Source organism: Zea mays, chromosome 6, assembly GCF_902167145.1.
Source record: "Zea mays cultivar B73 chromosome 6, Zm-B73-REFERENCE-NAM-5.0, whole genome shotgun sequence".
Taxonomy (NCBI): domain Eukaryota; kingdom Viridiplantae; phylum Streptophyta; class Magnoliopsida; order Poales; family Poaceae; genus Zea; species Zea mays.
In genome coordinates this window covers 160,163,947-160,236,035 of record NC_050101.1, presented here as the reverse complement: position 1 = coordinate 160,236,035, position 72,089 = coordinate 160,163,947, and the positions used below count along the sequence as shown (strand labels likewise).

General features: G+C 48.8%; 1 protein-coding gene, 2 long non-coding RNA genes and 1 pseudogene across 3 annotated transcripts; 2 read left to right on the top strand and 2 right to left on the bottom strand.

Moving 5' to 3' along the window:
- Positions 1 to 28,862: 28,862 nt before the first annotated feature.
- LOC103630396 (uncharacterized) lies at positions 28,863 to 30,966 on the bottom strand. The gene is made up of 2 exons (XM_008651449.4): positions 29,381 to 30,966; positions 28,863 to 29,297 (listed from the first exon to the last, which is right to left on the bottom strand). The coding sequence occupies exons 1-2, from the start codon at positions 30,751 to 30,753 to the stop codon at positions 29,048 to 29,050; spliced, it is 1,623 nt and encodes a 540-aa protein (XP_008649671.3). The 5' UTR covers positions 30,754 to 30,966; the 3' UTR covers positions 28,863 to 29,047.
- Positions 30,967 to 31,164: 198 nt separating this feature from the next.
- LOC109940643 (uncharacterized) lies at positions 31,165 to 31,989 on the bottom strand. Its single transcript, XR_002263276.3, has 3 exons — positions 31,867 to 31,989; positions 31,710 to 31,774; positions 31,165 to 31,549 (listed from the first exon to the last, which is right to left on the bottom strand). It is a non-coding gene; the product is annotated as an uncharacterized lncRNA (long non-coding RNA).
- A 14,833-nt stretch (positions 31,990 to 46,822) lies between these two features.
- On the top strand, positions 46,823 to 49,622 carry LOC103631534 (nuclear ribonuclease Z-like; annotated as a pseudogene).
- A 4,832-nt stretch (positions 49,623 to 54,454) lies between these two features.
- Positions 54,455 to 56,551, top strand: LOC109940151 (uncharacterized). Its single transcript, XR_002262670.3, has 3 exons — positions 54,455 to 55,753; positions 55,886 to 56,005; positions 56,178 to 56,551. It is a non-coding gene; the product is annotated as an uncharacterized lncRNA (long non-coding RNA).
- Positions 56,552 to 72,089: the final 15,538 nt, after the last annotated feature.

The following is a 72,089-nucleotide window of genomic DNA, read 5'->3' as shown; positions in this document are numbered from 1 at the left end:
AAGTCTGCATCCCAGGCAGGGGGCAGGTACTAGGGAGGAATCAACAACATAACATTACGCACAACAAGAAAAGGCAGTACACAGATAAGTGCTAATACTGCTTGATAAATAGTACTCGAAAGTACCTTACAAAAAGCAAAAGTATTATCTGCTTTCAAGCGGAGCCCTAGCTCCATCTCTACTCTACAGGTATAAACTACCTCCACACCAGTAGAGCCGCGTGGTAGCTAGCTCCGAGCGACGCGCCAGCAGAGGCGACCACCTCAGCACCGATGGCAGCGACCACCTCTGCATCGACGACTCACCAGCAGTGGTGACCACCTCAATGAGCGCGCCATTGCGAAGAGGTCCTCGCCCCCGTCCTCCTATGGGGGGCGACAACGAGGCCATTAAAGCCAAAGAGTGGGAGGCCCGGCGGTAGGTGGCACTAACGGTCTCGCCAGCGGAGGCAACCACCTCTGCAGTGGGCAGCCTCACCAGCGGCGGCGACCACCTCAGCACCAACGACAGTGGCCACCTCCGCACCGGTGGCTTACCGGCAACGGTGGCCACCTCAGCCCGCGCAAAGAGGTCCTCGCTCCCGTCCTCCCACGGGAGTGAGGACAAGACCATCCAAGAACGCGACCGCCACCCCCCATGGCGTACGACGTCTTGTACAACCCCCCCGGGCGACATCGGAGCAGTATGGCCGGCGACGCGGGAGACGCCATGGATGTGGTGGACCTGCGCACGGCACGACCGTCGCTCGTCCGGTGGACGGACAGCCGCACCCCGACCAAGCGGCAGGAGGTAGCACCGGAGGTGGCGCCAAAGCCATCTAGGTCAAGGAGCCAGACACGCGGCAGCTGACGGTGCCTGCAGCCAGCCGGCCCCGCATAGCCGAAGTTCGCCTCCTCCGCAAGGCTGGTAAACGCCCTTCTCCCCCGAATGCTGAAGGAAGAAGCGGGTCACTAGCCCATGCGGAAGGTAGGACCCCAACTCGACTTGCCTTCCACCCCAGCGAGGATGATGAACATCCTTGAAGCTGAGGGCGGGGGGGAGGCCACAGCCCGGCTCGCTTCTCTCCACAAGGCTGGTGGTCATCCTTCTAGGTGACCACTGGCGGGAGGTTGCAGCCGGGCTGCATGATGAAAATCATTGAAGCCGAGTGATGGCAGAAGAGCGCCAACCTCCACAAGGTCGTGCTCCTCCAATAGCAGCAAGAAGAAGGCAAGATCGACAACACCATTGCGCAGAAAACGAAGAGAGCGAGCTCTCCGGCGGTGAAACCGCGGGAGGGGGTGGCCCTGACGCGGATTCTTCCGGTGAACACCAGCGTGCCCCATTTAGAGGCCCGGAAGGCGGAAAGGTGCAAGAGGAGCGAGGCATGGCTACTGCCCGGGGGATGGACCCCTTTTTAAAGGCGGATTCCCCACTCACGCCCCGAAGCGTCACGGGCAAGGTCTCCTTTGATGCGCACTGGGGTTCCCACCCTATGACACGGGGGCCAGGCCCCACGCGTCATACAGGTTGACCCGAAGCACGAAGAAGAAAACCGGCACGCAAGGAGCATGCATCCGCCCCGCGGTTATGTGCCCCTTCATTTTCGCCGCAACCAGCGGTCAGGAAGACGAACCGCCGCACGAGGAGCGTGCAACCGCCCTGTGGTTATACGCCCCTTCATCTTCGCCGAAACCAGCGGTCAAGAAGGCGAACCGCCGCGCAAGAAGCGTACAACCACCCCATGGTTGTGTGCCCCCTCAGCTTCGCTGCAAACCGGCGGTCCAACATGGGGGCCTAGGCCCACATGTCATGCAACCGGCGCGCCGGTTATTGGGTGCGAAAAATTGCACCGTCGCTCGCGCCAATGCCACGTCTCCTCGGGGCCGTCGTAGAAGACTGAAAAGATAAGTTTTCAGAACCAGTACAGCGACTCGAGGCAACCCGCGCATGGCCCATCAATGACATTAAGTACGAAGGTCACATGCTAGTCAACCGTGGAAGCAGGCGTGGCGGTCAGCATGACCATAGGCGGGCCGACAGTAACTGCATCAATAGGCACGCAGGAGCAGCAGGCCAATCGCCAATCAGACTCTGGCCCCACCTGTAGGCTCGCATCCTCCCCTGAGGCGGGCCCGGGGGCCACTGTCGGTACCCTGAATTAGGGGTACCCTCTACTACGGTATAAAGACGCTGTACACGTACGACGTCTCCTGGCCGCACGAAGAACGGCACCCGACACCACCGCATGGGCAGGTCTAGGGGCACCGCGCGGCAAAGGAAGATGATGCACCCCAGGATGCATCATTGGGTCCGGACCTCCACGGATGAATACCAGACCCCTGTATGCACAACCCGAACCCACTATTACGATCCGGGACTCCCAAGATGGCAATGCCGGGTCCCTCGGATGGACCCTAGGTCCCTCCGAAGTGAGGTCCGGACCAGAGCAAGGACCTGGGGCAGGGGAACCCGGGAATAAGTAAGAGTCCGGTGCTGGCACGTGTCCAGGCCTTACCCTGCGTGCTCGCGCTACCTGCGAAGGTGAAAGCCCGCTGCTGCCGCGTGGCTGGTGGCCCGTGACATAAGCCAACGGGCGGAGCCTGACATAAGGCCTCTAAAGCCAAGAGCTCTCTGCATTTATTGCGGAGAGGACGCGCCGCCTGTCACCATCGGCACCCGACCCCACCACATGTCAGCAATGCCTGTCACCATGCTGACAGGCGATGTGCCCTCTCGGCATTTAATGCATCCAGTCCTCTCCGCTGGCAGACGGCGTCAGGGTCATCCTGCAGACGGCACACCTATCCAGTATGTTGTCAAACAGTGCGCCCATGGTAAGCAGCGCACTGTGCTCACCATCCCTTATACAAGAAGCTTCCCCTGCACACCGAGGATACGCAGATCTCGGATGTCAGGGCGCGAGAAGATTGCACCAGTGGCAAATATCCGTAGCTCCAAGAGCTATATCCATTATGTCCTTGGGCCCATTTGTCGGGGCTCAGTACCTGTCGGGGACCATAATTAGGGGTACCCTCAAGACGCCTAATTCTCAGCTGGTAACCCCCATCAGCATAAAGCTGCAGAGGCCTGATGGGTGCGATTAAGTCAGGGATCAGTCCAAACGAGCGACTCGATCACGCCTCGCCCGAGCCTAGCCTCGGGCAAGGGCAGCCGACCCCGAGGGATTTCCGTCTCGCCCGAGGCCCCCCTTTAACGGCGGACACATCTCCGGCTCGCCCGAGGCCTTGCCTTCGCTAAGAAGCAACCCTGACTAAATCGCCGCGCCGACGGACCGAGTCGCAGGAGCATTTAACGCAAAGGTAGCCTGACACCTTTATCCTGACGCGCGCCCCCCGGCAGAGCCGAAGTGACCGCCGTCACTTCGCCGCTCCACTGACCGGTCTCACAGAAGGACAGCGCCGCCTACGCCACTCCGACTGCAGTGCCACTTGACAGAGTGAGACTGACAGGCAGTCAGGCCCTGCCAAAGGCGCCATAGGAAACTCCGCTCCGCCCAACCCAGGGCTCGGACTCGGGCTAAGCCCCGGAAGACGGCGAACTCCGCTCCGCCCGACCCAGGGCTCGGACTCGGGCTAAGCCCCGGAAGACGGCGAACTCCGCTCCGCCCGACCCAGGGCTCGGACTCGGGCTAAGCCCCGGAAGACGGCGAACTCCGCTCCGCCCGACCCAGGGCTCGGACTCGGGCTAAGCCCCGGAAGACGGCGAACTCCGCTCCGCCCGACCTAGGGCTCGGACTCGGGCTAAGCCCCGGAAGACGGCGAACTCCGCTCCGCCCGACCCAGGGCTCGGACTCGGGCTAAGCCCCGGAAGACGGCGAACTCCGCTCCGCCCGACCCAGGGCTCGAACTCGGGCTAGGCCCCGCAAGACGGCGAACTCCGCTCCGCCCGACCCAGGGCTCGGACTCGGGCTAGGCCCCAGAAGACGACGAACTCCGCTTCGCCCGACCCCAGGGCTCGGACTCCGCCCTGGCCTCTGCCGAACGACCTCCGCCTCGCCCGACCAAGGGGCTCGGGCTCGGCCTCGGCCATGGAAGACAGACTCGACCTCGGCTTCGGAGGAGCCTCCACGTCGCCCGACCTAGGGCACAGGCCCGCCACGTCAACAGGAAGCGCCATCATCACCCTACCCCGAGCCGACTCGGGCCGCAGAGAACAAGACCAGTGTCCCATCTGGCTAGCTCCGCCAGATAGGCAATGATGGCGCCCCGCAAGCCCTGTGACGACGGCGGCTCTCAGCTCCCTTACGGAAGCAGGGGGACGTCAGCAAGGACTCGACCGCTCCGACAGCTGTCCCTCCGCCAGGCTCCATTGCTCCTCCGACAGCCACGACATCACACTAGCAGGGTGCCAAGATCTCTCCGGCTGCCACATTGGCATGTACTTAGGGCGCTAGCTCTCCCTCCGCTAGACACGTAGCACTCTGCTACATCCCCATTGTACACCTGGATCCTCTCCTTACGCCTATAAAAGGAAGGACCAGGGCCTTCTTAGAGAAGGTTGGCCGCGCGGGGACGAGGACGGGACAGGCGCTCTCTTGGGACCGCTCGCTTGCCTCACCCGCGTGGACGCTTGTAACCCCCTACTGCAAGCGCACCCGACCTGGGCGCGGGACGAACACGAAGGCCGCGGGATTTCCACCTCTCTCACGCCCGTCTCCGGCCACCTCGCTTCCCCCCTTCGCGCTCGCCCACGCGCTCGACCCATCTGGGCTGGGGCACGCGGCACACTCACTCGTCGGCTTAGGGACCCCCCGGTCTCGAGACGCCGACAGTTGGCGCGCCAGGTAGGGGCCTGCTGCGTGCTGACGAACAGCTTCCCGTCAAGCTCCAGATGGGCAGTCTCCAGCAACCTCTCTGGCCCGGGATGGTGCTCCGTTTCGGGAGTCTTGAGTTCATGTCCTTTGACGGCAGCTACGACATGATACTCCTTCCACCGCCGCGCGACAACGACAATGGCGGCCGACAACCCGCTCGCCGGCGGCGGAATCGACGACATCTTCCCCGCGTGGTGGAAGAACAACATTCGAGCTTGCCCCGTCCTCTCCCCCGCCAACGGAGGAGGAGGCGGGGCAACCAAGGCCAAGCGGGAGGTCGCGCTTCGTCGGCTGTCGAGCGAATCGACGTCCCCAGCGCCCCAACGGGGGGCGCGTCGGGCGTCGACCTCGCGTTTGAGACGAAGGCGAGCGCCGTCCCCCCGCGACACACCAATCCCGAGCAAGTGGACGACGCCAGCGCGCTCGCGGAGGGCTTGCAGGACGTCGCCCTCGTACCTAAGACGACGGTGCAATCAGTCCCCGACGTGACTATGTCGCTCCTCGTCGACCAAAAGGTACTGACTGATTCCCATCCTACGTCATTTCGACTCGGCCTCAACCCGCCTAGCGGCCTCGTTTTGGCGGGCGCTCTCGTTGAGGCGAGTGCAACCCCTCTGGGGTTTCGTATGCGATCGCCTTGGGACCGATTGACGGACGTCTCGACCTACGGGCCCTCTGGGTCCGAGGAAGATGACGATCCCAGCATCTGTTGGGATTTCTCTGGATTTGGCAACCCCAGTGCCATGCGGGACTTTATGACCGCATGTGACTACTGCCTCTCCGACTGTTCCGACGGTAGCCGCAGCCTTGACGACGAGGACTGCGGCCCAAGCCGCGAATGTTTCCACGTCGAGCTAGGGGATCCCTCCGAAGGCAACCATCTCGGCATGCCGGAAGACGGTGATCTCCCTAGGCCGGTGCCTCGCACTGACATCCCGCGGGAGCTAGCTGTGGTCCCCGTTCCGGCGGGGGGTCACGACCCACAGCTCGAGCAAGTCCGCGGGGCGCAGGCCAGGCTCGACGAGGGAGCAGGAGCGCTTGAGTCGATCCGCCGGGACGTCGGGCAGGTATGGGCGGGCCAACCCCCGGCCGGAGAAATACGTCACCTGCCCCAGGGTTTCCAGCACCGCGTCGCCAACAACGTCAGGGTCAGGCCGCCACCCGCATCCAGCGGGGTCGGTCAGAACCTGGCAGCCGCAGCGATGCTCCTCCGCGCTATGCCGGAGCCATCAACCACCGAGGGTCGGCGAATCCAGGGAGAGCTCAAGAATCTCCTGGAAGGCGCTGCGGCCCGACGGGCCGAGAGCTCTGCCTCCCGAAGGCAGGGATACCCCTCGGAACCTCATGCCGCGACTTCCCGATTCATGCGGGAAGCCTCGGTCTACACCGGGCGCACGCGCAACACCGCGCCTGCGGCCCCGGGCCACCTCGGCAACGAGCACCATCGTCGCGACCGTCGGGCCCACCTCGACGAAAGGGTGCGCCGAGGCTACCACCCCAGGTGTGGGGGACGCTACGACAGCGGGGAGGATCGGAGTCCCTCGCCCGAACCACCCGGTCCGCAGGCCTTCAGTCGGGCCATCCGACGGGCGCCGTTCCCGACCCGGTTCCGACCCCCGACTACTATCACAAAGTACTCGGGGGAAACGAGACCGGAACTGTGGCTCGCAGACTACCGCCTGGCCTGCCAACTGGGTGGAACGGACGACGACAACCTCATCATCCGCAACCTCCCCCTGTTCCTCTCCGACACTGCTCGCGCCTGGTTGGAGCACCTGCCTCCGGGGCAGATCTCCAACTGGGATGACTTGGTCCAAGCCTTCGCCGGCAATTTCCTGGGCACGTACGTGCGCCCCGGAAATTCCTGGGACCTCCGAAGCTGCCGGCAACAGCCGGGAGAGTCTCTTCAGGACTACATCCGGCGATTCTCGAAGCAGCGCACCGAGCTGCCCAACATCACCGACTCAGATGTCATCGGCGCGTTCCTTGCCGGCACCACCTGCCGCGACCTGGTGAGTAAGTTGGGTCGCAAGACCCCCACCAGGGCGAGCGAGCTGATGGACATCGCCACCAAGTTCGCCTCTGGCCAGGAGGCGGTCGAGGCTATCTTCCGAAAGGACAAGCAGCCCCAGGGCCGCCCATCGGAAGAGGCTCCCGAGGCGTCTACTCCGCGCGGCGCCAAGAAGAAAGGCAAGAAGAAGTCGCAAGCGAAACGTGACGCCGCCGACGCGGATCTTGTCGCCGCCGCCGAGTACAAGAACCCTCGGAAGCCCCCCGGAGGTGCTAACCTCTTCGACAAGATGCTCAAGGAGCCGTGCCCCTACCATCAGGGGCCCGTCAAGCACACCCTTGAGGAGTGCGTCATGCTTCGGCGCCACTTCCACAGGGCCGGGCCACCCGCGGAGGGTGGCAGGGCCCACGACGACGACAAAAAGGAAGATCACCAAGCAGGAGAGTTCCCCGAGGTCCGCGACTGCTTCATGATCTACGGTGGGCATGCGGCGAATGCCTCGGCTCGGCATCGCAAGCAAGAGCGTCGGGAGGTCTGCTCGGTGAAGGTGGCGGCGCCAGTCTACCTAGACTGGTCCGACAAGCCCATCACCTTCGACCAAGCTGACCACCCCGACCACGTGCCGAGCCCGGGGAAATACCCGCTCGTCGTCGACCCCATCGTCGGCGACGTCAGGCTCACCAAGGTCCTGATGGACGGGGGCAGCCGCCTCAACATCATCTACGCCGAGACCCTCAGGCTCCTGCGCGTCGATCTGTCCTCCGTCCGAGCAGGCGCTGCGCCCTTCCACGGGATCATTCCTGGGAAGCGCGTCCAGCCCCTCGGACGACTCGACCTTCCCGTCTGCTTCGGAACGCCCTCCAACTTCCGAAGGGAGACTTTGACGTTCGAGGTGGTCGGGTTCCGAGGAACCTACCACGCGGTACTGGGGAGGCCATGCTACGCGAAGTTCATGGCCGTCCCCAACTACACCTACCTGAAGCTCAAGATGCCGGGCCCCAACGGGGTCATCACCGTCGGCCCCACGTACAAACACGCATTCGAATGCGACGTGGAGTGCGTGAAGTACGCCGAGGCCCTCACCGAGTCCGAGGCCCTCATCGCTGACCTGGAGAACCTCTCCAAAGAGGTGCCAGACGTGAAGCGTCATGCCGGCAACCTCGAGCCAGCGGAGACGGTTAAGGTCGTCCCTCTCGACCCCAGTGGCGACACCTCCAAGCAGATCCGGATCGGTTCCGGGCTCGACCCCAAATAGGAAGCAGTGCTCGTCGACTTTCTCCGCGCAAACGCCGACGTCTTTGCGTGGAGTCCCTCAGACATGCCCGACATACCGAGGAATGTCGCCGAGCACTCGCTGGATATTCGGGCCGAAGCCCGACCCGTCAGGCAGCCTCTACGCCGATTCGACGAGGAGAAGCGCAGAGTGATAGGCGAGGAGATCCACAAGCTAATGGCAGCAGGGTTCATCAAAGAGGTATTCCATCCCGAATGGCTTGCCAAGCCTGTGCTTGTGAGAAAGAAAGGGGGGAAATGGCGGATGTGTGTAGACTACACTGGTCTCAACAAAGCATGTCCGAAGGTTCCCTACCCTCTACCTCGCATCGATCAAATCGTGGATTCCACTGCTGGGTGCGAAACCCTGTCCTTCCTCGATGCCTACTCATGGTATCACCAAATCCGGATGAAAGAGTCCGACCAGCTCGCGACTTCTTTCATCACGCCCTTCAGCATGTACTGCTATGTCACCATGCCGTTCGGTTTGAGGAATGCGGGCGCGACGTACCAGCGGTGCATGAACCATGTGTTTGGCGAACACATCGGTCGCACAGTCGAGGCCTACGTCGATGACATTGTAGTCAAGACAAGGAAGGCTTCCGACCTCCTCTCCGACCTTGAAGTGACATTCCGATGTCTCAAAGCGAAAGGCGTCAAGCTCAATCCCGAGAAGTGTGTCTTCGGGGTGCCCCGGGGCATGCTCTTGGGGTTCATCGTCTCCGAGCGAGGCATCGAAGCCAACCCGGAGAAGATCGCAGCTATCACCAGCATGGGGCCCATCAAGGACTTAAAAGGCGTACAGAGGGTCATGGGATGTCTCGCGGTCCTGAGCCGCTTCATCTCACGCCTCGGCGAAAGAGGTCTGCCTCTGTACCGCCTCTTAAGGAAGGCCGAGTGTTTCGCTTGGACCCCTGAGGCCGAGGAAGCTCTCGGGAACCTGAAGGCGCTCCTTACAAAGGCGCCTATCTTGGTGCCCCCAGTTGATGGAGAAGCCCTCTTGGTCTACGTCGCCGCGACCACTCAGGTGGTTAGCGCCGCGATTGTGGTCGAGAGGCAAGAAGAGGGGCATGCATTGCCCGTTCAGAGGCCAGTTTACTTCGTCAGCGAGGTACTGTCCGAAACCAAGATCCGCTACCCACAAGTTCAGAAGCTGCTGTATGCAGTGATCCTGACGAGGCGGAAGTTGCGACATTACTTCGAGTCTCATCCGGTAACTGTGGTGTCATCCTTCCCCCTGGGGGAGATCATCCAGTGCCGAGAGGCCTCGGGCAGGATCGCAAAGTGGGCGGTGGAAATCATGGGCGAGACAATCTCGTTCGCCCCTCGGAAGGCCATCAAGTCCCAGGTATTGGCGGACTTCGTAGCCGAATGGGTCGACACCCAGCTGCCGACGGCTCTGATCCAACCGGAGGTCTGGACCATGTTTTTCGACGGGTCGCTGATGAAGACGGGAGCCGGCGCGGGCCTGCTCTTCATCTCGCCCCTCGGGAAACACCTACGCTACGTGCTACGCCTCCATTTCCCGGCGTCCAACAATGTGGCTGAGTACGAGGCTCTGGTCAACGGGTTGCGGATCGCCATCGAGCTAGGGGTCAGACGCCTCGACGCCCGCGGTGACTCGCAGCTCGTCATCGACCAAGTCATGAAGAACTCCCACTGCCGCGACCCGAAGATGGAGGCCTACTGCGATGAGGTTCGGCGCCTGGAAGACAAGTTCTACGGGCTCGAGCTTAACCACATCGCTCGGCGCTACAACGAGACTGCGGACGAGCTGGCAAAAATAGCCTCGGGGCGAACGACGGTTCCCCCGGACGTCTTCTCCCAGGATCTGCATCAACCCTCCGTCAAGATCAACGACACGCCCGAGCCCGAGGCACCCTCGGTCGAGCCCGAGGTACCCTCGGCTCAGCCCGAGGCGTCCTCGGTTCAGCCCGAGGTACCCTCGGCCCCCGAGGGCGAGGCACTGCACGTCGAGGAGGAGCGGAACGGGGCCACGCCTGATCAAAATTGGCAGACCCCGTACCTGCAATATCTCCGCCAAGGAGAGCTACCCCTCGACCAAGCCGAGGCTCGGCGGGTAGCGCGACGCGCCAAGTCGTTCATCTTGCTGGGCGATGAGGAGGAGCTCTACCACCGCAGCCCCTCGGGCATCCTCCAGCGATGCATCTCCATCGCCGAAGGACAGGAACTCCTGCAAGAAATACACTCGGGGGCTTGCGGCCATCATGCAGCGCCTCGAGCCCTTGTCGGGAATGCTTTCCGGCAAGGCTTCTACTGGCCAACGGCGGTGGCTGACGCCACTAGAATTGTCCGCACCTGCGAAGGGTGCCAATTCTATGCGAAGCAGACCCACCTGCCCGCTCAGGCTCTGCAGACGATACCCATCACCTGGCCCTTTGCTGTGTGGGGTCTGGACCTCATCGGTCCCTTGCAGAAGGCGCCCGGGGGCTACACGCACCTGCTGGTCGCCATCGACAAATTCTCCAAGTGGATCGAGGTCCGACCCCTGAACAGCATCAGGTCCGAGCAGGCGGTGGCGTTCTTCACCAACATCATCCATCGCTTCGGGGTCCCAAACTCCATCATCACCGACAACGGTACCCAGTTCACCGGCAGAAAATTCTTGGATTTTTGCGAGGATCACCACATCCGGGTGGACTGGGCCGCCGTGGCTCATCCCATGTCGAATGGGCAAGTAGAGCGTGCCAACGGCATGATTCTACAAGGGCTCAAGCCCCGGATTTACAACGACCTCAACAAGTTCGGCAAGCGATGGATGAAGGAACTCCCCTCGGTGATCTGGAGCCTGAGGACAACGCCGAGCCGAGCCACGGGTTTCACGCCGTTCTTCCTGGTATACGGGGCCGAGGCCATCTTGCCCACTGACCTGGAATACGGCTCCCCGAGGACGAGGGCCTACAACGATCAAAGCAACCAAGCTAGCCGAGAAGAATCGCTAGACCAGCTGGAAGAGGCTCGGGACAAGGCCTTACTACACTCAGCGCGGTACCAGCAGTCCCTGCGACGCTACCACGCCCGAGGGGTCCGGCCCCGAGACCTCTAGGTGGGCGACCTGGTGCTTCGGCTGCGGCAAGACGCCCGAGGGAGGCACAAGCTCACGCCCCCCTGGGAGGGGCCATTCGTCATCGCCAAAGTTCTGAAGCCCGGAACATACAAGCTGGCCAACAATCAAGGCGAGATCTACGGCAACGCTTGGAACATCCAACAGCTACGTCGCTTCTACCCTTAAGATGTTTTCAAGTTGTTCATATACCTCGCACCCACGCAAAGTTTAGTCATCAAGGAAGGGTCGGCCTCGCCTCGGCAAAGCCCGACCCTCCCTCGGGGGCTAAAAGGGGGGACCCCCTCTGCGTCGAAATTTTCCTCGAAAAAAGATCTCTTTTAGCAGAATATCTTTCGTGCTTTTTGACTACTTCGAAAAGCGGATCCTGAAAACGACGGAGTACACGTAAGCAGCCAAGGCTGACCGAGCCGAGGGACTCCTACGCCTCCGGGATACGGATACCTCACTCATCACCTTCTCGATAAGTAACTCGCGTTCGGATAAAGTGATTCCGCGGACCGAACAAGTCTTTACGTTTGGAAGCTCTTCTGCCGAAGCGGTCCTTCGAGCCTTCTCGACTGAATCGGTGACAGGGCCTCATGGACGAGTGAAAGTACGCGTAAGCGGCAAGGCCGACCGAGCCGAGGGACTCCCACGCCTTCGGGATACGGATACCTCACTTATCACCTTCCGCGAGAAGCAACTCTCGCTCGCACAAACATCCCTGTTACCGACAAAAAAGTCCAGATGCTCGAAATAAGAGGAAAGGAGACGCAACTTTACAACGCAGCGAGGGTGTGTTTTCTGGCCTCAGCGGCCGCAGAAGGCACACGCTACAAGACAATCTGATCCTGCAGGCTCGGGTCTTCACGCTGGAAGGGGGCTGTAGCACCCTCGGCATCGACGACACCTTCAGTGAGGTCCGACCCGGCCTCGGACGGCGACGCGGTCCAGGGACTTCTCCGGGAATCCGGCCCGAGCAGGCGGCTCGGCCGGTTACCCCAGGGGCCTCGGCCAACCATCCTCCGAGGGCGCCAGCCCGGTCCGAGGCCTCGGCTGATCAACTCCGGCATCGGTCCCGCTGACGGACAACCCGGCTAGGCTCCGGCCAACCAGGTTTTCATTTTCGAGCCAACTCCGCCTCTGTTCGTGCTGATATCGCTACCCCTGGCCTCGGCTCGTCGAAGAGCGGCCAAGGGGTCTCTTTAACTAAGCTAGAGGAGCCTCAGACAACAAGGCCGATCGAGCCGAGGGACTCCTACGCCTCCGGGATACGGATACCTCACTCGTCACCTTGACACGGGGCGACTCATGCTTGGTGAAGCGGTTCAGATAATCAACAGGCGAGTCTTAGTGCTCGAAAATGAGGAAAAAACACGGCTCCGTGCCAAAATTACATACATGTTCAGGCCTCGACAGCCACAATGAACAAAGACACCGGCATTCAAAGTGCCACTACAAACGGAACTCCGGTTCCGTCCCCGCGGGTACGAACAACCCCACGAAATCGGGGAACCCGCGGAGCGATCGCAAGCCAACGGGCGGCCCGCCGCCGCCCGATCCGGCAACAGCGGCAACCACCCCCGCCCCGGGCGACGAAGCAGCTTCGGCAGCGGCTTCGGGGCAGGTGTTACGACAGGAGGGCTCTCACCCGCAGAGGACGAGAACCAGCCATTCAGGCCGGGAGACGGAGACCCAGGGCTACTGGCGGAGTTGGCAATCTCATCGGTAGAGAAGCCATCTCCGGCTGCCGACGCCTCGAAGCGCGCCGGCAGGTCTTCGCCCTAGTCAGAACCGCCCAGAGCGTGGGCGCCGCCCTCGCGGTACGCAGCACAACCGTCGTCCGGACGGAGGGCGTAGTGCTGCGCCCTAGCCGAGTGATGGCGGCCCACCTATCCCGGCATGGCTGGAGGAAGTCTCCGCGAAACTGGAGGATGCCATTCTTCCCCAGACGCCAGGGGAAGAAAAGGGCAGCCGACCCTCGCGGGGGCAGCCCCCCGACTCGCCTCATCCTCCATCTTGGCCTGGATGACGAAAATCCTCGAGGCCGAGGGAGGGGCAGAGGCCGCAGCCCGGCTCGCTTTCCCCCACCATCAAGCTGGAGGTCACCATTTTGGGTGACTGCCGGTGGAGGGGTGCAGCCGGGCTGCATGATGAAAATCCTTGAAGCCGAACGATGGCTGAAAGGTACCAACTCCCACGGAGTTGCGTTCCTCCAACGATGAGGCGAAAAGACAGCGGGTACCCCCCATCCGGGGGCTTGGAAGGTGGAAAGACGCGACGCATAAGGGAGCGAGAAGACATGGTCGCCTTCCGAAAGGGGTCGCCCTCCTTTTAAAGGCAACTCTCCCTACGTGCGCCCCCAAACGTCACGGGCTGAGTCTTCTCCAACACGCTCCAAGGCCCTTCCCTGCGGCGCGGGGGCTGGGTCCCGCGTGTCATGCAAACCGGCTCAGAGCAGAAGAAGCCAAACCGCCGCGCGTGGTGCACACAACCGCCCAGCAGTTACAAGCGACCCCCCACTTTTTCCCAGACCAACGGGCGGAAGGGGCGGGCAGCCATGCAGGCGGCATGCAATCGCGCCAGGTGGACGCGCTTCTCCGACTCCCAACATGCTAGCATGGAGGCCCAGGCCCACGCGCCACGCAACCGGCGCGCCAGATGCTGCATGCAAGCAACTGCACCGCCACTTGCGCCACCACCGCGCCTCTTCAGTTGCGGAACCAATACCGCAACTCGAGGCGGCCCAGCGCACGACCCAACAGCGCCAGCCTGGCGCGACGGTCAATACGGCCGAAAGTGGGCCGACAGTAATGATGGTGGCAGGCGGGCGGGAGCAGCGGTCACGTCGTCGGCCAGACTCACGTCCCGTCTGGGGGCAGCAAGAGAACCCCCTCTCACGGCGTGAAGACAGGGCGCCCGTGATCCGTTCCTCGAATGGCTCGCGCACGCGCAACGGCCGCCCTGCCAACAACTCGCCCCGTCGCATTAACTCCGCGGCGGGACAAGCGGCGCTTCTGGCAGGAGAAGCGGGCGACGCTTCGCCTTCGCCGCAATAACCGCGCCAAAAAAGGTACGCCACGTCGTTTGATTTCGTATCCTTTTCCTTTTTTTTCCTCTTTCTCTATCTCTTGCAACAGGGACCGGGGAAGGGGGATACCCCGAAAAGGATCCTTCCCTATGAAGGAACCGGGCTCCGAGCCCCCCTACTGATTAGAGGTTCGAAGGCTGGCCCTCCGAGGGGTTCAACAGTCGCCTCAGATCGCGTGGGCCCTACACCCACTACTGGTCAGAGGTTCGAAGGCCGGCCCCCCGAAGGGCTCCACGGCCGCCTCAGGCTACTCGGGCTCCGCGCCCATTACTGATCAGGGGTTCGAAGGCTGGCCCCCGAAGGGTTCACAGTCGCCTCAGACGCCGAGCGAGGGATGACCAGGGGTACGTTCGATACATAACCAAGGCTCGGGCTGCGCTCCCGAGGTACCCTAGGACATTTCCGAGACCAGCGGGAGCGATCTTGTAACGGAATCCCATCGGAGGGAGGCATCGAGCCCTCGGACCCCGTCGCCAGGGGACCGGGTCCGGCAGATCACCCGCAGGTACTTTTGGGCGTGCCTCTGGGCCCCTAGCCGACCCCCAACGAACGGGGCACGGACGTCCACTCGAATTACCCGCTTGCAGCTCACCGGAGACACCATGTTCGGTGCCCATCGAGGGTAACATGGCGCTCTCCCCCCCTCCTCCTTGCGGAAAGGCGACGTAGGGGCGTATGTAAAAAAGCCGAGTCTGTCCCTGATCGCCCTCTCGCCCTGTGCGGAGGCTCGGGGGCTGCTCTCGCAAACCCGGCTCCGGCCGAACCATTGACAGCGTCAACATACCAGCCCGAGAACTTGGGCCCCGACCGTGCACCCGGGCTACGACCAGTTCGCATGAGGGAACAACCAGACCAGCCGAAGCGTTACGCAAGGCATTAAGACCTCGGGGGAGTGAAACCACTCCTCTGAGGCCTCGGGGGCTACACCCGGCGGGTGCGCTCGCGCGCACCCACCGGAACAAAATGCAACCGAGAAAGGCTGGTCCCCTTGCAAAAAAGTGCGACGAAAGCCTCCAAGCGAGTGCTAACACTCCCTTCGAGGCTCGGGGGCTACTGTCGGGGACCATAATTAGGGGTACCCTCAAGACGCCTAATTCTCAGCTGGTAACCCCCATAAGCATAAAGCTGCAGAGGCCTGATGGGTGCGATTAAGTCAGGGATCAGTCCATACGAGCGACTCGATCACGCCTCGCCCGAGCCTAGCCTCGGGCAAGGGCATCCGACCCCGAGGGATTTCCGTCTCGCCCGAGGACCCCCTTTAACGGCGGACACATCTCCGGCTCGCCCGAGGCCTTGCCTTCGCTAAGAAGCAACCCTGACTAAATCGCCGCGCCGACCGACCGAGTCGCAGGAGCATTTAACGCAAAGGTAGCCTGACACCTTTATCCTGACGCGCGCGCCCCGGCAGAGCCGAAGTGACCGCCGTCACTTCGCCGCTCCACTGACCGGTCTGACAGAAGGACAGCGCCGCCTGCGCCACTCCGACTGCAGTGCCACTTGACAGAGTGAGACTGACAGGCAGTCAGGCCCTGCCAAAGGCGCCATAGGAAACTCCGCTCCGCCCGACCCAGGGCTCGGACTCGGGCTAAGCCCCGGAAGACGACGAACTCCGCTCCGCCCGACCCAGGGCTCGGACTCGGGCTAAGCCCCGGAAGACGGCGAACTCCGCTCCGCCCGACCCAGGGCTCGGACTCGGGCTAAGCCCCGGAAGACGGCGAACTCCGCTCCGCCCGACCCAGGGCTCGGACTCGGGCTAAGCCCCGGAAGACGGCGAACTCCGCTCCGCCCGACCCAGGGCTCGGACTCGGGCTAAGCCCCGGAAGACGGCGAACTCCGCTCCGCCCGACCCAGGGCTTGGACTCGGGCTAGGCCCCGCAAGACGGCGAACTCCGCTCCGCCCGACCCAGGGCTCGGACTCGGGCTAGGCCCCAGAAGACGACGAACTCCGCTTCGCCCGACCCCAGGGCTCGGACTCCGCCCTGGCCTCTGCCGAACGACCTCCGCCTCGCCCGACCAAGGGGCTCGGTCTCGGCCTCGGCCATGGAAGACAGACTCGACCTCGGCTTCGGAGGAGCCTCCACGTCGCCCGACCTAGGGCACAGGCCCGCCACGTCAACAGGAAGCGCCATCATCACCCTACCCCGAGCCGACTCGGGCCGCAGAGAACAAGACCGGTGTCCCATCTGGCTAGCTCCGCCAGATAGGCAATGATGGCGCCCCGCAAGCCCTGTGACGACGGCGGCTCTCAGCTCCCTTACGGAAGCAGGTGGACGTCAGCAAGGACTCGACCGCTCCGACAGCTGTCCCTCCGCCAGGCTCCATTGCTCCTCCGACAGCCACGACATCACACTAGCAGGGTGCCAAGATCTCTCCGGCTGCCACATTGGCATGTACTTAGGGCGCTAGCTCTCCCTCCGCTAGACACGTAGCACTCTGCTACATCCCCATTGTACAGCTGGATCCTCTCCTTACACCTATAAAAGGAAGGACCAGGGCCTTCTTAGAGAAGGTTGGCCGCGCGGGGACGAGGACGGGACAGGCACTCTCTTGGGGCCGCTCGCTTCCCTCACCCGCGTGGACGCTTGTAACCCCCTACTGCAAGCGCACCCGACCTGGGCGCGGGACGAACACGAAGGCCGCGGGATTTCCACCTCTCTCACGCCCGTCTCCGGCCACCTCGCTTCCCCCCTTCGCGCTCGCCCACGCGCTCGACCCATCTGGGCTGGGGCACGCGACACACTCACTCGTCGGCTTAGGGACCCCCCGGTCTCGAGACGCCGACAGTACCATTGTGCATGCCCCCTTCAACTATAAAAGGGGAGGCATGCGACGTTACAGAGAACAGGCTCACTTGGACCCAAGTGATTCTAGACAACTCAAGCTCTCAAGCAATACATCATACAGTGGAGTAGGGTATTACGCTCCGGCGGCCCGAACCACTCTAAATCCTTTTGTGTTCTTGTGTTCTTCCTATTTTCCAACTAACAAGCAAAACGCTTAGGCTCCTCGTCATCTTAGGATTTAGGGCGGGTGCACTCCGTCACCCGGCCGAAGATTTTCTCTCCGACAATGGGTAACCCCAATACTCTATAGCTTATTAATATACTACGTATCACATATGTGTGGACTACCTTGTGTTGTATTGGACTATCTTATGCCAATTGAAAACAATCTTATGCTTGTTAGACTATTATGTGATTCAAATCTTGTCATTATATTGTAAACTATTGTGTTTGACTATTGTATGATCTTAACTTATTATTACATTGATATGTTAATCTATGGTGTATACAATGCTTGCGGTATAATTGTCTCACACTCGGACTGAATTCTAGTGTATAATAAGCAATTCATATATTATCTAACAAATATCTAGTATGCACATGTATCTATATCCGTCTCTTATCCGCCCGAATAAATATATGAATATATGAATCCGTATCCGTTCTGTTTATAATTATGTGTATCCAATCCCAAATTCGATTGAAAAGGATACAGGATATCCTACCATATGTCTATGTCTGTTTTCACAGTTTGGCTAGCTTCTTCGCCGCCCGTCACCTCCACGCAGGCTTCAGTGCCGTTGCTACATCCGCAAATTGTGTAACGACACACCGAGACGAACATGCAAAATTCTCTGAAATTAGTAGATGTTCCATACCAGGTGACTGGTCTCTCTAGAGCAAATAAACTCCGACCAAAACAGAACAAAAAGATACAGACGGCTTCGATGGCGGAGCAGCGAGATTGAATTCACTCCTGCACGTCTCCGTAATATTGGCGGCCACAAGCAGGTCCTCCTGGCCTGGTCCGCTTGCTGTAGCGCCGGCGCTCGTAATTGTACTTGTACCAGGGGTTCACGCCGCTGGCTGGGTTGCGGCCGCCGTGGGGCCTGTCGGAATCGCTGCCGCCGGAGCGCACGGCAAGCACATCAATCTCTATATCGGTTCTGATAGCCATCAATCTTCTGGGGTTCTTGCGCCTGACCATGCCGGCTGTGGTATGAATCTTCCCTTCCGTGCGGTCGAGAGGAAGGCGCGTCCTTTCCCCTGCACTGACGATGATGCCAGCCGTTGCCTCGTTGTTGCTCCGGACTCAGTCGTGTTGAGAACTACGTTACCACGGATCACCAGATCCGTTCCCTTATCTCCCGTCAGCAGTAGAGGCACAAGAAGATGTAGAGAACCACCGTCTCCCTTCCCATAAGCACGACAGAGTAAACACACGAGACACTAGATATAGGGTTGGGCCTCTGGCCTCTTTCTGATCTTTGTATTATGAGGAAGTGTACATGTTCCTTATATAGAGATGTGAGACCCCTAAGGGGTAAAGCAGGTATTTGCCCACATAACCCTAACTAGGGTTACTTAACACTCCACCTTGGGCGAATACCGCGACCAACACATGCCTCGTTAAAACTCCCGAAAACCCAGTGAGAAAAATATGGAGAAAGGGTACATGGTGACGCAAATTGCATTTGCACTTTGTTGCCTCGTTACAAACCTTATGTGAGAAACTTCAAGAAAACTCACTAAGGGAAAAAGAGTGCATCAACTGTCATCACGACATATTTCGATCTTCTAAATCTAGATTCCATCGAATCTTCTACAAGGGCTAAATTTAGAAATGTGCTCCCCCTGATCCTTGCAAAACCGTATCAATATGGCACAACATCTTCTTCTAAAAGTATATGCACATAAAGATTTAGCAAACGGATTGCATATCCTTGCAAGGACTATTTCAGGAACTTTACCTCTACTCACTTCTAGGATATACGAGGTAAGTGCACGTATCAATATAAATAAGCCACTTTGACTAATGGTGTTCGATCGACTGGATCTATATATTTGATAGAAAGTTCCATAAAGGTTCACATATTGATCATCAAGCTCACGCCTTCAGGACATAGAATATGACATTTATTGTCTCACGATTATGATCAATATAAGCATTCGCTCCCCCTGACGATGACATCTGTCAAAGTCGTTATCCCTCATAACTCAAGCATATTCTTCAAGATATATGTCTCATTGTTCATCTAGAATAACGAGAACGGATGAGGTTGGAGTGCTATCATTTTCTATCTTACACCACAATTTATACATAGTTGTGCAAAGCAAATAACATGTCCTTCAATAGGACTTAGGGGATAATATAGTTGCAATAGTACATATTCTAAATATGACACATCACTCGAGGCGTCCATCCATTGCAACATCTATGATGGTGTAACAAAAGTCCATCAAAGATCGTAATCCATCAGGGATTTTTCATAGATCTAATATATCGTTATAGTCTGTCATTATGGCATAATGGGGATATTTTGCCAGTAACACCTAAACCTTATAGGTTTCTGCCATCGGGGCTTTAGAGGATGCCGTAATTCCACATCTAGTGGAAAATACCATGAGTAAAGATCGTGGAATGCACATGTGCTTATTCGGTGAACTTCAAGTCCTTTGATACCTCATCTTATTCCTTTTCGGGTCTATATGGGTCTTTAACCCTTTATAGGGATTATCAAACTTTGGTGTTTAACACAGACTTTATTTCTTCTGGAAAGGTTCCATCAAAGAACTATAATCTCATCTAGGAGATATTCTCTCTATATATGAGAGTGCTCATTCGTCAGGAATGTATTATTCGGTACGAGATTTATATGTTGCATATTTATAATTCAAAGATATGAGTCCTCCTAGGATCTCATGATGGATCTTCAGAATCCTATTAACTGCATATTATAATTCATGCCATTTGTCAGATATATTACATAGTGGAACTGTGTTTATTCAACACATATGTGGGATGGGTCTCTCACTAGACCACTTGAACCATCGCATTCACCACACATTATTTCAATAGTGCCCATAAATGTCCGAACTTCAAGCTCGCGACTTTCATTTTGCGATTCTTGGTTCAGCCTCGATTGCATTTATCAATGACCCGATAAGAGAGCTTAAAGCACTCATGCCTAGGACTTTGTTTTGGATCCCTTTGCAATCTAGAGAGGCAAGATAAGTGTCGATATATTTGTCTCCCACATTTAATAATGATCTCCATCATTTCCCAAAACGAAAGATTCATTGTTCCGTATTCCTAGCATAATGATATTGCGCGCGTTGCTGGGAATTTCATCATCAAGATGAACCTCTTCATGAGGCAAATCACCAGCAGGGCGAGTTCATCGGAGGATAGTTATTACAGACCACGTGAATCTGTAATCAGAACATATGCTTTTGACTAAGACCAATGGATCATATTCACAGGCGTCCCCGAGAATAGATCAAATGCCAATAAGTCAAATGTGGATATGATATTAATCCCGGGTATATCCACATCAACATCAGGTAGAAGCATTCAAACCAATATGGTTACTCCTGAACGATTTCTGGCAAACTCCATATACACAGGAGTACACACCGAACGACATGTTCAGTTTGGCTTTTGTGCGTTTAATAGAATATTGAGGCATTACATTATATGGGCATTCCTCCCCCTAATGCCGAGAGGTTCTAAAAGCATACAGATAATATCCCCAACCACAATCATCCAGCTGTGGCCATTGTATGCTATTGTGGTGATTTATTTGGGAAATCTTACGCACATTATAGATAGGGGTTTTATGCAGTGAGCTTTGGACTTAGATTAATGTAGTGACATGAATACTACATATTTGTCCTTCAACGTGAAGGATTAGTCTCAACATCCAGCGAGACACACAACAACAAGTTTCTTTGTGGTTACAATTCTGCAAACTTATATTGTTATTATTACCAAATACATAGTCAATCATTAAGATTTAGACTAACATGCACAACACTATTTTATCCACAAGGCATCTTCAGGGGCTCATGATTACCATTCGTCATTTGGAGCCATTAGTTGACTTCAGATCAACAAGTAAAATGACCATCAGGGTCTAACGCTCACAAAGACATTCACTGGTTGCATTGTGCTTTGAGGCACATAGAAAAATGTGTGTTTATATTGGTAGTATAGTGCACAACATCAGGCCAATGCTGCCAAGCAAAGATTTTTATATGCAGGGATGTATAGTCCAGCTCGTTTTTATCACTGCCCATGGTTTATCCAATTACTCATACCACTCTGAAATTGGGTATCGATTAATGCAACATTTTTAGGTATAATAATTTTGAGAGAGAACTTATAACAATAGTCAATTATTTATGGTGTTGCCAGCAGGGCAAATATTTCTCCTCACATTATATACCAACTTGTTCTATAAAGCATTATTTCGATCTCTTTATTGTTCGGCAAAAAGAGAAGCTTTGGAATAGAACAGACAAGGCCAATAATTCATTTTATCTGGGAAAATCACCATATAACTAGCTTTTGATGAAGCAAATGATGATAACTGCTTGGCAAGAATGAAAATAGGACTGGTGTCCGCCAGGATCCATCTTCAACAACAGTATTACTGCTCTCATACGAAGAAATCATCAGGAGTAGAGAGGATACAACAGGTCTCTACAAGATCTTCATATTTCTATCACAAATTATCATCACTAGTAGTCTAGTGGTCAAGACATATGTCTCTTCTGGCTCCAAGGGCCAAGGACATATTAACGTCTAATTTAGCTTCAAGCTTTGTGGTAAGTGGGATTTTATAGTTATTTGTCTACTTTTTTCACTTCTGGTAGATCGGAGGTAGATAATGGTAAGCATGCCAAAGGGTGGAATTCAGTGTAGTTTGGCTACCTAAACCCCAGGTATGTGTTCATTCAGGACCGACCTTTACCATTTAGCTTACAGTGTATACCAAACTTGTCAAAGGACTATCCCGAGTCAATTCAGTGACTATAAGTATTTACAATTCCGAGAGATGTATGCGACACAAGCATAGAGGTCCTAGATAGAACGAGTATAGTGGTTCGACGGGAACACACTATGGTTTTCACACCAACACAGTGAAAATTTTCTCAAAATAACCTCTAGGTATACTCGCAACTTCGTGTTGCTAGCGGTTACATGTCCTTTTATCTCATAGTTTGCTTCATGTCATCCAGCGACAAAGAGAGCAATGTGGTAACATCTGGTTGAGCAATGTATGACTGAGATTTCTGATCTTAAATCATTTGGTAAGGTCTTTTTGCTTACTAATATAATCCCAATTTGTGATATCTTCTATACCAAAAAGACTTTCATGCATTAATATTGAATTTCTTCAGGTTACTTCGGGTAAAACTTTATGCACGAGGAGAGAGCAGAGATTTAACTTATCTGTGTTTCATTGTATTTCGATTTAATTTCCCAGATTTAATATATTTGTTATGGCCACGTGGCGATATATATAAATATACGATGCCACACAACACAATCAAACAAAATATAAAGTGAAAACAAAATTGTTTACGAAGGTTGCGTATAATGTGACTTCAGGGGCTTGAACAACCCACCACAATCCACACGAGTACAAGCTCTAGTGTCTGGTGTCAACGCGTGTGTGGCCATCAGGGCTACGACAGTATAGCAAGCCTTCGTAATAAGCGCAACAGGCACAATTATGGCTCGGTAATTGAGGTACACGATAAATCCATGCAACGTGCGCAACAGACGCAATTGTGGCTCGTGGCAGACAGACAGTGCCTACAGGGCATGCAAAAAATACGCGACTCAGCGATGGCGGTCTGACTCAACGGGAGCGATCCGATTAATGGAGAGCGCGACATAGCAATCACACGACGCAACCAAGTTCGAACGGCACAAATATTGTGTCGTGTTGCCAGGGCGCAGTCAATATTCAACTAATGCCATAATTAAGCCGATTACCAACGCAGCGTGATCGGCGTGTCTGAGTATCCACTATACAATTTAATCGCTCAGCGTGAGCCTGAAAGCTCAACACAACTCAAATATTTAGAGCGATTTAAGTATGTACAGACAATACAATATAGCCTTCACATGTATTCTAATAATTTTCTACTATATATTTATCACGAGAATAGAGCAGAAAGATAATACTGCAATTAATACATGAGTAAACTTATGAGGTGCAAGAAGACATTTTTTCATGTATATATATAATTATGCATTTTTCTACTAATATTTGCGATATGAAATAATTAATTAAGGTAAAAATTGCAACATAAAACATGCTTAATTCTATTGTCCTTTTTTCTTTTTCTCTTTTTCTCTCACGTTCTTTTCTGTTTTGACCTTTTTTTTTTGCATGCCGCACAACAAATGGAACGAACGGTATGCCTGGTATGCCCCGGTGAGCTACAAATTCGGCATGCGCGTGATGGACTGCTGCGCACAATGTGCGGTCTACCATGCAAGCGGATGACTTAGTCATGGGATTTGTAATACTTATCCATGCAGTCAATTACTGCCCTGTATGTCGCCACTCACGCGGATGACACGGGCCTCGGCGGCTTGGCTTGCTGAGCCAATGATTTCGCCGAGGTGCATGGTGATGGAGCTGAGCTGGGTCTTTTTTTCGGTACAGACGGTTGACCGCCTACCTCGAGCGCACCACCTCCTTGGTCTGCAGGAACATGACGGCGGCGCTGCTCCTCTGCTTCCTGTTCCTTGTCGTAGTGGTTGCCTTCGCCAAGGGCCACAAGATGGGAAGGAAAAATATGAAGCCCTCTCAGTGCGGTAGGAACTACCGGCGGCGGTGCTCCAAGTTGCACCAGAAGAAGTCGTGCCTATTTTCTACAACAAGTGCTGCACCAAGTGCCTACAGGGCCTCCTGGCCGCGGACCCGGTGGCGTCGCTGTGGAGCCTTGGCTTGAGCGCGCGTTTTAAGCACCGACGGGATATAATTACAAAAACTGCACCGACGTCGTCGTCTAACAGGTCGGGGCAAAGTGCGAACACTACTACGCGTCACTCATATATCAACGTCGGTGGAGAGCAAGTCGTCGACCACGTTGGGTCCATACCACTTGTTTGCGTAGAGGGAGAATCGAAGCCTGTCGCGTAGGACAGTTTGGCTAGGCCAAGAGACCTGCCAGCTTGACGAAGAGTTGATGCAGATCTGATCCCGCAGCAACGTCGAGGTAGAGCGTGCTGATAACGTGTTGAGAACTACGTTACTACAGATCACCAGATCCGTTCCCTTCTCTCTCGTCAGCAGTAGAGGCACAAGAAGATGTAGAGAACCCGTCTCCCTTCCCATAAGCACGACAGAGTAAACACACGAGACACTAGATATAGGGTTGGGCCTCTAGCCTCTTTCTGATCTTTGTATTATGAGGAGGTGTACATGTTCCTTATATAGAGATGTGAGACCCCTTAGGGTAAAGCAGATATTTGCCCACATAACCCTAACTAGGGTTACTTAACAAGTCGGACACCAGACGATGGATCCGAAGAAGCATAGCCCACCTTTGGCCCATGATGGACCTGCGGCCTTTCTCGGCCTCGGAAGCCCTGCGCTTCTGCACTGGGCCCTCATATTGATTGATACCCGTGCTGCGGCCTCTGTGCCCGCCACCGCCGGCGGCGGAGGTTCCTCGCAGCAGGCTGCCCATCTGACGCCAGCGTATGCAGTCCAGCATCGTGTTCTTAGTGGTGACGTGGCGGAGCAGAGCGGAGCGGGTCCCGAGCGCTCGTGCTTCGGGACGACCCGCCTGTTCTCGTCGGCGTCGTCTGGAGTTGGAGATCACGTCGTCGCAGCGCCGCGCCCCGCCCCGTGGGAAGACGTCGTCTCGCTCGCCGCCACGGAACCGCGCAGTGCTTGTGTCTCTGGCGACGAGTACTGTACTGCCTGACGACTGCTAGAGGAAACCGTGAGCGCGTCCATCCGATGATGTGTCCACGCGGCGCCGTTACGGCGGCGCGGGCAGGTCCGCCTCGTCTTCTTCGTCCTCGTCGTCGAGAGGAGACAGCGGGGCGTCCAGATCTATCACCGGAGACGGCGTGTCATCTTGATTTCCTGTATTGCCGCTCAGGCGGCGGCGCAGGAGGATCGATGCGTTGTACTAGCGCCCTAACACGAGGCTCTTGCCCTGCTATCGAGAGTGGAAGACAGAAGGAGCACAACCAAGCTGCTCTTTCCACCGATAACTAACTGATGCATGTGGCTCAGCTGTCAGGCTCCGATGCCGGTCCCGTGATACGCGGTCCACTGTGATCACAGATACAAATAACGAACTCTACGATGAATGAATCCGGCTGTATATGCGGCAGCATGCATCAGACGTCTCATTAAAAGTTCAGCCAAACATGCCTGTGAGAGCTACGCGTGCGCCGAGCATATAGATTAGACCGTCTCGATGCTAGATGACATCGACAGGCGATTGACGGCCGTGCGTGTGTGGACTGGATTTTGCACGATTGGATTGGATTGGATCTTAACAAACATGCTCCAGATAAGCATCTAATCACTCGTGTTCCCAACAGCGCCTATGGCCAATCCACTAGGGAATAAATGGTACTGTAGCAGATTAGAATCGCATGTGCAAATAGTGCTACTGTCATTCTGTCTCCATTTTTGACTCTGTGCCTCCGTCTCCAACGAGCCAGAGCCGTGCCAGAATTGTGCACGTATTCTCGTTCTTATTCGAGCTTCTACAGCGATTTTTTTTCTCACTTCCCCGATGCAAGCAGCATATTTTGCAAAGCAGTCAGCACATGATTCGCTCCAATCCGACCGATCGATCCCCTACGTTACTTACACCGCTTTCCATAGATTGTATTACAGCTGCAAGCTGTGAAGCTGCAGGGCGATGCGTTTCCGCCGGATCCATCAGTACGGCATGACATGGATGGTGCGGCTGTCGTAGGCGGCGGCCATGCCCTTCTTCTCATGCTCCATCCGCACCGCTCGCAGCAGCTCTCCGGCCATCCGCGAGGTGGTCGGGGCGCAGTCCCCCTGCATCACCACCAGCAGCTTCCCCACCGCCTCGGGCGCGGAAGCCACGGCCTCCCGCATCCTCCGGTCGCCGCCGCCCGCGCAGCAGCACAGCCACAGCGCCACCACGGCAGCCTCCCGCCCCGCCGGCCCCACCCGGATCATCCGCCCCATCACGGCGGCCGCCACCTCCGCGGCGTCGGCGCCGATGGCCGCTTTGCCGTCGCCACAGCGCGCCGCCTCCGCCAGCAGCCGCAGCGCGGACTCCGCGGCGGCCGTGGGCGCGGCCGCCACGGCCAGCGCCAGCGCGGGGACGGCCCCGGCCCGGACCATGGACGCGCGCGCCGGCCGGCCGCGGACCTGCACCGCGGCGACCATGCACCGGATGGCCGCCTGCGACGCGGCGTCCCTGAGGATCCGCACGAGGTCCGGGAACAGCTCCGGCCTGTCGGCGATTGCGGTCTTGGCGTCCGCGTCCACGCGCGCCGACGTCAGCATCGCCTCAAGGACCGCGGCGCCGTTCGCGCCCGCGCCGAGCAGCGTCGTCACGACGCGGCCCAGATCCTCGGCGACAAGAGCAAGGACGAGGCCCTCCCTGGCCTCTTCCGCGATCCCTTCCGCGGACAGCACGGCGGCCAGGGCCTCCACCGCCATACTCACCCTGTCGCGATTCTCCGTGCCATCCCCCGTCAGGTAAGGGACCAGCTCCGGGGCCACGGTAGCAAGGACCCTCACCGCGTCCACGCGCGCGTCGGCGCCCGCCCCGCCCTTGGCGAACGAGAGGAGCGCCGGCACCGCGGAGTCGAGATCGGCGGACACCGCGGACGCGACCGAGGCCCGCTTCCCTTTCTCCGGCGCGATCTTGGCCGCCAGCGACCGCACGGCCTTCTCCGCGGCCGCGGGCTCCCCGTCTGCGGCGGCCAGCTGCGACAGCACCTCCTCGGGCGACGGGGAAGGCGGCAGCGTGGCCGCGTGCAGGTGGATGAGGCGGCGCAGCAGCAGGTTGGGAACCAGGTCGGTGGACGCCAGCGGCAGCCGCGTGGCCGGGCAGGTGCGGTGGCCGGAGTCCAGCCAACGCTGTATGGACGCGCGGTCGTACGTGGCGCCGGTGGGGAGGCTGACTGGCGACCGCATCACCTCAAGCGAGATCGGACACCGGAACGCTGCGGGCGTTGGCGGCGTCCCGGCCATCACGAGTGGTTCCGGCGGCTGGATCCGGCGCCTCGCCTGCTGCCCGGCGATGGCCGCGTCCATGGCTAGCAAGGTATGAGTGCTGTTCAGAGACGAGGGAGGAGAGAGAGTGTGTGGCGGGCCTTAAGAACGCTGGAGTGACGTCGGCGAGTCAACGGTCAAAGTCAAGTGGCGTGGGTGGTAGTGGTGTTGACGTTTTCTTTTGGAAGGAGATGGCCCGGCTTCGTGCCATCAAGGACGAGCCGGGAGGATGGAAGGTGGGTGGGATGGGGATGCAGATGCCAGTATACCCCTTTTAGATTTTTTTTACTCCGTGTGGGTCCTACTTCACTCCTTTTGTTCGGTTTAGAGTCAGCCTCTTAGATTGACTTTAATTCGAAACGCCTCTTAGATTGACTTTAATTTGAAACGACTTCTACTGATTCTTTTACAGAATTTTATTTTTATAGATTGCAGCTGCAATAGTCCAAACAATAGCAATAGTCCAAACAGCTAGTTGCAAAATTTTACGGATATATAGTCTTTGGATCTATAGCTTTTAGTATCGATTGAATTACGATTAAATCAATATTAACGTAAGTATTAATACTAGTTCATAGTGGTGGATCTACGAATAAAGTTTGATGGGCCACCGCCAGCGTATGCGGCGACTGTCAGGGCATCAACGTTCACCCGCTGAGGGCGAGCGCTATAGCGATGTCCTTATAGGTTTGGCATGATGTAGTTGTTAGATTAATTGGGTTAAAACCTATTGACTAGTTAATCAAATAAATTCAAGGCACATCAGTGATGGAAGTTATAATTAGTTAATTGGCTCTTGATGACTGGGAGTTACATGACCCTCATTTCATGACTAGTAACTCATGTCTTTGATGGCTGAGAGTTACTGTTTTGATAGTCCTTTAACTTATGTCTCTTAATGGTCGGGAGTTACCATTATTTGATAGCCCTTTATGGTATTAACCTAGAAGCTAAGGGGGGCTCCTGGTGCCTAGAAGAAGAGGTGCTACCTCTCATCCAAGGACATACGTAACACCACCAGAGCTATCCACTTTTGCGCTGTGTTTTGCTTCCCCGTTTTGGCGATCTATGTGCACATATTTTATTGGAAGAGTGGGCCTCCAAAGTTGTGCCTTCACCAGAGACTACACCCGAGGAATAGAGGGTGATCAAGTTTTTGGGGAGCGCATCTGCGCGACTACTCGCTGCGTCCAATTACTTCCAGAGGGTACAACTACTTCCCGATGGCGTATCTACAATATGTCACATCTCGATGAACTACATCGAATAGGCTTATAGGCTCGACTAACAATGTTGGATAACAACACATCTGGTTCATTTGGAACTGGCTCCGCCTCTAGGTATTTTTTATGAACTATGTCCTTCATATTACATTCTATTTGGGGAGAATTGGCTGTGTACCATTAAAAGAACACATGTTTGACAATGTACCATTAAAAGATCCCTTCTTTGTTGTATACCATTAAAAGATTGCATTCTTTTGAGGCTCACCACATCCGTTAAGTCACAGTTAAATAGGACACAAATGCCCTTGCCCCTTCCAACGTAGAATATAACAGATCAAAGAGGCCATAAACACATTAAAATATGATATAATACTAATTTTGTCCGTGCATAACGACTTGGCATAAGACTACAAGCTGTTCATAGTTCACAGAGACCCTAGTTCACATGGTAACTAGACAAATGCCCAAAAGCTAGCCATAGAGCATGCCATAAACTAAGTTACAGTACATGCTAACATTGCACTAATACAACTAATCAATGATAAGCCTGCGGTTGATTCCTCCAGGTGAGATAAATGTCATCCTTCTTGTTGTCACACCCGGACTGGTTGGAGACAGGGACGCCATCCTCCTTGTGGTAACACATGGACTTGCTCTTGCCGGAGAGAGGGACGCCATCCTTCTTGTCGTAACACCTGGGCTTGAAGTTAGTGGAGTTTTCACAATGTTTGATGGCTCAGCACCTTTTGTGGAGTTTTCATAAGCTTCGGATTTGGTTTTGCTACAAGACATAAATAGGATCAGTAAAGGAGCAGATTGCATCACGAGGCATGGAATACTAGTATATTACAGTATATTACCGACCTTTGCTTTTTTTGTTTTTTTGGACGAGGTGGTGGAAGCTCCTGCTCTAGTTCAGCTTGAGTTGCATTGCATCCCTTCTCTATATGTCCAAACTTGAAGCACCTTTTACATTGATATGGACCTCTTTTTCCTGGCTCTCCACTAGCCTTAATTCTCTGCTTCCTTGATCTCCCAGCAGGCCTTTCTAATGGTGGAGGGACCATTTCAAAACCAGGGTCATTCTTTGGCCATTGAGATTTGTCACCCATTGGAATGACCTCAAATTGATAAGCAAGTTTAAACCTCTCTACTGAGTAGTAATCATCCACAAAATCCTCGATTTTTAACTCTTTCTGTCTAAATTTTCCAAGTGAAAAGATAGCATGACTGCATGGTTTTCCAGACACCTCCCATTGTCCACAGCCACAAGTTCTTTTGTTAAGGTCAACACCATACCTCCATGTCTTCCCTTCATTTGTTGTTCCAGAAATCTCGGCTGCTAGTAACCCACTTTTGCTAAAATCATAATTAAGCCCTCTACTTTTCATGTTCAGCTCATGTAGCACACTTGGAAGGATATGGCCTTCAAGTCTATTGGCAATATCTTGCCTTGTGGCAATCTTTTCCATGATCTTCTCTCTAATTTTATCCATCAGATCAACAACTGGAAGGTCTTTGTAATCCTTAATCCAATTGTTAAAGCATTCAGAGATGTTGTTATTGACATAATCAACTTTGCACTTTTTAGAGAATTTTGATCTGCTCCAAATCAATTTGTGATGCTTGTTTAACCAAGGGATTGCTTTAGGAGCAGCAGCTGTAATATTTTCCACAAGGTAATCATGCCTACGAGTTGTACATGCCCATGCACAAGGCCACATAAACTTCAGCACATCCCCTTTGTACTTCTTCCTGAAATTAGTCATAAGGTGCCTAAAACACTCACGGTGCTCAGCATCCGCCTTGAATATTTTTTTGACACCATATGCTAATCCCTTACAAGCATCACTATGAATTGTCAACCCAGGTGGAGTCCCGATGGCTTTTTTCAGATTGGCCATGAACCATGCCCAATTGTCATTTGTTTCTTTGAAGAAAATGGCATACGCAACTGGATACATCCAATTGTGTCCATCAATTGCAGTGGCTGCAGCAAGCCCTTTGTACTTTCCAGTGAGGTGAGTAGAATCAACACCAAGATATGGTCTGCACCCAGCCAAAAATCCATCAACACATGCTCTAATGCACACAAACATCCTTGAGAAGTGCATTCTCCCATTAACCTTCTGGCAATCAATCTCAATGATGCTTCCCGGGCAAGACTCTTCCAGTGCTGATTTGAATCTCCACAACATTGTGAAGCTCCCCTCCCAAGTACCATGAAGATCATTCATGGTTGACTTCTTCTCAGACCACACTTTCCAATATGACAATTCAAGGTTGTACTGTTTCTCCAATTTTTTTGTAACTTTCTTGCGCTAAGAGAATGATCCTCTTTCACAATGTCCTTAGACCTACGTGCCAACCAATTTATAGTGGCCTCTCGCCCCTTTACTGTAGCTGAACTACAACAAGTGTGCATGTCCAAATCTGAAAGTTTGACCACCTGAAAAAATGTAACAAAAAAAGAGAAGTAAAGATCAAGTACAAAACTCCTCATCATTGTCTGCTGTGCCAATCACCTCATCTACATGCATCTCTTCATAGACAATATTGTCTACATCCATCTCCTTGCCCACCGAATATGCTGCAGCAAGCATATCTTTGCTCACCACATCTGCTACTACAGCAAGCATTTCTTTCACCTTGTCCACATTGGCTGCGGTAGCCATCTCCTTGCCCACCACATCAGTCATAACATGCAGCGTCTCCTCTCCCTCCTTACATCTTCCCATTGTCATAAATAACTTCACCAGATCGAATGAACTTACCAGGTCACTAAGCTGAGCATCTGAAGTCAACTTACATTGCCATTTGTCACCCTTTTCAACAACCTAGAAAATTGGCTTTTGGCAGCTACCCCATTTGAAATATGAATCCACATCTTTCTCTAAATCAATAAGTGTATAGTGTTCTAGATTCACAACCAAATTTATTGTTCTGCCCCGATTGTACACCTTTTTACCATCAAGAACGGCGAAATAAGAGTTGACGGTAACATCTATTTTATGCAGATTCTTTGAATTATCCCTGAAATAGAGACCGAACACAAACGGAACAAAGAAAAAATTTTAAGGACCAATCAACAAGATAGATCCCATTAATTCACTTCAAAAAGCCATAAGCTTGTACTCGTACATGAAAATACCAAAAAAATTAGAACAATTTTTAGAATGCGAGAGGAGATTACCCTTCTGAAACACAAGCAGGATCCATCCCAGCTCAAATCCCCAACCAATTTCAGATTAATGAGCACTGCAAAAAATTCCCCAAAAATTAGGGTTAGAATATGAACTTATAGTATGGGAGAGGAAAGGGAGGGGAGGGGAGATGAGAGGAGTGCTCACCATGGAGTGAAGGAGAGGGCGAAGGAGCTGGAGCCACTAGCAGAGAGCACACTGTCGGGAGGGTCGCCGGGAAGCTCCGCGAGCGGCTGCTTTTGCTTTGCTTGTGCCTGGGAGGAGCGGACTCCTGGGCTGGGAGCGTACGTGAGGTTGAGAACGAGCAGGCTTACTAGTTTACTAAGGCAAGGGGCAAAAGAGTCATTTCATAACTCATTTTTAGGCAAAGAAAAATAAATCCGTTAGTATTCCCTAACGAAGGTGACGGAATGCTATAAACCTTCAACGTTGTAACCTTTCAGTGGTACAAAGCAAAGAAGAAATCTTTTAATGGTACATTACCAAACATGTGTTCTTCTAATGGTACACAACCAATTCTCCCTTCTATTTGATGCCACTACTATGTCATATGTACACTGCGAATGCAAGCGATCATGCTCCTGCTCACTTTATCATATATGCTTGTTTCATGCTTTAATTTGGATTAAACTGAACCAAAAATTGCCACTAATTCCAACGATCCAAAAACTTGATAGGGCTTTTCGTTAGAGGGTTTTGCTGCACAAACTAAAACCGAATGTTTTTTATGGAACAAACAACAAGAAATGGGTTGGCAGGCTTGAGCTGTGGCTTAGGGCTATGAATGTCCGGTTCATTACAGTTGAGCGTCCTGAAGGACCGCACACTGTTAAGGAATAAGGATGACTGGGCTTTCACAGCCGCCGACACCTCGTGACACCTCGTTCAGAGCGGCTGTAATCAGTGTTCTTGGAGAGAACTTGGTCGATTCTTATATGTGACATCCCTCTAAGGAGTTGTGGGATGAACATCAGGTAAAATATAGTGTGCCCGATGCAGGAAGTGAACTGTTCATGACTACAAGAGGATTGAAGACCGTTCTGTTGTAGAACATGCCTATGAAATGGAGGCTATACAACCTCTTTTAGTACGAGTTGGTGGCTTGAACCACTACTAGAGGAGTGTGTAAAAGGTGGCTCCTCTATGACCATATAACCCATTTAATATCGGTTGGAGTCACCAATCAATATTAAAGACACTAATTGGCACCAGTTTATATAGAACTAGGACTAAAAATGAGGTTTGGTATTAATATCCAGTACTAAAGTCCATTTCTGCAGTAGTGTTTGAAGGGAACATGAAAATTATTTGTGGGAGCAGTTCGAAAGTCGATATGCATAATTGGATGGTTTAGTTGTGGGAGAATATCACGAAATTCGGATGTGTGAACAGCATACCTTTACATAGAGCCAAAATTTAGTTGAAAAAAGGACCATCACACGATTTTCATGTAGAACAAACCCAACTTGTAGCCTACTAGTAATAACCAACAAAACCAAATCAAACTCTACGAAAAATGTATATATATCCATGAAATTACATTTTGTTTCCTATACAGTATTTTGTGGGACCAAACAAAACGTTGGCCAGCCTTTTTTTTAAAAAAAGAATCTCCTTTAGAAGGAAAGAACTTTATAAAAAGGGTGAGCCAGATCAAGATACCAAAGGGTAGTAGTAGAAACAATAGAGAGAGACATTCAAAGGAGCATTAGTTAACACAGAAAACACCAGGAAAGAACCGGGTTTTTTTTTAAGTTTGCAGTCGGAGAGATGCATGCATGCATGCAAAAGCCATGAACCAACAAAGCTGACCACACTTTGCGTCTCACTCTGAAACCTAAACTGAAAACACAGGTCCTGATTTCCGACCGTGCGCATCAGCAAGAATCCGTGATTTTGACACTCGGGCGGTGGTCCACGCCGACGAATCGCGTAAAGCCTGCATGATTGGCCAGGCGACGAAACGCGCGAAAGCGAAACAAAGGCGCGGGCGCGGCGCATATCACATATCCACTCCTCCCCTCCCTCACGGCGCCGGCGCCGGCGACGGCGAAGCAGCCTCAGCCTTGGCGCCTGCGAATCCGGAATTCCAGATCTTTCTTTTGGATCTTTGCGTTGCGTTGCCGTCCACGTTGGGAAGAAGGGGTCAAATATGTTTCACGAGGCTAATTGACCATCTGGGCGATGTTTATGGACTGGATACCTTTGTTTAGGTCTGGGAAATCGAGGATCCCGCGGGAATGGGCGGAGGTTAGCGTGACGGTGATCGGTGAGAATCAGAGAAAGCGGCGGGGGAGTCAACAGGACTTTTGGAGAGATGATGAAGGAAAGCATATATCGCTTGGAATGTGCTGAAACGCGGCTCCTTTCTAGATCTTTGTAAAGAACCGAGACATGATGTTCCAGATGAAGATTCTTTTGCTTGTACTAGTATTTAGACCTGTATGAATGCACTAGAACAGATCTAATAGTTATACTTATCAGTACTATAGCTTCCAATGCCTTTCCACCCATTTGCAATGCAAATTAGAGCTAGATTTATGTCCTTTAGATCGACTTTTCATATTTCTATATCCTTTAGCTTCATGTCAGTTTCCGCACAGTACAAATTAGAGTTATATTTTTATTCTTTAGAACTTTTTTTATTTTCAATTCTATATTTTAATTTTAGGTACTAATGTTTTGTGGTCAGTATATAGAAATAATCCTGACGGCACCAATGACAACGAGAAACTAAGGGTGCATTTATTTAAGGAGTGGGGGAGAATAGAGTGGCTCTATTCCAATTTTTTGAACGTTTGGTTTCCAACAATAAGAGTGGAGCGACTTCTGGATCTCCATATGAAAATTTGTTATAAGTAGTTGGAACGCTCCCGCTCCACAAAAATAACCGGATGCGAGCGCTCTCCCGGATGTGAGCGCTCTCTCTCCTCTTCTACCCTCTACACTCGTACGGTTCTCGAACCAAACAAATAATGGAACGGCTCCGCTTTATTCTACTCTTCAACCAAATAAAAAAAATAGAGCGACTCTGTTCTATTTACTAAACGCAGAACAGGACGAGTTCATTATAAAAAACTGGAATAAAATCGTTCTATTCTAGTTGACTTTTCAACCAAACAGAGCATCAATAATTTTTTTCCCCTGATGGTCGTCTGTAAAGGATTCCCGCCATGAATTTTCATTGATCTCAAAACAACCTGGCGGATGTTAGAAGTTGTGGAAAATCTATTACGAGCTATAAAAAAATACTGTGAGCTACGTACGTGCTGCAAAAAATTTTTTAGTTAAAACATATTCTCTCTCTTTTTCTCCCTTGAACATCTGACAAACAATTCTATTTTTTTTCATCCACGTGAAAAGCAAAAAAGCTGAAAGCCAAAAGCATGGTACAAGATGCTACAAAAAATGGTTCTAAACGAAAGCGGCTGCTTGTTAAAAAGCAACTTCTAGTTCTATCGTTTTACTTGGTTTTCTGTTTTTTTACTTGAGTAGTCAAGGAAAAATAACGAGAAAAAATAACCTTCCATAAACTTGTCCACGATTATTCGATGGCGAATTTATGGGGTTTACCATGAGATCGGGAGTTGAAACTTTGGGCACAAGAGACACGAGGGTTTATAAAAATTCGGTATCTTAATATGATATAATACCCTATATCATGTTTATGATGGATCATTGTATCTTCTGATGTTTAGGGAGTTCAAATCCTAAAGAGGGACAATAGTTTAGACATCGAGTCGGTTATGGAGTCGCACATGAGTCCAACTCTATGTTTATAAGTTTATCTCTTATTCGGTTGAGATCCTTGCAATATTTGCGCGCTTCTAAAAACCTCTTGGCTACGACTTCCTCCCAGACTTATTGCCGAGTCTATGGGCTCTTTGCCGAGCTCATAGTCCCTTCCACTCGTACTTGCTTTTGGACTAGCCTAAGCGCCTGCCTATCTCTTCTCTTGGATATGCTTCTTTTGATTATTAAACTTGGTTTAGTACCCATGGTACATATAACTAACAATAGCCCATGAGTCCAATTTAGCCGAGCCATTGAATCACACAAATGAGACTCTTCTGTGTATCTTCTGAAATGACTTAAGTTATTATGATCAAATAAATCTATCTTTGACTGAGTCACTAACTCATTTCAACAACCCTCAAGCCCATGGATTTAGTTTAGAGCTCAGAACTCGATCCATTCATGAATGGCTTAAGATTCCACAATCTCGTGTTGCTTCAACTTTTATGGACCTCTATAAAGGGAAATCCCATGGCGCTTCAACTTCCTCATGCATATAGCCTTCATTTTCTGCTTCCAAATGCTCCTCTGCAACTGATCCTTCATCTTTCTTCAGAGAGCCCTTTCCCTAGAACTTGCTTCGACGCCATTGATCCTTTAATCTGCTCCAATTTTACTACTCCCAATGGTTGCCACTCACTCTCATAAGTTTCAGTCTTCCTCATTGGAATGCAAAGATCTACAAGCTCTTAATGTTGTAGGACTATTACAAGTGAGAAAGGTGATCGAATGGTGCCTGCCTTGCAAAGAGCCTTGCTTGATGCTAAACTAAGAGGAGGTCATGGCCTTCGCTCTATTCCTAGAGCACGAGTTTAGCATACCTGCCTCCAAGTAGTTTTGTGACCTTTTCAATTTTATCAAATTGAGTTGGTTCACTTGAACCCTAACTCCATCTTGTATGTTGACATTTTTCCCACATTGCGAAGCCTACCTAGGCATCCCTTCTTTCTTTCCTTTATTCCAACACCTCTTATTCTTATGTCCATGACCAAACAAGGATCAACCCATAGTGGTTGGTGGTGTTGGGATACAACTCTAAGCTCACTGTTAATATCTTGGTTGTCCCTTGAAAACTTCTCACAAATACTAGCACAGACATTATGTTTACTATGGCAATACGTCCAAACTATCTGAGTTCTTGGATCAGCGACTCAAACCTCGATACAAATGAATGAAAGACCCTCATCACAAATATATAGATGCCATCTTAGCTATCATGAAAAAAAAATCTAGGAGTTGAAGGTCTTCACCCTTAGGTTTCATGGACCTAGTGTTTAGTCCCTCCTCTGTGCGATAAGGCGAATTACGTGTGGGAGTATGCCAGGAACAAGGACTCCTTTCAGATTCAAGGATGAGTCTATCAACATATCAGATGCTAAGACTACAGTCTCTAGTCTTATGCGGCACACACGTGGGAACTGCTTGCACCTCCACTAGCATGCAACCTCTCGAAGTATATATGGTGGTGATAGATCTAAGACCACATGTTTTGGGATTTGCACTCCCTCCTCGTTTCAGGCTTGAAAGTCGCCTAGAGGGGGGTGGATAGGCGAAACCTGAAAATTATAATTCTAAATACAAACTAGATCCCTTGATTAGTGGTTAGAACAAGATTCACAATTATCGGAGTATAAAACTAAGTCCTTTGCTTGCAACGAGTATTGTTTTGCAAAGAGTGTGGAATTTAATCTATAGCAATACTCCTAGAAATGTTAGTGGAGAATAATGCAAGAGGGCTTAGATAAGAAGAAGATAAGCACAAGTTCTTTCTTGCAAGGAGTTGCTTCTCTAAATGAGAATTTAACTTGAAGCAACTCAAAATAATGTTAGCAAAGAGTAGCGCAAGAGAACTTAGAAAGAGAGAACAAACAAATCACAAGCAATAAACACACGAGACACGTGTGATTTGTTTTACCGAGGTTCAGCCCTCGAAGGCCTAGTCCCCGTTGAGGAGTCCACTAAGGACAAGTCTCTTTCAACCCTTTCCCTCTCTCAACCGATACCCAAGATCAGCGAGCTCTTCTTCTTCTCAAGGATCACTTAAGACCCCGTAAGGATCACCACACACTTAGGTGTCTCTTGCTAGCTTTACAAGCCTCCAAAACTTTGGAGGAAGTTCAATGGGAGTCAAAACTCCATGCACAAATGAACGCAAGATGTAGCACACACTTTCTCTCAATGAATCTCACAAGGCACTAGAGCTAAACTCTCACAAGAGGCTTTCTTTTGCTTGCTCTCTCTTTTGTGGCACTTGTGTGGTTTGTAGTGGTCTAAATCTTGTGTATAGGATGTATCAATGAATAGAGGTGGTTGGGAGGGCTTGAGTATGTCAACTATATGACTTGGAATGTTGCTTGAGCTCCCACACTTTGAAGTGGCCGGTTGGGGTGGTATTTATAGCCACCAACCAAAATGTAGCCGTTGGAGAAGGCTGCTGGCGATGGGCGCACCGGACAGTGCGCCACCGGACAGTGTCCGGTGCGCCGCCACGTCATCTTGTCGTTAGGCCCTGGAGCTGGTCGACCGTTGGAGGCTTTGTCCTCATGTGGCACCGGACAGTCCGATGTCACACCAGACAGTCTGGTGCCCCTCTGACCGCTGCTCTGACATCTGAATTCCACTGTTTACTTTGTAGAGTCGACCGTTGCGTGCAGATAGCCGTTGCTCCGCTGGCGCACCGGACAGTCCAGTGGCACACCGGACAGTCCGGCGAATTATAGCGGAGCTACGCCTGGGAAACCCGAAGCTAAGGAGTTTGAGCTGATTCACCCTGGTGCACCGGACACTGTCCAGTGGTGCACCGGACAGTCCGGTGCGCCAAACCAGGGCACACTTCGGTTTCCTTTTTGCTCCTTTCTTTTGAACCCTAACTTGTTCTTTTGATTGGTTTGTGTTGAACCTTTGGCACCTATAGAATTTATATTCTAGAGAAAACTAGTTAGTCCAATTATTTGTGTTGGACAATTCAACCACCAAAATCAATTAGGAAAAGGTGTAAGCCTATTTCCCTTTCAATCTCCCGCTTTTTGGTGATTGATGCCAACACAAATCAAAGCAAATATATAAGTGCATAATTGAACTAGTTTGCATAAGGTAAGTGCAAAGATTACTTAGAATTAAACCAATATACATTTCATAAGATATGCATGGATGGCTTTCTACATATTTAACATTTTGGACCACTCATGCACCACTTGTTTTGTTTTTGCAAACTCTTTTGTAAATTCTTTTCAAAGTATTTTTGCAAATAGTCAAAGGTAAATGAATAAGATTTTGAGGAGCATTTTTAAGATTTGAAATTTTCTCCCCCTGTTTCAAATGCTTTTCCTTTGACTAAACAAAACTCCCCCTCGATAAAATCCTCCTCCTAGTATTCAAGAGGGTTTTAGATATTATTTTTGAAAGGGGTTATACCAATTTGAAATTGTATAAAAAATAATATACCAATTTGAAAGCACTTCTTTAAATACAAATTGAAAGACTAAAATTTTTGAAATTGGTGGTGCTTCGGTCCTTTTGCTTTGTGCTAATATTTTCTCCCCCTTTGGCATGAATCACCAAAAACAGATACTTGTGAGTGAAATATAAGCCCTAAGTAACTACTTTCTCCCCCTTTGGTAAATAATATGCGAGTGAAGATTATACCAAATTAGAGGGCTGGCGGAATACCGGCAAGGAAGGATAATACCGAAGACGTAGAGTGGAAGCGATGTCTTTGCCGAATACTTCATTTCCCTTTCAATCTAAGACTTAATACATGATATGCTCATGAAAACATATTAGTCTTAGCCTTGGCACAAATAGAGATAGGAAATATGCAAATGTACCAAAGGAAAGAGACATGATTAAAAGGATATGTCAATTAGGCTTAAACAATTCTATATAATATAGATTGCTCCCCCTAAATATGTGCTTTGAGAGGAATACAAATTTTTGGTCTTAAATGCCAAGTGCACATAATTAGGTTAATGAGATCATGTCTATATCATAGAGAATGTGAAGTGCATTGTGTCATATTATAGGTGTGATGCTCATGACAGTTTATGCACTTATGAAAGCATGTTAGAAACATCTTAAGCATTTACCCTTAAGGATTTCAAAGAGGCTTAAGGACCATCCACCTTTGGAACAAAGGCAGCTTATCCTCGTTACAAGGTTAAGCTTTAAGCTCTTTGACAATAAAATTACTTCACCAAGTTTTAACAAAGATGCAAGAATGAATGTTTGAGAAGTTAAATTAGGTATGAATCAGGGTTATGCATAGACATGCTTTCAAAGAGGAAGTAGTTTTACCCTTTTGTACCATCACGTAGAGACAATCTCTTCATTGTGCTTTGTCCTTTAGTCTTAGTTGCTTAAGACCTACATTCAAGACAATGTATGGAAATATTTTGCACAATAGAGATTCTACAGCTAGTGATCCTTCTCCAAGTCATTTGTTAGCATATAGCAAATGGATAACAAATTTGCATAAATGTACCATGAATTCTCCTTTTAACTTAGTGCATATCAAGATATATTGATTGATAGAATATACGGCACTAAGAAACATAAGTGTTTATTCAATGATCAAACTAATAACAGATGTGATCAAAAGAACAACATATGCATTAGATAAGCTTTAAAATAGGAGAATCCAGTAAATATGCTACTTTAGCAATGAAGGATACAATTCTTGATTAAGATGACATTACTTTACCAAGAAGAATTGAAAAGTAGTAGCATACTTCATGATAAACTTATTCTCATGCAAGAGACTATATGAGATTACTAAGATAAAGCGATAGTCTCAACATAATCAAGATATAGAAAGAGGCCCCCCTAAAGATATGCATCAAGTATTTGAATGAATTGAATGGATGAATTTACTTTAAAGACAAATAGGGAGAAACATTATACATCTTGATCAAGGCTTATAAAATTTGCAATAAACAACTTAAGCCTGATATTCTCACAATAAAAAATTTTAGAATGCTTACAACCACACCATAGATTGTTTTGAAGATCTTACTATCCGAGTGGGTGTTGTTGTTCTTGATGTTCTTCTCTTTCATGTGAGTGTCCTCCCTTTGTAGTTGTTTTTTTCCAAACTTATTGAAAATACTCAAGAAATATGTTAATAGCACAAGGGGCTATTTGATGAAAGATGATTTCTTTAGATAGGAAACAAAACAATTCATCATCCATTAGTCACATAGACATGAAGTAAATTTCTTAACATTAGTGCACATCATTAATAAAAAGGAATATGCACTTTTAAACATTTTGATCAATCATAGGAAATTTACTTCTTCATATTGAATTTATTAATCATTATTTAGAAGCAAATCAATATGAGAATATATATAGCAAAGGCATGAAATAGATACTAATGGACTAGTGTATTTATGAGAATGAGATTGAATGCACACTTAGCAAAAATTAAGTCCAATAAAGAATCTATTCTTCACATAGGTAAAATAAGATAATTTAGAGTAAATATCCATTGATGGGAACTATATTTGATTAAGAAGATGAGTTCCCATACCTTTGCTTTTACCTTTCTTCCTGTGGGTGAAGAGTAACCCTAGAGGCTTGTGGCTTGCACTTACTTTCTTGTAGATTTTCATAAGTAAGCTCAAGAGATATGTCATTAGTAACACAAGCACTAGTTTCCATTTGTGTAATCATTTTGATAAGGAATGGAAAATGGATTACTAAAGCATGGAAACTTTATAATATGACTAGGTTATTCCATGATGTATGCTCAATTTTGCTTACAAATCAAGCATAGAAAATTCTTTTAAGATTATGGGAATAAATCTAATTCATAACATGGAGAGCGATAAATATAGAAGAATCATATCCAATAAAACAGGAAGCACAACATCATAAGTCATTGGATTGATTTTTCTTTTTATGTTATATTGCGCACTTTCAAAGAGAAACTTATTCTCTATTAGTGAGACTACATGAGTTACTTAGATAAAAACATTAGTCTCACTATTCTAGTTATAGAGAGAATTTTCCTTTTATAAGTGTCCTAAGGATTTGAATTCCTTACATGACACCTTATTCTTTTAAGAATATGTAATATCTCTATATATCTAGAATCATGGCAATGATAAGATAATTAGTGTAAAACATGCCATGGGGTACTTTCAACAAATTAAAGCATGTAGATTGCCATGGTATAGAAATGATGAATATACAATCTGCCAAATGAGAGGAATTTTTTCAAAGAATGGTGACATAATTTAAAAACATTTGAAGTGCTTTCTTTTTCTATGTGACTACACAAGACACATAAGAAATGATAATTTAATATACTTGCACTTAAAAACATAATTGTTACCATCCTTTGGCTTTCCTCCATGTTGTAGGTCTTGATTTTTCCGCACACGATTAATTCTTTATTTCCTACAACATCAATATCTTCCCCGAGATGATATGAGTTTTTAGATATAATAATTTAAAATAACCTTGGGTCAATCTTGGATATAGATCATTGGAGATTGATAGCTTGAGTTAATTGAATTGACTCTCTCAAGCACCCCAAAGCTTCATACCATCTCCTTTTCCTGCAAAGCTTGTCAAGCATATTTTGGTACCCATCTCTTGATGGGTCCATCAAGGTTAGTCAACAAAGATCTAGGAACCCAAAAGTCCTTTGTGTTATCACTAGGTAAACTAACTACCTTTCTAGCACAAGTTGCAATTTTGGGTTGCCTAGTTATATGAGAATTAATTGACAAGCTAGGAGTGGGGTTGTTGCCAATGAGACAATCCTTGCATTGATGTCCCTTCTTTCGACATATGTAGCAAAGGCGATCTTCAATTCTTGAAGATTTCTTCTTTCCTAGTTTCTTGATTGCTACATGGTTAGTTAATATTTTCTTTTCTAATACTATGCCTTTTGTTTCAAATAGGGACAAGATTTAATTGAGTGTCCCTTCTTTGAGCATTTAAAACAAAGTTTATCATCCTTGTTAATAATCAAGTCATTTTTAATATAGGGACATGACCTAATAGAGTGCCCCTTTTCAAAGCATTCACTACACTTCTTACTTCTCTTAGTGTGACTTGATTATTACCTCGGATGTTACCTTTTATGGAGGCGTGGTTGAGGCTTTTGGAAGAGGTATTGATTTTCTTCTTTTGTTCCTTCCTCTTGACAATCCTCAAGTCCTTGACATTTTCTTCAAGGGATTTAGTGCATGCTACGGTTGTTCCCATCTCAAGCTTCTTCACCATGTGATCACGGTTATCTTGAGAAGGTTGAGCAATGCATTTCCCTTTTAGTTGTGTCAAGCTCATTTTTAGCCTCTCATTTTCTTCTTTGAGCTTTTGATATGTATCATCGTTTGTTCCTGCAAATTCTAGCTCAAAGGAAGATTTGCTTGTTGACGGACAACAAGCATTAGCACATGGTAATGTAGTTTCAATTTGAATACATGTGCATAAGTGAGGTTGTTGGGATTTTAAGTTTTCTATCACAACCTTATGAGCAATATTTAATATGATATGATTATCCATAAGATTTTCATGAGAATATAGAAGCATATCATATTTTTCTTGAAAAACAAGATTTCCATTTTTTAGCTTTTCTATTTGGTCCTTAAGCAAGGCATTCCTATTTACTAATTGAGCGATACAATGTAAAGCGTTATCTTGCTCAATTGAAATAGTTTCACCTTTGGACCAAATCAACATGAGAGCACTTTAGCTCCTCATGTTCTTTAGTCAACTCGTCAAAGTATAGCATTTTCATGGAGATAACATTTTCTAGCCTTTGACAAGCTTCGCTTTGCTCTCTCGCTCTTTCTAGAAGTTTAAGCATGACCGCCTTATCTTCTTGGCTTAGGCGAGCGTAGAGTTGCATGAAGCTTCTTTCTTCCTCCTCATCCTCGTTTGTGCTTCCGCTATCATTTTCATTAGCCACACAACATATGTGGGAATCAAAATGGGAAGAAAAACCTCTTGGAGAGGTGGATTCATCGTTTGGTCTCCATCGGTCATTTTCTTCTTCTTCCTTGCAAGGGTTAGTATCACAAAGACCAAAAGAAGCACAAAATGAACTATCATGTTTGGACTTATTAAATTTAGTTTTAATTCTAGTCCAAATATCATGCGCATCATGAATAGATTCATTATAATTCATTATGAAGGCATGATAATCTTCTTTGCTAAGAGAGTTACTTAAGATGTCATAAGCTAGATAGTTTAAGCGTATACATCTTTGATCTTCCTCGGAAGCATTTTTCCTATCATAACTAGGAGGAATAATACTCTTGTCTAAAATTTGTTCTAATTGTGAATCTACGGTTTTAAAAGCATTTATCACTCTAGTAGACCATGAATCGTAATTAGAACAATCAGAAAGTAATATCTCAAGAGTTACCTCATTGTTTTCCTTCGGAGGTGTCTTCTTGTTCTTTTGGGATCTTTTACGAGCCATCACTTCGAGTTGTTAAGCTCAAGATGAAGTGCCTAGCTCCGATACCAATTGAAAGTCGCCTAGAGGGGGGGGGGGGTGGATAGGCGAAACCTGAAAATTATAATTCTAAATACAAACTAGATCCCTTGGTTAGTGGTTAGAACAAGATTCACAATTATCGGAGTATAAAACTAAGTCCTTTGCTTGCAACGAGTATTGTTTTTCAAAGAGTGCGGAATTTAATCTATAGCAATACTCCTAGAAATGTTAGTGGAGAATAATGCAAGAGGGCTTAGATAAGAAGAAGATAAGCACAAGTTCTTTCTTGCAAGGAGTTGCTTCTCTAAATGAGAATTTAACTTGAAGCAACTCAAAATAATGTTAGCAAAGAGTAGCGCAAGAGAACTTAGAAAGAGAGAACAAACAAATCACAAGCAATAAACACACGAGACACGGGTGATTTGTTTTACCGAGGTTCGGCCCTTGAAGGCCTAGTCCCCATTGAGGAGTCCACTAAGGACGAGTCTCTTTCAACCCTTTCCCTCTCTCAACCGATCCCCAAGATCGGCGAGCTCTTCTTCTTCTCAAGGATCACTTAAGACTCTGCAAGGATCACCACACACTTAGGTGTCTCTTGCTAGCTTTACAAGCCTCCAAAACTTTGGAGGAAGTTCAATGGGAGTCAAAACTCCACGCATAAATGAACGCAAGATGTAGCACACACTTTCTCTCAATGAATCTCACAAGGCACTAGAGCTAAACTCTCACAAGAGGCTTTCTTTTGCTTGCTTTCTCTTTTGTGGCACTTGTGTGGTTTGTAGTGGTCTAAATCTTGTGTATAGGATGTATCAATGAATAGAGGTGGTTGGGAGGGCTTGAGTATGTCAACTATATGACTTGGAATGTTGCTTGAGCTCCCACACTTTGAAGTGGCCGGTTGGGGTGGTATTTATAGCCACCAACCAAAATGTAGCCGTTGGAGAAGGCTGCTGGCGATGGGCGCACCGGACAGTGTCCGGTGCGCCGCCACGTCATCTTGTCGTTAGGCCCTGGAGCTGGTCGACCGTTGGAGGCTTTGTCCTCATGTGGCACCGGACAGTCCGGTGTCACACCGGACAGTCCAGTGCCCCTCTGACCGCTGCTCTGACATCTGAATTCCACTGTTTACTTTGCAGAGTCGACCGTTGCGCGCAGATAGTCGTTGCTCCGCTGGCGCACCGGACAGTCCGGTGGCACACCGGACAGTCCGGTGAATTATAGCGGAGCTGCGCCTGGGAAACCCGAAGCTAAGGAGTTTGAGCTGATTCACCCTGGTGCACCGGACACTGTCCGGGGGCACACCGGACAGTCCGGTGCGCCATACCAGGGCACACTTCGGTTTCCTTTTTGCTCCTTTCTTTTGAACCCTAACTTGTTCTTTTTATTGGTTTGTGTTGAACCTTTGGCACCTGTAGAATTTATATTTTAGAGAAAACTAGTTAGTCCAATTATTTGTGTTGGGCAATTCAACCATCAAAATCAATTAGGAAAAGGTGTAAGCCTATTTCCCTTTCAAGGCTCCGGTGACATCCCTCACAATATTTATCCCTTCTTTCTACTCATTATCTTCTTCAACCTCATTGTCCTCATCGACAGTTGGGGCCACATCAAGGAAGGCAGTGATGACTATATAGATCCTATGGTGGGGTTCGAGGTGCAATCAAGGGTGACAATACGGTCTAGGGGCGAACTCGGTTATGTCATGGGTATTCAAATGAATACCCAAGATTTTAGTCCAAAAAATAAATACATATAATCTATAATATATACATATGTGTAAAAAGTAAAAATCATATGGTATTCACTATTCAGCCATAAATTAGGTGGGCACCATCCAATTCCCGGCAGCCCACCAAAGCCCATACGCGAAGTGGCTAGACGTGTCATTGTGGCGTCGCCCACTCGCCTGATAGTTGCCCGGTGGCCTCGTTGTCTGGCACCCCACACCCGACTGGTTGTCGCTCGCTGGCTCCGCTTCCTGGTAAACCGATGTCACGACGTGATGCTGCTCCACTGGCCACCACAACGCCTCCCCATCAATCGTCGTCCCTCCACGGCTTCGTTAGGCTCCACCATAAGAGGCTAAGAGCCTCTCTACTCTTCTCCCCCTCTCTCTTCTTCAATTCTACTTGATGTTCCATGAACCGCAAGGCAAGACCTCCAATGTGGTCGCAGGGACGGCGGTGATGACATGTCGTCATAACCGTCAATACATTTCACCTCTAAAAGAAGCCATCTTTCCCATCTCTCGCCTTTGATTCATTTGTGTGTGACCGTCATGAGATTTCTAGAATTTAGTTCCAATTTAATTGAATCCAAAGGTTTTGGCAACACCGAGCTGGCTATCTCCGATTATGTTCTTTGTTATCTTATAAATACATGTTGTTATTGTTATGTTTCCCCATAGCAAATATGATTAATTTAATTACTTGTTTACTTTCATAGTTAGACTAGTTGGATCTTTATCATTTAGATATTTATTATTCTTTATATATTTCAAATGTTGGCCCTTATCGCTAGCATCGATAATTTTAATTTTCGATCAATTTTATGCTCATTTAAGATTGAATTTTACTTGATATATATCATGTGTATGCTATAAAATTGTTGTTATATAATATATTACGGTATTATACATACTAAATAGTTAGACTATATATAATATTATATATAGTTCTTTTACCGTTTGGCAAATTCGAATACATGTCCTTTAAATATTGGATCCGCTAGTGATGCGGTTTAAGGCCTCAAGGAGCATGTCCTTCCTCCTCCCTCCGCTTTGATCCAACGTCGACCGATGATTGTGTGGGTGAGGTCATGAGGTGGTGGTTACCTCCTCACTCGGTCACTTCCATGCGGGTATCCAAGGAGCAACAGGGGCACCGATAGACATGAATCCGGATACTTATTTAGATGTTAATTTTTTGGTTTTTTCGGTTGCGAAAAATATAATATATTTGTTATGTAAATTTATATTATTATAGTTAGTGTTGAGCTTATTAAGAGTCATAAGACATAAATCTTCAATAATATCTCTACTAACTATTAAGGGTGACTGCCCCCGCTCCCCCTCCCTGCCGCGGATCCCGCCCCCCGCGATTGCCCTCCCCCCGCCGATCACGCGCACGACCCCCGCCGTCGCGATTCCCTCCCTACGCGCGCGGGAATCGCCCGCACAGCCCACCGCGACCCTTAAGCCCCCCTCCTCTCTCCTCGGCGCCGGAATGGCGAAAAGCTGCGGCGAGTACACTGTGGAGGTTGCGTCCTCCAGCTCCTCTCCTATTCCCGCTTCCGCGTCTCCATCGGCGGTCAAGAAACCTGCGTCATCTTCCCGACGCTGAGCCTCGCCTTCGACTTCGGCCGATGCCCGCAGTGCGCCGTCTCGCAGGAGTTCCTCTTCGTCTCTCACGGGCACCTCGACCACATCGGGGGCCTTCCCATGTATGTGGCCAGCGGGGGCTCTTCAGGCTGCGTTCGCCCACCATCTTCGTCCCGGCGTGCCTCTGGGACCTCGTGGAGCGGCTATTTGAGGTGCACCGCCGCGCCATGGACCAGTCTGAGCTCAACCACAACCTGGTCCCCCTAGAGGTCAGGGAGGAGTACGAGCTCAGGAGGGACCTCAAGGTCAGGGCTTTCAGGACCTATCACGCCATACCCAGCCAGGTGAGATGAATTGGTTCACTTCACTTCTTGGAACTGTGTATGTTGTGAATCCATCTGTTATAATCCTGCAATGGTTGGATGGAGTCTCAATTAAATTGTGTGTATGCAGGGGTATGTGATATACTCGGTGAAGCAGAAGCTTAAGCAGGAGTTCATTGGCCTACCAGGGAGCGAGATCAAGCGGCTCAAGCTATCAGGTGTGGAGGTCTGTCTGGCTTGGTGGCTTTGAAGTTCAAAAATTGAAGCATGGTTTAGTAACTTGTTGAAGGGAGTATGGCCATCCAAGTTTAGAAGTTCATCATGTGTCCCCATTTCAACAAGATGGCCCTACTCCATTACAGCTATATAATCAGCATTTTTAATGAGGCAAAGACGTCTAGCAATTATAATGGTTGACCTTCCCAACATCAGAACATCTAATGCTTCTTGTACAGCCTTCTCAGCTTCAAAATCAAGTCCTCCGGTGACCTCATCAAGCAAAATAATGGATGGATTCGAAAGCACAACACGAGCAATAGAAATTTTGATTTTATGTTCATCAGTGAGTGTTAGACCAGCTCGACCAACCTACAGAATTTCAAAAGGTGAGTACCAGAGATTCAATGCCTAAGCAGTCTAGCCTTGATAAACAATAAGATATATGGTAACCTCCTTTACCTGGGTTTCGTCCCCCTTTTCAAGTGAACTGATGAACCCATGGGCATGGGTTGTTTTTGCTGCCTCTTCTATCTGATCAAAGGTAGCAGATCTTCCATAAGCAATATTTTCCTGAATGCTCAAACTCAATAAGGCTAGTTCTTATGTCACCAGACCAATTTGGCTTCTTAACCATTCTACTTTCAATTTTTTTATGTTTTCCCCATGCAAAAGAACTTCACCTAAAAAATAATAGTAGTCTTTTGAGTGGAAATAGAAGTGGAAAACAAAAGATGCTTCTCAACGCTCTTACCTAATGTTGGGTCATAGAATCTCTCCATCAGAGGAATTACACTGCTTTTCCCGAGCCATTTCTACCAACAAGTGCCACAGTTTTTCTCGTCGGTACAGTGAGGAAGAAACCACTTAATATTGGGATTTCAGGACGAGACAGGTAGCTAAAGTACACATTTCGAAATTCAATATTCCCTTGCACCTGGGGTAAGGTTGTCCCTTCTTGATTGGTGCTGGAAGTTGAACGACTAATCATCTCATATAGTCTATATAAGCAGCAATGCGCCCTTGGTCGAATGAATAGAAGTTGGTAGCTGCTTGATTCAAACCACTACAAATTTTAAAAAAAAACATAGATAAGGATACACATGACAGAACAATTTATATAGAGCAAAACATCTGTGTAATAAAGTCGCTTACAGGCCGCTCAGAATTACAGAGAATAAAGCTACCACAACTTCACCACCATCAGATTTTCCATGATGGATCAGATGTCTTCCAACCCAAAGTTGCAAAGCACAAGAGCATGTCTCAAACATCATTTATTTTGCCATCCCTCAAACATCCTTTATTTTGCTTACAAGTTAACAATACTATTCCTGGTTTGATTCAGGAGGTCTCTGACAATAATTGTGTCTATCCAAACGAGGTGCACCACACTGCTAGGGAGCGAACACAGGTCTGTAGCTTCTGACCCAAATCTTCCTAGAACCAAGACTGTCCGCCGCAATCTCTATGGGCATGCAGAGACTGTTTTCTTCCAGGTTTTTTTCTTGTTCTGTCTCGTCACATTTTCATGTGATATTGTTATGCAATTTGAATGACTTGTTAGACAAATTAAGTAGAATTGTATGCCAAAACTTTTTGTACCTTGTTGATGTTAACGTTGGATATTGCTACCCTTTCTTTTTGGTGTCACCTATCCTAAATGTCGAGGTCTGCATCTCTTTCTATGTTCTTCAAATTATCGTGTAAACTGAAAGGGCTTTGGTTCACATTCAGTATCTTGGACTCTTGGTAAATGAATGTGCTGCTAAAATGGTTGAACCTACAGGGTTGATTGTCTGTGGTAATCTCAGGCAAATCCAATGGAGTCGTGCCCCAGTAAAGAGGTGGAGAACTTGAGGGAGAAGCTGGTTGAAGAAAATTTCTACCTAATCACTGAGGTAAGCGGCAGCCAGATCGTGTCACCTACAGCCTACAGGAGCCAATCGCGTCTAAGCAGCCTCACGAGATCGAAGAGCAACAATATAATAGTGCACTCTTACTCCACATACATGCAGACTCCATTGCATTCCTCTGCTGAATACTTGGGTGCACCTTGATAGTCGACATCCTTTTTCTTAGGTTCTCAGATCCAGACTCACATGTATTCCCACACTAAACTACCGAGTCAACGCCTTACTGCTGGTTTTTATTTTCCCCTCTATTTTTCTAACCAGAAACTATCACTACTTTTTTTCCTTTCAAAGCAGCTAGGTGAACAAGGACGAGTACGTGTACTTCTGCTGAAGCTTGACGACCCCGTCCCTAGAAGAAAACCAGCTATCGTGTTCTTGCACAGCTCTTACAAGTGCAAAGAGTGGCTGCTCCCACTGCTTAAGGTGGGTAAACCAACCTCGCTCTGTCCCAACTCTGCACCACTGTAGACTTTTCAGTTGGTTTTCTCCCTGCTGACATACATGCTTATAAAGAAAATCAAACAATGGTTGGAGCTGGATTTCTTTTTGTGAATTTTTAGGCTTACCTACAGAAATTGATATCGTTGGAGAAGTAACCCCACTATCATACTCTGGTTGTCCGTTGCATGGATGCTTTATTAGATACTGCCCCACATTTTAACTTCTGCCAAAGCCTATTGGCTAACGTGGTAAAAAATTTAAGCTCCTCAGATGATGTAGTAAGGTAAATACTCATTTTGTGTGTCAAAGTCAAGTCCTTGCCTGATCTGAATTTGTTTAAAATAATATAGTTGACCACTTTATAAATAAAACCATCATCCTTGTTTTTTATTGATTAGATACACCATGGTGCTAGGTAGCAGAATAACTTTATTGGTTCATCTTACAGTGGTCTAAATTGCATTTGAGTTTCCTTCTTTCCTTGAACTGGAAAGGATACGGGGCATGAATCATTTATTTGAGCAAATATATCATTATACCCAATAGCACTAATTGTGGTATTTGTTGTTATTCCTTGATAACATTCTCTTAGTAATTAGTAAACCAAGGAGTATTTCATGTGATAATAGTATCCACAATTCTTACCTCGGCTCAGTTTTGTAGTCCATTGGTTCACTGAAGTACTCCACATATACCTAATTATCTTGTAGGAAAATGTGTTGTGAAGCAATAAGATCATTTTTTATAAAAGAAGGAAAACATCGTGGTGAGGCAACAATAGGAGCAGTTAGGTTGATTGCAGATCATGTGAAGCTCAATGATTGCCAGCTTCATCCTGATAGCATTAAGCTATGGTGATTATCGTCTGTCTTATTTGTCATATGTATTTAATAATGTTCATTTTGTACCGTTTTCATGCAGTTTATTTCTAAAAGAAACTGAGCATGAATCAATATCCTATCATTGCTGACTATATAAAGGGATGTTTATCGTAGGTCTTCCTGTCTTTGAGATTTGATGAAGATATTGGAAAAGATGAGATTGAGGAGAAAAAGGTGAAACCAAAGAGGAATAAACATTGGCAAAAATGAGGAGGCTCCAAAGCAATTGCCAGTTAGTAATAAGAAGAAAACCAGACATGAACTGATCTCAAAAGCTAGACAGGAGGTAACATCAGATAAGACATTATTTACTTGAAGGCTGTGTGAGTTTGTATAGTCATTTCCATTGCATTTTTGCAGGTTGATGCAGATATTAGAGCAGTTTCCTTCACTCTTGATCCGAAGGAGAGAAAAGGGATAAAAAAAGAAACAATTTCTGCTCTGTTTGAGACTTACTTTCGCATTCTGAAGCATAGATGACCACTTCTAATTCAAGGTCTGTCTTTGGTTTCTTTTGTTGTATCATAACTAATGATTCCTTTCTAGAATTATTTGGTCTGTCTTTTGTTCTGGATTTGACATATGTTGATTTAATGGCATGAAATTTCACTTCATTCTGGAATGAAGTTACTGTCGGTCATTCTATTGTTAAAAATCCAGGACCAAGGTGAATAATGTTATACACTAAATATTTCCATGGTGATAGTTATTGTCTATTTTTTCATCCCTGTCTTGATATTTGTGCCATTATCAATATATTTTGGATAATCTTAGGGATCATTTTCCTTCAATTAGCTTATCTCTACTAACTATTAAGGAGGTATTGTAGACTGCCCCCGCCGCTACCCAACGCCCCCCGCTACCGCATGCCAGCCCGCGCAAAACGTCCACACGCCCGCATGTCCCCCGCATCCGCCGCGAATCTCGCACGCCCTCAGGCCCGCACACCCGCTGCAGCGAATACCTCCGCTCCCGAACCGCACGCGCAGCCCGCACGCCAGCCCCGCGAAACCCGCCGCTACCGCACGCCTGCAGCCGCCGCGAACCGCCCGCACGCCAGCCTACCACCCATATCCGCACAATTCAGCCTCTTTGTGGTTAATCAAATTCACAACAAATCCACAATAAGAAAAGGTCCATTCTTTTATCTTGCCCTTGTTTTTCAACCTAACACATGTCAAGATATTGATTGGCTTCCATACTTTAGGGGCTGATCACATGTTATAATAGCAAGGAAAAAATTCTTACGTTGCTGCATTACTGCATACAAATCTTTGTTGGCACTTGCTTCATAGTCTCTGATGTTGTTCATATTGATTGATTAGTATCTCTTCTCTACTAACTATTAAGCGCTTAGTGTAGACCGCCCCCGCCCCTCCTCCGCCCGCCCGACCTCCGGAAACCTCGCCTCCGCAAACCACCGCGAGAGATCCCTCCGTGAATCTCGCCGCAGCCGTCGCAACCGCCGCTAACCACCCGCCCCATGTCGCACGCCCAGCTATGGAACCCCGCAGCCGCCCCTGAGCAAACCCCGTCGTGTCCCCGAGCACCCCCGCCGCAAACCGTTCTCCTCGTGAGCACATCGTGGCGGTGAAGAAGGATGTGTTCGGGTGGCCGCTCTGGCTCTCCGAGGCCGCCGGCGAGAGATCCCTCTGTGAATCTCGCCGCAGCCATCGCAACCGCTGCGAACCACCCGCCGCATGCCGCACGCCCAGCCGTGGAACCCCGCAGCCGCCCCTGAGCAAACCCCGCCGCGTCCCCGAGCACCCCCGCCGCAAACCGTTCGCCCCGAGAGCACGTCGCGGCGGTGAAGAAGGATGCGTTCGGGTGGCCGCTTTGGCTGTCCGAGGCCGCCGGCGACGCGCTCTACGGCTGGGCGCCCCGAGAGCACATCGCGGCGGTGAAGAAGGATGCGTTCGGGTGGCCGCTCTGGCTCTCCGAGGCCGCCGGCAACGCGCTCTGCGGCTGGGCGCCCCTCGGTGCCGACGCCTTCCAGAAGCTCGAGAAGGTGAGGGCAATCCTTTCCCGCCGTGCGCCGCTTGTGCTTGCTTCTTGTTGTTGCTTCAATGGTGGTAGCAGTAGTTAATTACAGGAGAAGCTCGGCCTTTTCATGGGAACCGGAGGTTGTTGGGGAAAGATCTCGGCTTGCCTTTCTTTGCACCGATTCGTTCGTTCGTGCTTGTCGTACGCTATCGTCGGTCGCGAAATTCGGCGAGTGATTTGAGCTCTTGCCTTTTCTGGCTGTCGTAATTGAGTTGTTACCGTATCATCATATCACCTACTGTGTCCTACTCGCACGAGAAGAAAAAGAACTCCTTTTATTGCTTTCTCTTAGTCGTAGGCATGAAAGGGAGGAAATAAAGCAGATGATGATCTCAACACATAAACAAGCTTTGAGTTATCTAGAAGTAGGTGTGTCTCTTAAAAAATGCTGAGATGAACTACTCAATTGCTTTTCTTCTGACTTTGAAAATGCCCTCACAGCTCCACTATTTATGGTCATACTTTATATGTTGTCCGTGTCACAACTCACAACAACTCGTAATCCGTAAGGGACGAATGGGAAGTCAACTTACATGCGTTCGTATTGAATTGGAACACCTGTCAATGCTATCTTGCGTGGTATTTTCAAAGAAGCGAGTTGTCGTGGTTTTTTAATTAAAACAGTGGGCAGTGTGCAGCAATGTGACCCTGCCAAACAGATAAACAACAATGGGAGACTAGAAAGCAGCAACATGCAAACACACTATAAGCTGTTATATGACTGCAGTTGGCATAGCCAAAATTGACTAAACTTGTAGGGTAACAAAGATAATTCAAACAAACAGAGCATGAGAAGGAAAAATGAAAGACCGACAAACGCTGCAACCAGCGTACTCCATTGCCGGGTAAGGTTAGCCATCAAGCAGCTGCAGAGAGCAATAGGGCAAAAATATGTATGATTCATTAGACCAATAACACATGGTGTTGTCAAGCTCAATATTCAGTAGAATCAGAAGCTATCCACAAATAAGCCCTGGTGTCCGCTCATGTGTTATTTCTCAGCTAGAGACCAAATTCACTGAGTACAGATTTGCACATACAATTTACTATGAAGAAAATTACAGATCTGCACATACAATTTACTATCAAGGAAAATACATCTGATGACAACCACCAGGTTTCCGCAGTATACATGTCTTGAGTGATCGCATAAATTGAACAGGCCGGAAGGAATTAAGGCAACGAACCAGGAACTGGAGTAAATAGTAATACTGCATTTTGTGCTATTAAGGATGCGTGTTCCATCAGGTGACTTCACATCAAGATCGATTCCAATTTTACTGGTATTACTTGATTTTTTTTACTGTGATGTTAGCTGCTTCTGCTGTGCTGTTTTCAATGTTTAAAATGCATTCATTTCCGTATTTTGATACTGCATTTTGTGCTACTAATTTGTGCCATTCTGATCTGACCTCAAGTTCTAGGAGCAGCTAAGTGAAATAATATTGTTTCTAAATATATCTTTTCTTTTGATGCTGACACATGTTTCCACTGTTTGATGGCCAGCTTATGGTTAAATAGAGGATAAGCTTGTATAATTAGTAACTAGCAGCATACCTGTTAGGGGGCACTTGCCTTCTGGAAAGATAATGTCGCAAGCTATCTCCACTATCTTATACTGCATAGGTACTAGGATATTTGACATTTGCAGAAACGAGTTTTTTTTTCTAGAGTAGTCTTCTAGCTGCATAGGAGTATGTTGACATTGTGCTAACTTAGGCTGATATTTGCTTGCATTGTTCTGTCCATACTGCCTTAATATTGTATATTATGGCTGCATAATGGTATTTTCGGATTGACTCATTGATGCATAATGGTATTATCGTAAATCATACTGCCTTAATACAGAGGATTGGCATAATGATATTTGCTTGTGGGATATGCTTGTAGCCAGTCCGTTCTGATGATTCCAATAGGCTCTTTCTTAGGGTTGGATCTCCTCATGGTTTTCTTTTAATTAAATAAGTATGTGGTGCAGACACTAATTTATATGAATATAACCTATCCATCATTGCTTCACTTCAAGTCTGGCACTGCCATGTCTCTGTATGCTTGATAGTCTGTCTAAACCTTGGAGTAGCAGATTGACATGGGTTGTTGTATCGATGATGCTTAAGTATGGGTAAGCTAAATAGGGATGCAAGTAGCAGATTATGCTAGATTCTTGCACAGGGAAAATTATGTAGTATTGTGGGGGTAACAAGTAGGTTCCTTTTTAAAGGTACACGTGAGCATGCCTATACTATGCCAGATGCTTGATCAGTTCAAAAACATTTGTGTGTGGGGGAGCTGTTTTATTCTTGTTTATTTATCAGTTCAAACAGATTGTCATGAACATGCTTGATTTCCTTCGTTTGACAGAGAAACCAATAGTATATAAAATCATGGGCAGAGGTCCCCAAACCATGGTGTACTATAGTGGGCCTTTGTACTCTGTATCTAATCATCTAACCTTAGATGCAGACATTAGTTTATGTGTTGATACCGTCATACGCCGTTGTTTCATAACAACGCCCATCGGACAGATAGAGAGTGACGACGACACTAGCTCACATATGAAGTGCAAAGGTTTTCTTCCTTCTTGCATGTTGGTGTAAAGAGCAGGTAAACCTGCTTGCGCGATGGTACAAGCAGCAGCAACAGAGGTATAGGGAAATTTATGCGTTCGTGTACTTTCTGTTAATGGAATTCTTTTCGATATACCATGTTATTTTTCTTGTAAATAATCAATTGACCATTTTTCATACAATTGCTAAATGAAATAGTTTTTGCCATAGCTTTTTTCAAAATTCTTCGAAGAGGCCGCCACTAAATGGCTCCATGAATAAATGGGTGTGAAGTCTTGGATTCTTGGTTTGCTCACAGGGATTGTATTCTCCTACTAGCCACATGATCAGGTGTTTTTCTGTAATGCTCCTCTTTATCTTCTGTAATTTATTATTTATTCCATGTGGACGGTAGTTTCATCCTCCTTTTTCACATGGATAACTTTCCTGGCAGGAAAGTCCCTCTGTTTTAGATCCCCCAAGGGTTCTCTTTGATTCCTAATCAATTGTCTGCCATTTGTAGGCTGTGGAGTACGGAGTTCACAAAATCTAGGAGATGAACAACCTTGGGGTAACCCTCTCACTATCTCATGCCAGCAGCCGCACCCACGCCCTGTTCCGTCTCGCACGCTCTCGCCAACTTGTGGTTGTCCATCTGCCGCCAAGCACCCGGCCCCAGCAGTCGCACTGTCAGTGTTTTTTCTTTTACAACAAGCTTCTGTTCTGAAATTATATTGTCTATGATTTGTAACTTGCTTGGTGGTATCAACAAGCTTTTGTCTGGTCCTTGATCGGGTAGGCGGTCGTGTTGTGCATGGCGGACTTGAGACAGTTGATGGTTTGTCCGAAGCATTGGAAATCTGAGAGTGAGCTCCCTTGTATGATTGCTTTGGCTAATTTGGTTTTGATATGCCCGCAACTGTAGGTGCTGTTATGCTCTTGTTTATTTATTGTGTTTTCTGTTATAGTTATAGAGTTTGATACTAGATCATTTAGTTCAGTGTAGTCCCTGATGAGCTAAGGGCGTCTTCCTTCCATATTTACTTCTTATTTCAACCAAACCAAGATGTTAGGTTTTAGGCCCAGAACCATGCATATGACTGATTGTAAGCTGTAGGCACAGATGCCAATGTGTGTTTTTTCGTTTTCAACTTTTAATGACTACATCTCTGCTGAGGGTGGCCGGTGATGAGCAACCTGTCTCTTTATTTATAACAAACTCATACCAAGAATGACATGTGTGTTTGCTTCTATATTTGTTGATCTACTATATTTGCTTCTATATTCGGAGTTCAATATAACAATTTAGTAATATAAGTCTCGGGATATATTTTAGTTGATCTACTATATTTGTTGTCTGATTGGAATCCTAATACTTTTGTTAAGTTATTTTCGTTGACCTAATACTTTCAAGTAACTGCAGATTGCTTCTGTGAAAATTATATGGAACAAGCAGACTGGGCACTCAGAAGTAGGGATGGATCCGGATATTTATTCGGATGTCAAATTTTTGGTCTTCTTTCTTCGATTGTGATCAAATAACATATAGAATTTTTTATGTAAATTTATATTCTTGTTTTTAGCATTTAGGCTCTTAATCTTCACAAAAAATAAACATTAAATTCATTCTATATATTTAAATAATTGATATAAAATTCGGATGTCTATCCGAATACGGATTCGGATGTTTTTTTCACCTTTTTTGTTGTAGGGAGAAAATAATGTACATAAAAAATAATACAAAAAATTATTTAAATACTTCATAATATACTTAATACCACAGCAAAAAATTAGCTTTAAATTCTATGTATATCTATGCTAAAATATTAGATTTGTGATACGAGTCGGATGTTTTAGGAACATCCCTACTCAGAAGGCTATGGTTTTATTGAGTTTTCCTCTCGAGCTGCTGCAGAACATACTCTATGAACTTCAATGGGCAGATGATGCCGAATGTTGAGATGACTTTTAAGCTGAACTGAGCTTCTGCTAGCACTGGTGATAAGCGTGGAGATAGTGGTTCTGATCACACAATATTTGTTGGTGATTTGGCTCATGGTGTTACTGACTCCATGTTGGAAGATGTGTTCAGGGCTAAGTACCCTTCAGTTAGAGGAGCTAATGTTGTTGTTGATAGGATGACTGGATGGCCCAAAGGATATGGTTTGGTGCGTTTTGGAGATCTGAATAATGCATTGTGAAGATATACATTTGTGCTTATTTGATCTGAAAAGGGGACAACTTTTAGATATAGCATAATAGGATATGAAGATGAAAGATCTGTACTTAGGAATTTGTTCATGAATGCTTTGTTTGATCTTTCACTTTGTATGTTGGCACCTCAGTGTATTAAGTGTTAATGTTACAGTTATTCTTGGATCAACATCATTCGAGTATTTGACTATTGCTTGTCACGTGCACCTGTTATTCTTGCATCACTATTTTGAACCAATTTTTAAGCTACCGTAGCAACGCACGGGCACACACCTAGTACTTAACAATATGACTGAAGATTAGCACCAAATTTTATAAATGTATATGTTAAAATATTAGATTTATCATATAATTCGGATGTTTTAGGAAGGCACCGACAAGCAAGGAGCAAAGGATATTTAGAACGGGCTTAACGGGCAACGACAAGCATATCAGTTGGCCCCCGACGATCAATGGCTTGCATTTTCTTTGTCGTCTTTCTTATTTTTTGAGAGGTGGGCATTGAACGTGTCTGGCATCTCTAGTTAATAGAGAGCGTAGGCTACGGGGGTTAGGGATGTTGTAGCATCATCAAGTCATTTAGAGGGTCCTCAAATATCATATATAGATGAATGAATAACATATTGAGATTGCCTGAGCAGGCAAAAATGGGAGTACCAATAGATAAGATAAAAATATATACTGTCGGAGAGGAAATTCTCCGGTCGGGTGGCGGAACGTACCCGCCCTAAATACTAAAATGAGGAGGGGCCTAAGTGTTTTGCCTGCTAGATATAATCAGGAAGAACACAAGAACACACAAGGGTTTAGAGTGGTTCGGGCCGCCCGAGCGTAATACCCTACTCCACTATGTGATGTATTGAGCTTGAGAGCTTGTATGAACTTGTGAGTCTGAGAGTCTAAGTGAGCTTGAGCCTAAGTTGCGTCTGCCTTGTAACGCCGTGTGCCCTCCCTTTTATAGCTCAAGGGGGGCACATACAAGGGTGCTGGGCCCCGACATGTGGGCCCAGGGGCAAAACAGAGGGAATATATATAGAAGTATCCAATGCCAGTGTCGCCCAGAAGATCTCTGAGCGCCATAATGTCCGTAGTCCATATAGTATTAATATCTTGCGGCTGCTTCCTCGGTAACGCGTGAGCCATGATGAGCATAGTGTATGCCGCAACGCGGACGTATTACCTGCCAACGGAATGGACAGGCACGTCGCCTGCAAAATAGCCTGGTCGTTGCCCGTCAGCGGAGTGGACATGGCACATTAAATGCTGAGGCGACACATTGCCTGCCTGTGGGATGGACAGGGTGCATTAAATGCTGAGGCGGCACATCGCCTGCCAGTGGAATAGACAGGCGGCGCGCCTCATCGGCAATAAATGCAGCGACCACGCGGCCCAGAGGCCTTACGTCAGGCTCCGTCCGCTGGCTTACGTCACAGGCAGTCGGCCACGTGGCAGCATCGGGTCTCTGCCTGAGCGGGGAGCAGGAGCGTACTCGGTATGGTCCGGACACGTGTCGGCTCCGGACCCCCGCCTGGCCTTGATTAAAGCCTAGGTATTTTTTGCCCCAGAATCCCGGGACCCTGCTGAGAGTTGCCCGGACCCCCACAAAGAGGTCCGGGACCCGTCCCGGGGGTCCGGTTTGTACCCGCGGAGGTCCTGGACCTTGCCCGGAGGTCCGGTCCGTATATGCAGGGGTCCGACACTTTCCCATGGGGGTCCGAACCCACTGTTGATATCCTAGAGTATATCGTCTTCTCTGGCCACGTGGCGACCCGGGAGCCGTCCACGTGGTGGGGTCGGGCGCTGTTTACCACGCGACTAAATATAGCCACATGGGCACCGTGCCTTCACACTGTAGTAAGGGGTACCCCTGTTTCAGGGTACCGAAAGTGGCCCCCGGGCCCACCTCAGGGGAGTATACGAGCCTGCAGGTGGGGCCAAAGCCTGGTTGGCGATTGGTGCGCCGTCTCCGTGCGCTCGCTGACGTAATCACTGTCAGTCCGCCTTCGGTCACGCCAACTGCCACGTTTGTCCCCGCGGCTGACTGACCCGCGGCCCCCACGCATGATGGTTTCGCTGAGCCACACACGTGGTGCCTCGATACCGCTGCACTGGTTTGAAAAATTACCTTCTCTGTCTTCTGTGGCGGCCCCGAGGAGGCGCGATACTGGCGCGAGTGGCGGCTCGCTCTTCTTGTACTCAGAAACTGACATCTGAGGAGTATGACTCGTGGGCTCGGGCCCCCGTGTCAGAGACTGGACCGTTGTTTTCGGCGGAGATGGAGAGGCGCACTACCGTGGAGGGCGGTTTGCTCTTCGCGTGGCAGTTCGCCTTCCCAGCGCTCGGAGACCAGCACACTAGCTGTATGACTTGTGGACCCGGGCCCCCTGTGTCATAGGCTGGACTGCTTTGGTGCGCGTCGGGCGAGATTTCCTGCGGCGTCTCGGGGCGTGAGCGGGGGAGTCTTCCTTGAAAAGGGATTCTCCTTGCGTGTAGTAGTTACGCTTTCGTATTTTCTCCAACTGTTGCACCCTTTCGCCTTCGAGTTCTCCGCGCCCCTTTGCATCCGCACACTTCTGCTTTCTGCCGCCGTAGTCGCCATGGCTTCGCTAGTCCATCCCGAGCGCTTCTAGTCCGAGGTGGCACTCAACCTGGTGCGCAACCTGCTCGGTTGGAGCGCGCCGGCGCCACTCCCCTCGGTGACCTCGCCGCTGGGGAGTTCATGCTCTTCATCTCCTACCTCTCCTGCGGGTTGGCGCTGCCGATCTCGCCCTTCTTCTTGCTGCTGTTGGAGGAGTTCGAGCTCCAGCTTCAGCACCTCACCCCCCATTCCATCCTCCAGGCGGCCATCTTTGCCCTTCTCTGCGAGATGTTCGTGGGGGTGGCCCCTGCACTTCCCTCTTCCGCCATTTCTTCGTGCTGGTCAAATCTAGGAAGTCTAGGGACCATCTTGGTGCATATTATTTTCAGACGAGGCTGGATTTGGCCGTGTCCTACATCTCCACCCTCGGCAGCGCAAGGTGGGAGAACTGGCGCGCCGACTAGGTGATCGTCAGCGCCGATGCCAATGACCGCCTCGTCCTGCCGAGCAACGGGCCAACCCTCGACCGTAAGCTCTGGAGGACCCAGCCATCGCTATCGCCAGAGCTCGTGCTGGACAGGATCGAGACCTTGGCGACCGGTGGTCTCACCTATATGCATGTGGTCGGAGACTTCTTGAAGCGCCGGATCACGCCGCTGCAGGAGAGGCCACGCCAGAGCTGCTAGTTCACCGGCCCAAACGATATCTGCCGGATCCAGCGCGGGCCGGGAACCGATCTAACCTGGGAGGGGCTTGAAGTCCTGGTGAAGGGGATTATTGGTGAGTCATTTATCCCCGAATCCCTGATACTTCCCAGAACATCCCGACACTCTGTGATGACCCCGCGTTGCGAACGGTGATGCTGGCCTCGCTGCCAACCCTTGATGAGAGCGGCGCGGCGTTTCATCAGACCGGCGGTCGGGACCCCCACTGTGGGATTCGAATCCTCGGTGCGTTGGCTGGAGGCCCCCTGCCTGCCGGCGTGGCTCCCAGTGCCACCACCGGAGGTTCCAGCGGCTCCGCCGCGGCTCCCCGCCCCTTGGATAAGGGCAAAGGGGCCGCAAGCAGCTCCTCCGCTCGAGGCGGCGCCGGGGTGTCGGAGGAGGAGAGGCGGCGCCGGCTGCGCTGCGCCGACGGGTCGTTTGTTTTGGACACCCCAGTGGGACCGAGGAGGTCGGCTCCCAAAAGCATCAGAGGGCCGCTGGCGGGGCCGAAGAGACTGGCTCGCAGGCCTAGGGCGCGTAGGGGCACGTCAGCCCTCCGCCACCACAACCACCACCACTGTCGGGTTCGCCGCCGCCACCAACACCCGGGGGTGATCTCCCCTAGGGGCGCCAGCAGCAGCAACAACAACAGCAGCACCACCACCACCAGCAGCAAAAGCAGCGGTTGCCCCGCTTCCAAGGCCGTTAGAAGGTCTAGGGCCCCAAGTGAGTGAATCCCCTTTCCTTTTGATTAGTCTTTTTATCATGTTGGCGGGTCTTAACCCATCCACTGTTTGTCAGGGCTTCCTCCTCCTCTGCCTCCCCCGCCTCCAGCTGTTACCGCCGAGACAGTGCCACCGGGCCCCCAGGCTCTAGCTAGGGGTCCAGTAGCAGCGGCGCCTACGCCAAGCGGTGCCGCAGCGGCAGAGAAGGTCCCCACTGCTTCGACGGCTACCACAGCCTCAACGACGATGACGCCATCGAGTACACCGTCGGCAGCGGCAGAGGAGGCCCCAGCTGCGCCTGCCCCCGCCATCGAGGTCAACATGGGGGGCACGTCTAGCTCCATCCCGCCTAGAGATGGCAACGGGTATAAACCCGCCGGGTTTTGCTATCCCAAACCCGTACCCGTGAAAAATATTTACGCCCATTAAAAAACCCGTACCCATGACGGGTTTGAAATTTTGCCCAAACCCGTACCCATCGGGTTTGCGGGTACCCACGGGTTACCCGCGGGTTTTTATCTCTAATATGCTTATTCTTTTTATAGTCAATAAGTATCGTAATGATTAATGAGATCATGGTCCAAAATTTATGTAATGAACAACGAGTTCATGATTTGGTATAAAAAATATTAGTACAGAGAATTAAATACAAATAATAAGTTATATAATCAAGTTACCTTGCACTAAATTATACATCCACCACATATATAACGCTAGTAATAACTATAATAGCAAGCAAGCAACACTATCACCAACTACTTATACATTCACTATTTGATAAAAATTAGGAAGTAAAATAGGTAGATAACAAGTTTGTTGTTTATTTATAAAATAAAATGATAATATGCATTAGGTTTGGTCGGGTTTAAAAAACCCACGGGTTCACGGGTTTGGGTACTATAGGAACAAACCCGTACCCATGAACCCGCCGGGTATACATTTATGCCCATTAACAAACCCATGGGTATGAAAATTGACCCAAACCCGTACCCTAATGGGGTAAAAACCCATCGGGTTTCGGGTTTCGGGTACCCGTTGCCATCTCTAATCCCGCCGCCCACTCCGGAGGAGACGGAGGTGATTTTTGGGCGGCGGCTCCGGTCCGACGCCGAGCCAGAAGCGGCGCCGGTTCCCCTCCCCCGAGTGCTGTCTCGCGCCCATCGGGCCCTCCAAGAGACTGAGGCGGCAATCCTGTGGGAGTGGGAGGCGCTCGAGGCTAAACACCAGCGCCTCAGTGACTGGCGTACCCAGCTGGAGGACGGTAGCGTCCCGCCAGTTCGCCTTCGAACGGTCTGAGCTTGAGCGAGACCGCAAGGACTACAAGAAAGACCTCCAGAAGGTGTTCGCCCGAGAGCTAGAGGTGGCCCGGAAGGAGAAGAAGGTGACCAAGAAGGAGGAACACTTGGACCAGAGGGAGGAGGTCATCACAGAGCTCCAGGCGAAGCTAGATGCCTTCAACAAGATGCTGGAGGAGGAGCGGGTCCAGCAGCCCGCGACTGTGGAGACCCTGCAAACACTGCAGTGGGGGCTGGATGATAGGGCCAGCAGCCTTGCCCTGGCCGAAGAGAACCTCAAGGAGAAGGATGCTTCCCTGGATAAGCGGGCGGTGGATCTCGCCTGGCAGGAGAAGGACCTCGCCTTCAGGGAGGAGATGTTTGAAAGGTGAAAGGGAATTAGGCTTACACCTATTTCCTAAATGATTTTAGTGGTTGAATTGCCCAACACAAATAATTGGACTAACTAGTTTGCTCTAGTGTATAAGTTATACAGGTGCCAAAGGTTCACACTTAGCCAATAAAAAAACCAAGTATTGGGTTCAACAAAAGAGCAAAGGGACAACCGAAGGCTCCTCTGGTTTGGCGCACCGGACTGTCCGGTGTGCCACCGGACATGTCCGGTGCACCAGAGGACTCCAGCGCGAACTCGTCGCCTTCGGGAAATTCCAGAGGCAACTCCGCTATAAATCACCGGACTGTCCGGTGTACACCGGACAGTGTCCGGTGCACCAAGGAAGAGCAGCCTCAGGAACTCGCCAACTTCGGGAAACTGCAATGGCTGCTCCGCTATAATTCACCGGACATGTCCGATGTACACCGGACTGTCCGGTGTACACCGGACTGTCCGGTGTAACTGCGGGGCAACGGCTACTTCACGCCAACGGTCACCTGCAACAACAATTAATGCGTGCCAGAGCGCGCAGGCGTCAGGCACGCCCATGCTGGCGCACCGGACACTCTACAGTACATGTCCGGTGCGCCACCGGACATCCAGGCGGGCCCAGAAGTCAGAACTCCAACGGTCAAATTGTAACGACTTTGGTGACGTGGCTGGCGCACCGGACTGTCCGGTGCACCATCGAACAGATAGCCTCCACCAAACGACTAGTTTGGTGGTTGGGGCTATAAATACCCCCAACCACCCCACATTCAAGTCATCCAAGTTTTCCACTTCTCAACCACTTACAAGAGCTAGGCATTCAATTCTAGACACACCAAAGAGATCAAATCCTCTCCAATTCCACACAAGGCTTTAGTGATTAGCGAGAGAGATTTGTCGTGTTCCTTTGAGCTCTTGCGCTTGGATTGCTTCTTTCTTTCTCACTTGTTCTTGTGATCAAAACTCCATTGTAATCAAGGCAAGAGGCACCAAGTGTGTGGTGACCCTTGCGGGGAAGTTTTGTTCCCGGTTTTGATTTGAGAAGAGAAGCTCACTCGGTCCGAGGGACCGTTTGAGAGAGGGAAGGGTTGAAAGAGACCCGGCCTTTGTGGCCTCCTCAACGGGGAGTAGGTTTGCAAGAACCGAACCTCGGTAAAACAAATCCGCGTGTCACACTTCTTATTTGTTTGCGATTTGTTTTGCACCCTCTCTCGCGGACTCGATTTTATTTCTAACGCTAACCCGGCTTGTAGTTGTGATTATTTTTGAGAATTTCAGTTTCGCCCTATTCACCCCCCTCTAGGCGACTATCAATTGGTATCAGAGCATGGTGCTTCATTAGAGCCTAACCGCTCGAAGTGATGTCGGGAGATCACGCCAAGAAGGAGATGGAGACTGGCGAAAAGCCCACTACAAGCCACGGGAGCACTTCATCGGAAAAGTCCCGCACCAAGAGGAAGGAGAAGAAGAAGGACTCCTCCAAAGGGAAGGAGAAGAGATCTTCTTCACACCACAAAGAGAAGAAGGAGAAATCCTCTTCTCACAAGCCGCATCGGAGTGGGGACAAGAAAAAGAAGATGAGGAAAGTGGTCTACTACGAGACCGATTCTTCATCGGCATCCACCTCCGGCTCCGACGCGGCGTCCGTCACTTCTAAGCGCCAAGAGCGTAAGAAGTATAGTAAGATTCCCCTACGCTACCCTCGAATTTCTAAACACACACCTTTACTTTCCGTCCCATTAGGCAAACCACCAACTTTTGATGGTGAAGATTACGCAAGGTGGAGTGATTTAATGCGATTTCATCTAACCTCACTCCACAAAAGTATATGGGATGTTGTTGAGTTTGGTGCATAGGTACCATCCGTAGGGGATGAAAACTATGATGAGGATGAAGTAGCCCAAATCGAGCACTTCAACTCCCAAGCCACAACCATACTCCTCGCCTCTCTAAGTAGAGAGGAATATAACAAGGTGCAAGGGTTGAAGAATGCAAAGGAGATTTGGGATCTACTCAAGACCGCACACGAGGGTGATGAACTCACCAAGATCACCAAGCGGGAAACGATCGAGGGGGAGCTCGGTCGCTTCCGTCTTCGCCAAGGGGAGGAGCCACAAGATATGTACAACCGGCTCAAAACCGTGGTGAACCAAGTGCGCAACCTCGGGAGCAAGAAATGGGATGATCACGAGGTGGTTAAGGTTATTCTTAGATCTCTCATCTTCCTTAACCCCACTCAAGTTCAATTAATTCATGGTAATCCTAGATACACACTAATGACTCCCGAGGAAGTTATCGGGAATTTTGTGAGCTTTGAATGTATGATCAAGGGCTCAAAGAAGATCAACGAGCTTGATGATCCCTCCACATCCGAAGCACAACCGGTGGCATTCAAGGCGACGGAGGAGAAGAAGGAGGAGTCTACACCAAGTAGACAACCAATCGACGCTTCAAAGCTCGACAACGAGGAGATGGCTTTAATCATCAAAAGCTTTTGCCAAATCCTCAAGCAACGGAAGGGGAAGGATTACAAATCCTGTTCCAAGAAGGTTTGCTACAAGTGTGGTAAGCCCGGTCACTTTATAGCTAAATGTCCATTATCAAGTGACAGTGACAGGGATAACGACAAGAAGGGCAAGAGGAGAGAAAAGAAGAGGTACCACAAGAAGAGGGGCGGCGATGCCCACGTGTGCCGCGAGTGGGACTCCGACGAGAGCTCCACCGACTCCTCCGACGACGAGGACGCCGCCAACATCGCCGTCACCAAGGGACTCCTCTTCCCCAACGTCGTCCACAAGTGCCTCATGGCAAAGGACGGCAAAAGGAAGAAGGTTAAATCTAAATCCTCCACTAGATATGAGTCCTCTAGTGATGATAATGCTAGTGATGAGGAAGATAATTTGCGTACCCTTTTTGCCAACCTTTACATGGAACAAAAGGAAAAATTAAATGAATTAATTAGTGCCATTCATGAAAAGGATGACCTTTTGGATTCCCAAGAGGACTTCCTAATTAAGGAAAATAAGAAACATGTTAAGGTTAAAAATGCTTATGCTCTAGAGATAGAAAAATGTGAGAAATTAACTAGTGAGCTAAGCACATGCCATGACACTATTTCTAACCTTAGAAGTGAAAATGACATATTACATGCTAAGGTTATAGAGTTAAAATCTTGCAAACCCTCTACATCTATTGTTGAGCATGTTTCTATTTGTGCTAGATGTAGAGATGTTGATATTAATGCTATTCATGATCACATGGCTTTAATTAAACAACAAAATGATCATATAGCTAAATTAGATGCTAAAATTGCCGAGCATAACTTAGAGAATGAAAAATTTAAATTTGCTCGTAGTATGCTTTATAATGGGAGACGCCCTAGCATCAAGGATGGCATTGGATTCCAAAGGGGAAACAATGTCAAACTTAATGCCCCTCCTAAAAGATTGTCAAACTTTGTTAAGGGCAAGGCTCCCATGCCTCAGGATAACGAGGGTTACATTTTATACCCTGTCGGTTATCCCGAGAGCAAAATTAGGAGAATTCATTCTAGGAAGTCTCACTCTGGCCCTAATCATGCATTTATGTATAAGGGTGAGACATCTAGCTCTAGGCAACCAACCCGTGCTAAGTTGCCTAAGAAGAAAACTCCTAGTGCATCAAATGAACATAGCTTTTCTTTTAAAACTTTTGATGCATCATATGTTTTGACTAACAAATCCGGCAAGGTTGTTGCCAAGTATGTTGGGGGCAAACACAAGAGCTCCAAAACTTGTGTTTGGGTTCCAAAAGTTCTTATTTCTAATGCCAAAGGACCCAAAACCGTTTGGGTACCTAAAGTCAAGAACTAAACTTGTTTTGTAGGTTTATGCATCCGGGGGCTCAAGTTGGATCATCGATAGTGGGTGCACAAACCACATGACAGGGGAAAAGAAGATGTTCTCCTCCTACGAGAAAAACCAGGATCCCCAACGAGCTATCACATTTGGGGATGGAAATCAAGGTTTGGTCAAAGGTTTGGGTAAAATAGCTATATCCCCTGACCATTCCATTTCCAATGTTTTTCTTGTTGATTCATTAGATTACAATTTGCTTTCCGTATCTCAATTATGCAAAATGGGCTACAACTGTCTCTTTACTGATGTAAGTGTCACTGTCTTTAGAAGAAGTGATGATTCAATAGCATTTAAGGGTGTGCTAGAGGGTCAGCTATACTTGGTAGACTTTGATAGAGATGAACTCGACACATGCTTAATTGCTAAGACTAACATGGGCTGGCTCTGGCATCGCCGACTAGCACACGTTGGAATGAAGAATCTTCATAAGCTTCTAAAGGGAGAGCACATTTTAGGATTAACCAATGTTCATTTTGAGAAAGACAGGGTTTGTAGCGCATGCCAGGCAGGAAAGCAAGTTGGAGCCCATCATCCACACAAGAACATCATGACGACCGACAGGCCGCTTGAGCTACTCCACATGGATCTATCCGGCCCGATTGCTTACATAAGCATCGGCGGGAGTAAGTATTGTCTTGTAATAGTGGATGATTATTCTCGCTTCACTTGGGTATTCTTTTTGCAGGAAAAATCTCAAACCCAAGAGACCTTAAAGGGATTCTTGAGACGGGCTCAAAATGAGTTCAGCTTAAGGATCAAGAAAATTAGAAGCGACAACGGGACGGAGTTCAAAAACTCACAAATTGAAGGCTTCCTTGAGGAGGAGGGCATCAAGCATGAGTTCTCTTCTCCCTACACCCCTCAACAAAATGGTGTAGTGGAGAGGAAGAATCGAACTCTATTGGATATGGCTAGAACCATGCTTGATGAGTACAAGACTTCGGATCGGTTTTGGGCGGAGGCGGTCAACACCGCTTGCTACACCATCAACCGGTTGTATCTACACCGAATCCTCAAGAAGACGTCTTATGAACTCCTAACCGGTAAAAAGCCCAATATTTTATATTTTAGAGTCTTTGGTAGCAAATGCTTTATACTTGTTAAAAGAGGTAGAAAATCTAAATTTGCTCCTAAGACTGTAGAAGGCTTTTTACTAGGATATGATTCAAACACAAGGGCATATAGAGTCTTTAACAAGTCCTCGGGACTAGTTGAAGTTTCTTGTGACGTTGTGTTTGATGAAACTAACGGCTCTCAAGTAGAGCAAGTTGATCTTGATGAGATAGGTAATGAAGAGGCTCCATGCATCGCGCTAAGGAACATGTCCATTGGGGATGTGTGTCCTAAGGAATCCGAAGAGCCTCCAAATACACAAGATCAACCATCCTCCTCCACGCAAGCATCTCCACCGACTCAAAATGAGGATGAAGCTCAAGTTGATGAAATAGAAGATCAAGCAAATGAGCCACCTCAAGATGACGACAATGATCAAGGGGGAGATGCAAATGATCAAGACAAGGAGGATGAAGTACAAAGGCCGCCACACCCCAGAGTCCACCAAGCAATCCAATGAGATCACCCCGTCGACACCATCCTCGGCGACATTCATAAGGGGGTAACTACTAGATCTCGTGTTGCACATTTTTGTGAGCATTACTCTTTTGTTTCCTCTATTGAGCCACACAGGGTAGAGGAAGCACTCCAAGATTCGGATTGGGTGGTGGCGATGCAAGAGGAGCTCAACAACTTCACTAGGAATGAGGTATGGCATTTAGTTCCACGTCCTAACCAAAATGTTGTAGGAACCAAATGGGTCTTCCGCAACAAGCAAGATGAGCATGGTGTGGTGACAAGGAACAAAGCTCGACTTGTGGCCAAGGGATACTCCCAAGTCGAAGGTTTGGATTTCGGTGAAACCTATGCACCCGTAGCTAGGCTTGAGTCAATTCGTATATTATTGGCCTATGCTACTTACCATGGCTTTAAGCTCTATCAAATGGACGTGAAAAGTGCCTTCCTCAATGGACCAATCAAGGAAGAGGTCTATGTTGAGCAACCTCCCGGCTTTGAAGACAGTGAGTACCCTAACCATGTTTATAGGCTCTCTAAGGCGCTTTATGGGCTCAAGCAAGCCCCAAGAGCATGGTATGAATGCCTTAGAGATTTCCTTATCGCTAATGGCTTCAAAGTCGGAAAGGCCGATCCTACTCTATTCACTAAAACTCTTGAAAATGACTTGTTTGTATGCCAAATTTATGTTGATGATATTATATTTGGGTCTACTAACGAGTCTACATGTGAAGAATTTAGTAGGATCATGACACAAAAGTTCGAGATGTCTATGATGGGGGAGTTGAAGTATTTCTTAGGATTTCAAGTGAAGCAACTCCAAGAAGGCACCTTCCTAAGCCAAACGAAGTATACTCAAGATATTCTAAGCAAGTTTGGAATGAAGGATGCCAAACCCATCAAGACTCCCATGGGAACAAATGGGCATCTCGACCTCGACACGAGAGGTAAGTCCGTGGATCAAAAGGTATATCGGTCGATGATAGGTTCATTACTCTATTTATGTGCATCTCTACCAGACATTATGCTTTCCGTTTGCATGTGTGCAAGATTTCAATCCGACCCTAAGGAATCTCACCTTACGGCCGTAAAGCGAATCTTGAGATATTTGGCTTATACTCCTAAGTTTGGGCTTTGGTATCCTAGGGGATCCACATTTGATTTGATTGGTTATTCAGATGCTGATTGGGCGGGGTGCAAAATCAATAGGAAGAGCACATCGGGGACTTGCCAATTCTTGGGAAGATCCCTGGTATCTTGGGCTTCAAAGAAGCAAAATTCGGTTGCTCTTTCCACCGTCGAAGCCGAGTACATTGCCGCAGGCCATTGTTGCGCGCAATTGCTTTGGATGAGGCAAACCCTGCGGGACTACGGTTACAAATTAACCAAAGTCCCTTTGCTATGTGATAATGAGAGTGCAATCAAGATGGCGGATAATCCCGTCGAGCATAGCCGCACTAAACACATAGCCATTCGGTATCACTTTTTAAGGGATCACCAACAAAAGGGAGATATCGAGATTTCTTACATTAATACTAAAGATCAATTAGCCGATATCTTTACCAAGCCACTTGATGAACAAACTTTTAACAAACTTAGGCATGAGCTAAATATTCTTGATTCTAGGAACTTCTTTTGTTGATTTGCACACATAGCTCATTTATATACCTTTGATTATGTCTCTTTCATGGGCTATGACTAATGTGTTTTCAAGTCTATTTCAAACCAAGTCATAGGTATATTGAAAGGAAATTAGAGTCTTAGGCAAAGACAAAGGCTTCCACTCCGTAACTCATCCTTCGCCGTCGCTCCGCGCATCTCTCCATCTTTTTGGGGAAAATTCAAAGCAAAAGGACTCCGTCTTTGGTACAATCTTCACTCATTTATTTATGACCAAAGGGGAAGAACGTAACTCGAGGGCTCTAATGATTCCGTTTTTGGCGATTCATGCCAAAGGGGGAGAGAGTAAGAGCCCAAAGCAAAAGGACCGCACCACCACCTAATTTTTAAAATTGGAGTTTTTCAATTTGTAAATTTCAAATTGGTGTATCTTATTGTGTTCAAAAGGGGGAGAAAGTAGTACTTCAAAAATGATATATCAAAACCCTCTTGAACACTAAGAGGAGGATCTCATTTAGGGGGAATTTTGTTGAGTCAAAGGAAAAGCATTTGAAACAGGGGGAGAAAATTTCAAATCTTGAAAATGCTTTACAAAATCTTATTCATTTACCTTTGACTATTTGCAAAAGAACCTTGAAAAGGATTTACAAAAGAGTTTGCAAAAACAAAACATGTGGTGCAAGCGTGGTCCAAAATGTTAAAAATGAAGAAACAATCCATGCATATCTTGTAAGTATTTATATTGGCTCAATTCCAAGCAATCTTTGCACTTACATTATGCAAACTAGTTCAATTATGCACTTCTATGTTTGCTTTGGTTTGTGTTGGCATCAATCACCAAAAAGGGGGAGATTGAAAGGGAATTAGGCTTACACCTATTTCCTAAATGATTTTGGTGGTTGAATTGCCCAACACAAATAATTGGACTAACTAGTTTGCTCTAGTGTATAAGTTATACAGGTGCCAAAGGTTCACACTTAGCCAATAAAAGACCAAGTATTGGGTTCAACAAAAGAGCAAAGGAACAACCGAAGGCACCTCTGGTCTGGCGCACCGGACTATCCGGTGTGCCACCGGACATGTCCGGTGCACCAGAGGACTCCAGCGTGAACTCGTCGCCTTCGGGAAATTCCAGAGGCAACTCCGCTATAAATCACTGGACTGTCCGGTGTACACAGGACAGTGTCCGGTGCACCAAGGAAGAGCGGCCTCAGGAACTCTCCAGCTTCGGGAAACTGCAATGGCTGCTCCGCTATAATTCACCGGACATGTCCGGTGTACACCGGACTGTCCGGTGTAACTGCGGGGCAACGGCTACTTCGCGCCAACGGTCACCTGCAACATCAATTAATGCACGCCAGAGCGCGCAGGCGTCAGGCACGCCCATGCTGGCGCACCGGACACTCTACAGTACATGTCTGGTGCGCCACCGAACATCCAGGCGGGCCCAGAAGTCAGAACTCCAACGGTCAA

Bases quoted from the DNA above. Each gene is read 5' to 3' on its own strand.
- LOC103630396 (XM_008651449.4), bottom strand. From the start codon at position 30,753: ATGAATGATCTTCATGGTACTTGGGAGGGGAGCTTCACAATGTTGTGG. The intron at 29,298-29,380 runs GTCGGTAATATA...TATGTCTTGTAG, and splicing joins AAAAAACAAAAAAAGCAAAG to CAAAACCAAATCCGAAGCTT.